This window comes from Pollicipes pollicipes, unplaced genomic scaffold, assembly GCF_011947565.3.
Source record: "Pollicipes pollicipes isolate AB1234 unplaced genomic scaffold, Ppol_2.1 Scaffold_7261;HRSCAF=8764_pilon_pilon_pilon, whole genome shotgun sequence".
NCBI lineage: Eukaryota > Metazoa > Arthropoda > Thecostraca > Pollicipedomorpha > Pollicipedidae > Pollicipes > Pollicipes pollicipes.
Window position 1 is genome coordinate 27,683,506 of NW_023597054.1, and position 58,765 is coordinate 27,742,270.

Genomic DNA, 58,765 nt, shown 5'->3' on the forward strand with positions numbered 1-58,765 from the left:
GTCAGTGGCCTGGCATTCCCTCTCGGACATCTGACTACGTCCATATCTGAGGTGTCTCTCGTCTCATTCCAGGACTCCGAGTGGCTATGCACAAGTGTTTCGATGTGCGGAAGGCGGCCATCGTCGGGCACATATCGATGCGGACGGCAGCGGCCACGGGTCCGGGTCCGGGTCCGGGTCCGGGTCAGGGCCCGCGTCCGGGTCCAGGTCCGGGTCCGGGCCCGGGGGGACCGGTCCGGCCGGCCCCGTCGGCCGCCCGGGCACCACGGTCGGCCCCCGCCCCGGACAGGTCAGTGGCCAGCGTGTCCCGTCAGCCGCCTGGCAACCCGCGATCAGACGCCGGGTTCAGGTGGCCGAGACGGTACACAGTTCAAGCGATGATGGAATGATGTGCTGACGTGAGCTCAAACCAGGAAAACAGGGATAAAGCTTTTCGAATTCCTGTGCATTCCTCTACTGCATTTGCATCTCGCTTGCTTGACACAAGCTCACTCTAATGTGAAACCGTTGTTGTATGATCTGACGACCCGGGTGTCCACAAGTGACAGGACGCTTGGATTATGCAGCATTCTAGTTTACACAATGCGAGACACTTTTCAAACAACAAAGTACTGCGAATTCCCAAAAATGGGGATTAAAGGGAGTGCTCCACATTTGTGTTGAGTTTTCACTGAAATAGCCTTCCTCAAGACATTTTGATGAAGCTGACGGCTCCTGTGTTTTTAAAACCTAAAGCCGTCTGATTTTTAAGCTTAAAGGCAGCAAATGTGTAGAGTGCTCTGGGAGAGTTTTTAAAGGGCACCTTAGCACTCATGACGTCATAATAACGTCACTCAAATCCCGTCATTTCATAAGCCATGCGATGATCAAGGCCAATAAAAATGTAATGATCGATTCATTTATATCTGGCGTTCGTGAGAATGCTTTCCAGACATAGCGGCCGTTGATTGGCGCTCAGCAAAATATTGCAAGGTATGGTGACGTAATCAAACAATGATGTATCTAGGAGCGTATTAAAAAACAGAGAGATTGTGTTGTCTAGAGTAGTTTTTCCTACTTTAAGGTATACCAACAGTTATAAGTGACCTTGTTGCATCACATCTGACGCTTACTTCAGTGTCTTCAACCGTGAAAGCGCAAGCGCTCTTAACCCTTTAAACCCGTTAACCTTAAACCCCTTAAGCGCAAAAATGTCCACATGCGCCTACCCGGCATTTCCTTCTAAACACCGGCATTATATAGACACTCAAAACTGCGATGAGCTGCCGTTGTTTTCGATTACGGCTTTCAAATCACAACTGAATGTCCAAAGCTATTTGCAGACGTTTGTGATACTGTCGCACCGGATCAGTATGGTTCCGTCAACTCTCGATGATGGATGCATCAAAACACCCTGGAGTACAGAGAAATTCCTTGCCAAGGCAAATGGAAGAATCCTGAAACGACGAACCAGCTAAAAACTAGCGTTGGGAGCGGTTACACATAACCCAGGATAGGTCAGGCTGAAAAACTAAGTAGGCCGTAATGGTGGCTCCGCACGCCAGGCTTCAGTGCATTAGGTCGTGCTCCTGACCAGGAGTGCCATTATCTCCACGAACAGGTAGATGGTCTCTCGACATTAGTGGTTGCGACGCCAGGCTTCAGTGCATTAGGTCGTGCTCCTGACCAGGAGTGCCATTATCTCCACGAACAGGTAGATGGTCTCTCGACAAGTGGTTGCGACGAGGTGCACTACGAGGTGTACGAGGTGTGCGAGGTCGTGAAGTACCTCCTCCGATGACACGCTGACCATTTCCGCTCATGGAACCCATAGTCAGTAGTATCTTCGCAAGAGATTCACAGCCGCTGTCCAATCGATTTGGCATCCATCTTTTCGTATCGACTCCTCGGCCAGCCAGACGTATGCTTATTGCCATGGATGCGAAGATTATGCAGACACATTCTGGGACGCTCAGATAGCATTACATAAGCCGATGGTGCCAAGCTCTTCATATCTTGAAGTCGCCTTGCACTTCTACGCAAACATTTTGGCTGCATGAGATATCATCACTATCATTGCATAACCTCATAAAAAGTGTTATTGCTCGTCACGGCAAGCAATTTTATAACTAGCATCTTATAGAATCATATCTATAGACATGACAATCCTTACGAACTGTCACCGGAGATTAAGGTCATTCGTTGATACCTTACGGCAGAGTTCGAGCAGCCTAACCAGATTCTCTGAGCTTTGTTAGCAGCAACCAATACTTTACGGCATACACAATCGTAAGAATCATGCGTCAAATGCGGTAAGTTCCGTTCAATTTTAAACTGAATTTAGACCGAGCAGCGAGGGCGCACGAGCGGCGCGGGTCTGTCTAGACCACCGACCCGCGGGGCGAGCACAGCATATGATTGCCGTGCGTCGACCGCAGCCGGTGCTGTTCAACAGAACGCTGATGCTCGTGAATTATGGATTCAGATCATCGGTTAGTTGGGTCAAGGCTTGTTTGCAGTCGCAAATAGGCGCCGGTCGGCCGGGCTGGCGCCCAGCCCGCGCCACCGCGGTCGCAAGCAGGGTGGTCTGCGCCGCCCGCACCCCACCTCTGCAGCCCGGCCCAGGGTCAGAGGGAGAAGCAGGGAGGGGGGAGAGAGGTGCTAGGCTAAATAACCACTCCGGAGCTAGTGGTGGTGCAGTTACCGCAAACATAAAGTCCCCTCACGTTCCAACGCGGCTAAGCTCTCGGAATTCAATCCTGGAACCTTGGACTGTGACGCGGCGCCAAGTTTCTGTACGGAACAGCTCTGATGCAGGCACATGCCCCCGGCCGCAGACAGATTTGAGTGGTGAAGTGATTGATGGTCCTTCGACGTTCGACGTTCGACGATATCTAAAGTGGAGCATTCGACCACGTTGTGGAAGCGTTCGTTCGACGACGTGGTAATGAAGCTCGATTGCAATCGACGTGAGCTGAAGAGGCTTCTGTGCGATCGGTTCTGCTCCAATATCACGCAATCACGTGATAGGCATGCATAGCCATTTGGCCTTAATTTGGCAAAATGTACGAAATAAAAACGAAGGAATCACTTGAGCATTTCATATTCTCTAGAGAGTTATTCCTAACCTTTTGGTTGGATAAATCCTCGGCCCAGCGCCCACGTATAGAAGGCTTGTTGCCTGTTGACACCAGCGGATCGTGAAATTCCGGCCCAACGGTGGAATTGCACGGCGAAAGCTTAACGTGCCGTAACGCTTGGCACTGCCCATCCAACCCTGAGAGTAGGACCTTTTGACGTCACATGACCTTTCTCGCTGCCGCTACTGGTCGCAGTCCATGTCAGCCGGAGCCAAATCATGAGCACAGAAACCAAATGTTTAAGCCTGCACGCAAAACTAGCTGATATCTCCCTTCCCTTCCACAATCCGTTCCAATCACGTGGTTGGTGAGAACACCTGCCTTTCGATTCACTGGATGTGGGCAGGGCTCGAGTCGCCTTATGCACTCATTTTTTTGTTCCGGCTGGCATGGACTACGGCAGGTAACAGCGGGTACGATAAATGTCAGATGACGTCAGAGTTCTACTCTCAGGGTAGAATGGCATTGCCGAGCGGCAAGCCCGTTAAACTTTCGCCGTATAGTTCTAACGTTACGCCAAGCGCCGCGGTCGAATGGCGGTGTCATGTCTTACGAGACAAGCACCGTCGAGCGTGGGCGTCGACCCCATAATTCTATTTAATCAAAAGGTTAAGACAAAATATTTGTAAAAATGAAATGCTGCAACTGGTTCCTTGGTTTTCATTTCGTACATCACCCCACATTACGGCTGACTGGTGATGAATGCCTACCGCCCACTCGCCTGATATGTGCACAAACCGACTGCACTTGCTTCGCACATGGGAGCTCGCACCTGCACCAGGGCTGTTCCGCGAAGCAGCTTTGTGTTGCGTTACAGTCTAAGGTTCCAAGATTATTTTCTGCGAAATAAGACGCCCTGGAGTGCAGAGGAACTTCGACAGAGAGGGCCCCTGCCTCGGGAGGCTGTCTGAAGCCGTCAGACTGAGCCTCTGCCACTACCTTCAGAGACCGTCTGAAGACGAGAGAATTAAGCCCTTTTCCCTCCACTGGAGACTGTCTGGAGCTAAGGAGACACCGGAAACCAATCACCAGAGCCCACCAGTGGTCGGTAGAGGAAATCCCTACCCCCTCGAGCCACAGGGGATCCCTTCGTCCTCCATCAGTGCTTGCCTGGAGCCGGCAGAATGGGTCGCTTCTGCCTCCCCCCATCCCTTCCGACCGCCGGCTCAGCCGGAGCCCGCCTGAAGGCGGCGGAGGGAGAAATGTGCCTGCCGAGTGGCCATTAGTCCGGCCCTGCTGTGGACGCTGAGGCGATCGCATGACAAGGGAGAATTTTGCCCATCGATCGGAGGCGAGCGGACGCGCACCGGGCCGGACGGGGCCCCCGCCGCCGCGTTTTACCCGCTGCCGGCCACATTATGGCGGGTGTTTATCTGCGGCGGTCATGTGTCGGCCAACAATGGCGCGTCCGGCGTCCGGCCGGCGGCGCTCGATAGGACCGCTCCCCATCTATCTCCGGCCCGAGTGGCGGCCTTCCCTCGGCGCGCCCGATACATGCCCCGCCCCGCCGGCGCCGCCGGGTAAGTGCCACGCACCGCTGATTGGTGTCGCGCCCGCACTGGCCGCGGCAGGCGTGATTAACATCTACTTTTTGAGGTCACCATCCGATTGGCCGCTGCGTTTGCAGGCTTTGTTAATGTCGTGCTGACAATACGTTTGCGCCTACATCTTCGTACATTTGCCGCGCCCCGCCGTCGTTCACGTCCGCTCGCGTACGATTCCAGATGCCCAACGGATCGCAGCAGCGTCAGTTCGCCACCAGCGGCGTGCACAGTGAGTACATAGAGAAGAGCCAGCCCGACCCCGCCAGCCTGACCCAGAGCCCGCTCCTGCCCGGTGGCGCCGTCCCGCCGAATGCGCGGGCCTCGGCCGCGCGGGCCCGGCCCGCAGGGCGCCCGCCCGCTGCGGCCGCGCATGATGGGGCCACGCGCGCGATGCGGCCGCGCCTGCGTATGCCGCGTCAGCCGGCGCCGCCGCCGACGGTGATGGCGCACCCCGGCGGCGGGCAGGACGGCCCGCGGCTAGGCAGCGCCTCGCCCGCCGCGCGCAGGAGCGGCAGCAGGAAGCAGGTCGAGGCGCCGCGCAGCAGATGGGAGGAGCGCCGCGCGTCGCGGAGCCCGGTGGGCGTCCGACGGTCGGCCAGCCCGCGGGATTCCCGGGAGGTTCGCAGCCTGGCGCCTATCCGCCCGGCTCGCAGCCTGGCGCGCTTCCACCCAGCTCTCAGTCAAACGCTCACCCGCCTGGCTCTCAGCCTGGCGCCTACCCACCTGGCCAACATCCAGGCTGTTATCCGCCCGGATCCCAGTCCAACTCGTACTCGCCCGTCCCACAGGTGGGCTCCTATTCGCCCAACTCCCATTCGAATTCCCATCCGCCGACGTCGCTGTCAGATTCCCACTCGCCCAGTCCGCAGTCCGTCTCTTACCATTCTAGTCCCCAGCGAGAAGATTCGCCATCCATGTCGCAGCCGGGGACAATTCCTATCCACCAGCCGTCTGTGAACCAGAACAGTTTCGAGCCTATGAATTTCCAGAGCAGCATAATTTCGCCAACCTCCCAGCAGGATAATTTACTGCCCAAACTGCACCCTGCCAGCACTCAGCCAAGCATTTTCTCGTCTAGCTCCCAGCCGATAAATTCTCTGTCGGAATGTTCCAGCGTGGCCCACATACCCACCCATTTCCTCCCGGACCCCAGCCCAACATCCAGCCGGGCATGCTTCCACCCGGCCTCCAGCCCCCCAGCAGCCGGCCCAACGTTTCTGCTCCCAGCTTCCCGAGCCCCAGTGGCCAGCCTGTCATGCATCCCGTCGGTTCCCAGCTCTCCGGCGGGCCGGGCGGCGTGATTGCGTCCGGCCCGGCCGATGGTGGGCCAGCGCCAGTCACCACGGATGGCGCGCGAGCGTCGATAGCCGGGCGCGCGCAGCCGCCGGCGGCAGGTGGTCCGTCGACGGCCGGCGCGCAGCGGGCCCACGCCGTCCGTCGCCGCCAAGAAACCGCAAATCAGCGCCGTGGAACGAACGCTCGACAATTTCTTCGGCAAGACAGACAAGCTGCTAGCCAAGTTTGATAAAACTTTGACCGAAAAATTGCTCGACCCGTCACTCACGTCTCAGAACGCGGCGGCGCCAACGCCGGCGCCGGTGGCTAGTGTGCCGGCGCAGCCGAGCATCCCAGAGCGGGGTCTGTTCACTCAGCTGCAGACCAGCCTTAAGGGGAAGGTGTCGGAGGGTCTGGGCGGTCTGCTCCCGCCGCAGCAGTCGGCACCGCTCCACGGCCTGCACGCCGATGTGAACCACTCGATCCAGCAGTCGGCGCAGGCGCTGAGAGCAGCCGAGGGCCGGGCCAGCCCCGCTTTCAGCCGCGCTCAAGTACAAACGGCCGCGCCCCACTGCCACCGCACTCACATTGTCCGATGTCGTCATGTCTTCCGCGCCGGTGGCGGCCGCTCCCTCTAGCCAGCTCAATGAGCAGCAGCAGCAACAGATATTGCAGCAGCAGCAGCAGCTCTTGGAACAGCAGCAGCAGATTGCCCACCTGCAGAGGCTGCAGCAGGAACGGGAGCGGGAACTCGTGCTCAGGGCCGAACAGCAAAAGGAGGAGTATCAAAAGCAACTACAGCTGACGCAGGAGCGGACAAGGGCCTCGCTGGCGCAGGTGTCCTCTGCCCAGCAGCTGGCGACCAGCCCGTCGTCGAGCTTGCCAAAGTCCAAGATCTACGTGCCGACGCCGCTGGTCGCCGCCGCCGCTGGCAAGGTGCAGCACACAGCGACGGAGCTGCTATCGTTCCTGAAGCCGTCGGCGGCAGCTGGCGCGGCTACCTCCAGCAGCGTGCCGGCGCCTCTGCCGCTCCTCCTGCGAACGCCAACGGCCAGCCCCCGGCAGTCGCCGTCGTCGTCGGCAGCGACGCCAGTGGTACGACATCACCTCCAAAGGTGGAGCCGGGTCGCGACACCGATTACGAAAACAGGGTAACGCGCCGCAAACGCTTCCTACAGTCGCTGGCGTCGCTGGGCGTCGACAACGACTCGCCTCCGAGTCCGGGCGAGTCGCCGCTGCTGGCGCTCGAGTCGTGCTCGGACCGGCTCGCCACGCCCTCGCCGATGAGCAGCGTCGGGCGCATCGACGACGACGCGCTCCCGTGCGAGCGGCCCAGCTCGGCGCCAGAGATCAAAGCGCGCTCTCAGTTCTCCAACCGGTTCGGCGTGCACATCCCGGCCGGCTTCCTGGACCTGGCCGAGGACGACCTGGACCTGCGGTGCGCCGTCTCGCGCGTCGCCCAGCGCGTCGGCCGGCGTCCGAGGCTCGCGCGACGGCGCCACCATCCTCTCCTCCTCCATCAAGTCCCCACGCGTGCGCACCTCTCTGCAGGCGTCGATGATCCCGCACCCGCCGGCGACGGCGCCCGCGCCGTCGCTCGACTCCCCCGCGCCGCCGCCTGACTCCCCCTCGCCGCCGCCACGCGATCCGAGCCACGTGATTCGCTACTGCGACGTCGAGAGCGACGACGAGAGCGACGGCGAGAGCGACGGCGAGTCGTCGGGCCCCAGCTCTGTGGTGATGGAGCCCAGCGCCGGCGAGGTGTACACCATCGTCGAGGAGAGGAGGAGGTGGGCAGTCCCACGGCCGCCGACGGTGTCTCGCGGCGCAGGACGACAGGTGAGCCGCCGCGCGGCCGCGACCCGGCCACCTCTCTTGGCCGACTCGTTACGGCAGGTCATGGCCGCTGCATCGGAATGCGCAGGCTACAGGCTGGCCGCCTCTTGAAACGCGCCGCTTACGGAAAGCTTTCCTTTCGTCCAGTGCAGCTGCTTGAATAGATATCGGCAGCCCTTTCTGACGCACTTTTGCACCATGTTGTAATGATCCAGAGTTTTTCCAAACGTACGCTGATTTCGTCGTTGTCTTAGTTGCGTGTTCACCGGGTTTACTGTTCACTGTCACTGGGATGGCTTGGATGCAAAGTTTGCTTACAACATTTCCTGTGATAAGTGATATAAGCATCACTGATCACTCACCGACACTCGCACGTCACCCGAAAGGGCTTCAGAAAGTCACAAACATTCCTAACCATGTCACGATACTTGCCATCCTGAGCATCCATTTCCCATCGCAGTGATGCTTCTACCTTTATGCAGAGGATTATGGAATACAATAAAGTCAGGCGTCCTTTACAGGAGCTATGAGCCATGAATGATCTTAAGTCGACGTAGGCTTTGTAAAGTAAGGCAAATCCATACTTGTTTCTCGCGGTAGCAAAATACAAGGAGCCCCGAAATACCTTTCCTTTTGTTACGGAGGCTTCATGGGGCTAGGATGTGTCCAGGAAAAAAGGAATCGGTCGTGAGCGACAGACGCACTCTCAGCACCACCTTCACTTCAGGATAATCACTACATGTGTTTTCTTTTTCACCACTGGCAAAAGGAAAACGTGACAAATCTTCCATGTGGCATGTGCATATATATATATATATATGCGTATGAATATATATGTATTGTGTATGTATGTATGTATGTGTGTGTGTGTGTGTGTGTGTGTGTGTGTGTGTGTGTGTGTGTGTGTGTGTGTGTGTGTGTGTGTGTGTGTGTGTGTGTGTGTGTGTGTGTGTGTGGTGTGTGTGTGTGTGGTGTGTGTGTGTGTGTGTGTGTGTGTGTGTATGTTGTGTGTGTGTCTGGTTTTACATGCACATTAGAAAAAGTCGAAGCAAACATAAGTGCAAACCTTATATGTCCATTACAATAACATCATTTATTTGATTAATCTAAAAACATACTTTTCTAACTGCCAAAGCCATTTTTAGGCTGCAGTGATAGAACTTCAAGTAAAAAACAAACATTTGCTGCACACTTCACACTTGCCTGATGTAAACGTCCTTAGAACAAACGTGTATATTCAAGATTTGGTATTCCACCATGTGCACATGAAATTTTAATGCTGAGGAAACATATGTAATATGGTGACACGCATTTCGGTTTTCTTAAGCGCTCAAGGTTCTAAACCCTAATTTTCGTCACATCCTCCAAGTTTTGAATGGAAAGGGGACTAAGGGTAAGTAGTTCACTTATTACCACGCAGTGTTCAACACATATTACAGGGCTTGATTTCCGGCTAAACCTGCGGTGTCCAAGCACTGGTTGACCCCCATTGATGTACTCATGAAACAGTTGCGCGATTACGTAAACAGCTCAACCTTTCACCAGCGGAAGCAGTTTCCATACATTCTGAGCCATAGGTCTTGTTCGGGGTTGGGAGAGCGAGGCGACTGCTGGCCTGCTCATTTTGACCTCAGTGGGAACCGGAGGGTGTCCCAACAACGAGAGGATTAGCTGGAAATATGTTTCCTGTTTAAGTTACCATCCGGCTAGCATGCTTGAAATACTACGTTTCTGGCCTGTGCTAGTCCGTGGCTCTGCTCCAACTTGGCTATTGCCCTGACGTTGCATGTGATTTCAGCTGCATGTGACAGCATTGTCGCAAGTTGCATGAAGCTTGATACCCATTCAGAAAACTGTTGAATGAGTATGTCAATTTCGCAATGTTAAAGCGGGTACAATCAACACAACCTGTAGGTGAAAGTGTCCGATATCGGCCAAATACGTCAAAGTAAATGCACATAAAAGCATAATCTACTTCTGTCGTAAATCATTATTTGAAAAAAGCACAATGCCTATCGCAATTTCCGCATTGAATACGAAATGAAATCCATATTTTGACGTCTCGATCCTGGACCTTTTTGAAAGTTTAATGAGGTGTCAAAAAAGCGTCATAATCGTGAAGGTGAGCTCATTCGTTGTGCTTTTACTCTTCCAAGAATGTTTTGGAACAACCAATGCAAGACAGGATAAACATTATTATCCTTGCCATTCAATGACGTTTATGTTTGCCCTTGCGCGACGTGACGATAAAACTTTTCCAGAAATGCTCTTCACAGGTCAATGCTTATCCAGCTTTGGATCTGATCATTAGATCATGATCAGCAGTCAGCTTTAGATCTGATCATTGGATCATGATCAACAGTCAACTTTAGATCTGATCATTAGATCATGATCAACAGTCAGCTTTGGATCTGATCATTAGATCATGATCAACAGTCAGCTTTGGATATGATCATTAGATCATGATCAACAGTCAGCTTTAGATCTGATCATTAGATCATGATCAACAGTCAATTTTAGATCCAACCCTCAGCTAACGCACTCTTTTCAAGTCCAAAATCGAATGAAGTCCATCGGTGCTCCAACTAAATTGGTGTCATCAAAATCATGTGAACGTAAAATTGCAACTAGATAATATATGGGCAAAGTTGGTTTTTAGCCAAATTCAATCTCCAACTCGTTCCGCCATAGTGGGTGAACAATGTGAAAACCCCATCCAACCTCAGCCCGTATCTACGAGCATGACACTGTTTTTAAGCCAATTAAACCACATAAAACGAATGGATTAGAACTGGGAGTAACGCCTCCAAATAAGATGAGTGGCGGAACCGAGCGGGAAAACCTGGCTAACCCTACCCGTAAAATACTTAAGACGGGTCCTCCACTGTTTTGGCCCAGCTTTTTCTAATTTTTGGAGTGGGGTGGTCCACCAATTGAATAGGCAACCGCACCACTTGACCACCTACGTTTTTATTCAAACTTTGATTATTGGATCAATGCGAAAAACAAGCTTCTGAAGAAATGGTTCAAGGTAGGTAACTACATTGAGACAATATGCGCGAGGCTGAGAGCTAAATGGTCCGAGGAACAAGCCCGGCACGGCTTGGCTTTCGGAATTCGGTATTTGTATAATCGAAATTCAGTGTGCTCATGATAAATCGGCAGATGCGAAGGTAAACCAGCTGATAAAATATATAAGAGTGCTTCGATAGCATGCAGTGATTCTCAAGCACGAATGGTAACTGCGATCCCATGGTTCATTGGCCTTCGCGACGTATGCAAAAACACATGCCGCACACAAGTTCATCCCGGTAATGATTGTCTTCCGCAGCATTACTTGTGACCATATAGAACAAACACATGTGTTTAGCACTAGTGCTTTGATACGTGCTCACCGATTTCATGTCTAAGTCATTGATAACGGGGAAAACCATCCCCCCCTACAACCGCGAGAAAAACATCGCATGCAATGATATGAAATGCATATGCAATATGCATTGCATAGAGACCAGAGGCCATAGAGACCAGAGACCATGACCTGGGCACCTAGGGCTTGGGACGCGTTGCTCTAAAGCTTGCTGTGTGGGTAATTTCTAGCACTAATTTCAAATTTATAGATAACAGGAACCGTATTGTGCTTTTACCAAGGACTCTTTTAAGGTCAGGATAGGTCACTGACCGAAAATAACCCAGATCAATATTTTGTTTTTAGGAACATACTGCGTAGCGCAATCTTTGTCGGTCATTCAAATGCAATACTCAAGCAGTCTTGTATGATTTTTGTCACCGTGAACTGCGAAAGGTCAAACAAGGTCACTAACTTAGATGAGTACCAGCGACGTTTTACTTAGAACAGGTACCTAGGTCCTAGGGGACCTGAGACATAAATCGGGAGCTTGACCTTGTTTGGCCATATTTGACCCAAAGGCGGTGACCTAGGAACCCCTCATCTTGACACAAGTGAGTTTATATGCAGGCCAATACACCATGTATATTTGGTGATTCTAGCTCTCTTAGCTTTTGAAATCTTAGGGGATGAAATTGACCCTCACGCGAGCAAAGGGTATTCAACCAGTCACCCGGGCGAATACTAAACCTTAAGAGTACAGAAGCTTATGGGCCTCTCAGCCGGGCCCACACAGGCCTGGACCTCGCTCTAGAACCCAACAGCTGGGAGCTATTTTGCTGATAAGGCGCTGCCGTCACAAGAAGTCGAGAGATGGGCGCTTAGAGTCCAAGTAGAATGGGCGCCTTTGAGCCTAAGTGACGACCTAAGTAGCCAAAGGGTACTCTAAGACCGGAGGGTGGGTGTTCTAAATCCAAATAGAGTGCGTCGTGAGCTCGGGTAGAGAGAGTAGAGTAGCGGGTAGAGGTAGAGAGACTTTTTCCACCGCTAGGTAAGGATGCGCATCGGGCTTGGGCGAAGAGCGCCCCACCCCGACGTAGAGGCTCAAATCATTAGTGATGGGATGCCTTTAAGTCCAAGCAGACAGACATCCTAAACAGGCGTGTAATTCACTATTCAGCTGGGGGAGACTCCAGTCGCCCTCAACTCTAAGTGCTATATGGGTCAAATCCGGGTAAAATGCTTTTAAGCACATTTTGTGGTGGGCTTAGCCGTTTCAGCGTATACGGTCCTCCCAGCCTTCTCTACGAAATAACACCCCTAGTCTTAAACTCAAATAACAGTGCGACCCTTGGCCCCGGTTGAGTGATAGCCCTACTCTTGGCAGAGAACGCCCAAGTGTCACCCCTGGTCATGGCAGAGGAGTTTTCTAACACAAAGAGAGAGGACCCCTAAATCCAGGCAGTGGAGCGCCTAGAGACGTAGGTGTGGTGGTGCGCGAGCATGCAGGTAGAGGCGTGCCCAGCTAACTAACTGGATGAGCGCAGACAAACGTAGATAGAGAAGTATCTGAGCGCATGCAGAGATCTCAAGCCCAGGTGAAGAGGCAATGGAAAATGTAGCTAAAAAGCACCCAGGAACCAGCCCCTCAGCGTAAGAGATGCGGGGGGGGGGGAAACGCAGGCTGTATCCTACATTTCTGCAAATATCGCCAGCTTTTGACGACAAGCATTGTTGTTGACGTGACGTGCTGTTGACCCCGTTACCTCACAGGTCAAAGGGTCGAGGATTTTGAATGGTGCTCTTAAAACCTGATCAGCACTAATTTTTGGCAAAGTCAGCACGCGCGCTAACGGGTGTGGGCGGGTCTAGAATGGTGCAGTGCGTTCGGAGAACGCATAGTTTCAACTTATCCACATCATTTCCAGAGGCCTCTAATTAGCAGCATCGTCCTAACAACAATTCAGCCCGCGTCGCGCGTCTTTTGTCAGGTTGAATATCTGAAAGATACGTGTTGGCGCGCACTTTATGACTCGGGAACCAAGATGGTCATCGGCATTTGGCTCATAGTGCCACTAAATCAGTCGACTGATCCAAGTCCAGTAGAAAAGCCTCAAGATTATGGACATCTTCATTTTGGTCGCGAGGTGGTTCCTTCGAAAGCCGCCACGCTGCGGTTTGGAATATATATATAATATATATATATATATATATATATATATATATATATAATACTATGCAAGTATAGTCGAAGCTGCTTGCAATGATTCGCGGGTGTTTGGCGTATATCGACACATTATGCCCTGTTCATAACCGCGCTAAATTCGAGCCAGGATAGTGCTAGTTGACATGGCTCGATGCGTTCCTGAGATCGCCTGCGTTTTTGACAAGCTGGCGCACGCGTATTCCCCATGTAAGCCCGGGAAGTCTTCATGTTGGCCTATCTGCAAAAGGCCCTCAAGGGCATACTTGATAAACTGATATCAACGCTGGTTATATAAATAGTTCAATAGATTAAGCTGACGACACCTAACATTGCATACTTCTTCTAAAGAGCAAACCATCGGGACTCCGCTCTGAAACCAAGAAGGTGTGAATCTAATTGTTTTATCCATTGTTGACGAAGAATTTATCCACATTTTGACGAAGAATTTCAGCAGCATTATAGCCTTTTCAATTGCCGACACGTGAGTGTGACACCGTATGCTGGCGAGGGTGGCAAAACTGCAGTCTCTGCGTGATTGGGGTGGTGTTGGATTGTGGGCCAACTGGGTAATAGTGCTGCGAAGGAAACGATGGTTATCGGGCAGCTCTTCACTGACAACCACCAATCATATTCAACGCAATTTTAGATATGAGGTCGCTGATACTGCATATCCCACAATGGTTTTCATTCTACACTTGGCAGTGACCGTTCCTTGCAAATGTCCTATATAGGTGGCGCACAATGTCTTCGCCCGCTCTTTTTTCTATAAAAGAGGAACACGGGCACATCGCCACGCCCCTTTCATGGATTGCAACGAATGCAATGGCCATGTTAACGTCCAGGGGTCATGGCGCCACCGGGAATCGAACCCGGGCCCCACGTGGGAGTCCGATGCCCGAACTACCGGGCCATTGCGCCCAGTTTTCAGCGTTTGCACACTGTGTCGCTCTGCATTTCGGCATAATGGGGCGTTATATTTTCTGTAGTAATTTGAGCTGCATATGGGCCTTTCACTGAACTGCGAAACCTTCTCTAAACTCCTTCAAGTGCTATACCGATTACTACATATTCGGAGGATTTATAAAATGACCAGCTCCTCTTTATAATTTCATAAACGGAGAACCAAAACCTCAGAAGCATTCAACATATGCATGCTTTCGTTACCATGTGGAGTGGTGCTGCCGTGTTTGTACATCGCGTTTTTGCTTTTAGTTCGCACAAAGTAAACTGCATCGGCTTTGCGGCAATACGCCTCCGTGCACTATTGTAGCATGATCGTATGGAAAAACTCTGGACGTAATTACAGTCATACATTCCCCTGCATCAGAGCGAATTACCCCAGTGGCCGCAGAAAGCTCATATTTAAACGGTTCACTATTATTCAATTATAAGCAGGCAGGGCACCATGCTTTAACAGTTCTGCAGTCCCACAAGCCACCACAGCTGTGCTTCCGCGAAGCCTTCTTACGTAGCGGCAGCGGAACTCTTCCGCCGTCTCCCGCCGCACTTGATCAGAAAGCGGCCGGTCTTAGCGGCCCTCCCCGATCCGGCCGTGCCCGGCTGTGTCGTGCGCAGCTCTTGAGGGGCGCCGGGCCCGGCTGCGACCGGCGGCGGCACGGCCGGCTCTGCCCGCGGACACGGAGAGCGCGAGCGGACGGGAGGAGCGCAGCGCCTCGCGGATCGCGTGGACGTGTTGTGTGATCGATACCGGCCTATCTCTGGCGCCGGCAGGGCCAATCTCCCGCCACTATCGCGTGCATGCATGTCACTGTGTGAGAGTCGGGGTGGCTAGGCATGACCGTGTTATTATCGGGGCGGTGTTGGACGCCCGCAGAGAACGCCGCGAAGGTTCCGCCCGGGGAATTTGATGCCCGGGAACTTGATTGTCTGATGTAATGATAGGTGCCAGGCGGCATGACGTACCGACAAGGGCTGCAAGCTTCTGCACCAGGATCTCGACATAGGATATTGCATACACAAATAACTGCTAATTCATAGGGCGGATGTGGAGCTTTCCCGCGCTGGGTATTGTCTTTGACCGCGTCTAAAGCGAGGTCGGCGGCGTCTCTTCCCCCCCGCACGCCTCTGATTTTAGCATTTTCGACGTTAGGAGAGCTAATCCCATAAGCTTGGTCATTAAGAAAATGATTCCGGCTGCGAATCTGACGCTGAGAATCTGGGCCGATGGCTTCCCGGGCGGCGGCGACTGCTGCCGTACTTTGCGAGCGATCTCGCCTGCTCTCGTCAGGTGCAGTCTGCTCTCACCAGCGATGCAGCCTTTCAGGCGAGATGACGATTGCGGAAGCAGGTACGCCATGACATGGCCGATGCGGCCGGTGTGATTACACACTTCAAAGCGATCTCTTCTGGTGTCTGTGTTTTGGACAGATGTATGAGCTCCATGAAAACCTTGAGGTGAGTGAATTGGCTTTTGGCTCTTATAAGCGCGGCAGAGGCGCATAAGCGCATGGGCGCAGCAGACGAATGCTCTAGAATGCTTTTCTAGAACGTCGCTCGGATCGCGCCCTTTCCCGTCCCTCCCCACCCTCAGTCCTGCCCGCAATCGATGACGTGCGTGTCTTGTAAGCAAACTTTAATTGCATGCTAGACCAGGAAACAGCGAGGCCTTATGAAACTGGAATGCCTATTGCATCTTGTACGACGTTTACGGTGCAAGCTCGATGCCGCTCTCCGGATGGCCACGGCTCACGACAAGCTGTGGTCGTTTTTAAGGGGAGCTGTCGCAGCCGGATGCGCTCGGCGACGCCCGACAGAGGTCTCAGCTGGTCAGCCAGAGGTCCCTGGAGGGCGCGCGCCCGCCGGACGCCTTGGGGCTGACGTCACAGCCCGGTCACGGTAAGCGACCGACGGTGAAAGCGCCGGCCGGGCGGCGCGCACTCTTCATATTAATGAGCCGCGGCATGCGGCGTCCGCGTTGACCTATTGTTGCATAATTCCTAATTGTATGCGGGCATGGAATGGGGCGTTACATCGTGCTATTACACACTCCTAGTTACATGTCTTAGCCTCATAGCCGATGCATGCGATGGGACAGCGGCTGGGTGACATTCTCTTGCAAAGTACTGCATGGCCGCCTGCCTTCAGTTTGGTATGTAGGGAGGAACGCGCTTCTATTTGGCCGCAAAACTTTAAATAATAACAGCACGCCTTTTAACAATTATGTACGCCTACTAAATATATAAAACAAACGTCAGCTTGTTGCATGTTCAGTAAGCATTCCGACTACAAGCGAGCGTCCACAGCCACTACCCTCCGTTGGCCACGGAATCCTCTCCTGGAATGTCAGGGCGCGGTCGGGGCTCGTTCCTGGGCCTCGAAACCAGCACAAGCGTTCTGCATTTGTCAGTGAGCGAAACAGAGTTGCAGCTTTGCCTTTATCGGAGTACATTCAAGCCCAACATGGTCATCATCATGATACTCACCATAGCATTCAGGATCAGCTGCCGTCGCCCGAGCCAGCCCGGTCTCACAGCGTTCGTGCACTGACGCCCCATCGACGCCCCGTTGTTTCCAGGAGCAAGCGGCAACGCCCACAGCTCCGCCGGCGGGCCTCCGAGCTCGATGGGCGCCGCGTTCTCGGCGCTGCAGTCCTCGTCTACGGCCGGTCCGCTGGGGGTGGTGAGCTCGGCCATCTCGGCGCTGCAGCCCTCATCCACCGGGGGGCCGCTGAGCGCGGTGAGCTCGGCTCTGTCGGCGCTCCAGGGGCAGACCGCGCCGCGCCAAAGCGCTGCAGCACCCATCGATACACGGTGAGGAAATGGGCGACTGCATTATTCAGCTGACTGGCCGGCCGGCCGTCAGGAGTTGCCGCCGCCATCAAGGCGCAGACTGCGCCGGCGGCTGCAGCTAGAGCCGTACACGATCGCTTTAAGTGGCGCTTGGCACGTGGCAAGCTGGAAGTGATGCTGATGGAGGCGGTTCCCGCAGGTGGACCGCGCAGCTGCGCGCCACGTGAGGGCTTTGGCGAAAAGCAAATGGGCGTGCTTGGTTTGCGGTTAAGCCGCACGCGGCGTTCATGTCTGTGCATATGGAAGTTGCATGTTCAGCAGCTTAAGCAAAACTGCATGCCTTATGCATCGGCAGAGGCGAGATTTTCGAGAAATCACTGCTCTCATACCGAGGTGGTCTCATTCTCATTCTGATCCCAAATAACTGGGATAATATTTCGAAGCAGGGGCATCTCGCTGAGCGTCGAACGTAACCAACGATTTACCACTGGCGCCACCGTGTCCCGTGTGAAGAACCAGATAACGCTGGGATCGAAGGCCGAGCCATCATGGAGGTTCGCACAAAGTAGGGTTTATTTTGAACGTGCATTGAGATCAGAGGTGTAGTTTCCTATTCAATTCGAGCAAGAGGGGGTGAGGCCCCAGTCAACTTGAGCTCCAGATACCCCAACTTCGAGAGAAAGGTGTGGCAAATCCGGCAGAAACCCGTTTGTTGGCCGATTTTGCGGGTAGGTTTCATAGCTTTTCATATTTCAGCCCTCTCCTCTCCACTTCCAGCTCACTTTGCGAACTGTGCCCCTAAATGAAAGTTCAAATAAGGTATAATTAAGCATAGTTGTTTTTTAAATCGCCGTCTCGCATTTGCTTTGGGTATAATGCATGCACATGTCAGAGTGGTTGATATTTTGTCAAAGACACTCTGCAAGACACACGATGCTACACTTTTCGATAATCTTGTTTTGCATGCGCAAGACACCGACCGTTAAAGTAAAATTTCAGGTTTGAAGTGTTTGAGATTTAGGTTATTTGGAAGTGGTGTAGTGTACTTTTAAGCTTCAAAAAGTTCCAAACACCGGTCACCACTATAAGAAAGTAATTTTACCTGGGTTCATGCAAGCTCCAAAAATCCCATGACCGATTAAGCACGAAAACTTGCTCACACAGTCTTAGAAATACAAATAAGCTTAGAAACTTAACAGAATTTGCGCAGGGGCATGGAGAATGCACGCATGTAACATGCAGACTTTCTGATTTTTTTTGGATGTTCTGTTGGGAGGGCTTCGGGTTCGCAAAATTTTCCTGCGTGCAATATGAGGCCCCATTTTAACCTCAGCGCAGAGGGGTCTTGTGAAAGGGTTTGACAAAGGCGCCTATCAGTGGCAAGGCTAGATTCTCAAGTATTCCAGGTTATCAATGGTGGCCATAAGACAGCTCACTCCCAACCAGTGAGTACATCTACGTAAAGAGAACATCTCTCACTGGCCTGAGTTTGGTATCATGCCACGTTTCCAGGAGGAGCCTCTTTGGGTTCAGAGGAGAGCCATCGGAAAATGCGGCAACACCCAGGTGCAAGATATTCCTCATAAAACCACGCTGATAAAAATGATGCCAAAAGCTGCTCCTATCTCAAATAAGGCATCCGCACCTCCACTGCTCAATAGGCACCGCTTCAACGCACTGATAAAGCCGCGGGAATGCAGTTACCAAATTTCACTGGGATTCGCATAAAGCCGGTCATTGGCATAACCGATCAGTTTTAACGTAGCAACATGCATGCATCGGAGGCCATTTACTCACATTTGTGTCCGGCAGATGTCCAGAATAATCGAATAACATGATGTGGCTGAGGACATCATGAGTTCTTATGCTGACAATCACAGACCTTCAATATACCATGACTTACTAGTTAAACTAGGGTATCAAGCACTCACTGGGACATATCACGACAGTATAAAACATTTTAAACACAGTGCTCATGATAACCAGATGACCGACAGCGGCACAGCACAAAAATTATGTTACCGCTGGTAACGGTAATGACTAGTGGATTTCCAACATATCAACTGCTTGCTTAATACTGTTGTTTAATCAGTTGTTCTAGGTATACTGATGGTTCGTACATCTCAGCAAACCAACTCATAACACTGAGAAACGAGTAGCTTGAAGCCTTTCTTACCCTTATGAAGTATATCTGTGCAGCTAATTCCTTCCTATGCGGTGGGCACGTGTGCATCCGTCCGGCAGATGTCGCCAGTTAACCGATATCCGGTCCACACCAGCAGATCTATTTGCCGAAATTGTGGTAAGACGCTGGTGACTTTTCGGCGACGTTATGCAAATCATGCGAAATGGCTACCACCGGGCCACTGAATCGGAGTCATTGTTCGATGGGAATCTCAGCTGCCATTATCGTCGACACTATCACGGACGGTTTTGCAAAAGTGGTGCTACCAAATACTGCTTAGCGGATAGCAGAAAGACGTAAGAGGTATACGCATTTTCGGGAAGAGACGCAGGCGGGGATGGGCTTCAGAGCACAGATTAGCTAATGTTCAAGTAATACGGAAATCTAACCTGCAATGGAAAAAAATGAAAAAATATGTGCAGGGATAGTGAGGTCCTTTACAGCCATTTACATTGATATCTTTGCAGCAACTTCAATTGAGTTCCTTTGTAGCAATTAACAATGATGTCCTTTGTGGTAGCTCAAATCAAGGTTTTTTTGCAGCAGCTTGCCTTGAGATCCTTGGCAACAGTGTAAGCACTTCGCCAAAGGGATAGTGGTCATTCCATTTTTGCTGTTGCAATCCTATGAAGATTTTGATGTCATCCGTGAGTGACTGTAGCGGAGACAATTTTTCATAACGTGTGCTATTCGTAACTGTGCCCAACAACCGTGCGAACCAGCCGGCGATGAGAATACATTGCCACGATTCTTGACAAGCAAAGCAGCCATCATTCCGCATCTTCCTTGCCGGTATATCAGGTAGCAAAGGTCATATGGTACTGCTGCACACACGTTTGTGAGTGTGGCTTCTATCATGTCACTTGCATGTAAGTAAACTTTTATAGCATTATGTTGGCTGCACGGTTTTTACTGCTTATGATAGCATATCAACGGTCTCAGGCAAGTACATGCGCCAATCGCAACGCTTTAAGTTGCAAGTAAAAAAAAAACGCACCTACATTACATGCGCCCAGCGGGCATTTGAAGATATGACGAGTTGCGAACATTTACATCATTTGTACCCGGGCCCCAAGATATATCTGGTAGCCTCGTCGTGACGTCATCGTGGGGTTCCTTGACATGCTACAACATTTCAAGCACATAGGTAAGGGTCTTTTTCAAAGGCAGTTTTTTACCGATTTAGAAGACACAGACGGTTTAAACGCTTCAAGCATCACGCAAAGCGTGTGCTCTTCCACAAGCTAGGTACGCTTTTGGTGTCCAATCTCCCGCTTTGAATTGCGTGCCATTTTGTAAGGGGATAACATCGTTAACATAGGTGGCGCCAATGGTATCAACACCTGGTTTAAAGATGGCGCTAGTGCTGTTCATGCGTTTATGATACTCATCCAGTTTCCCTAGAAACCTGCCTCTTGCCTCTCGAAGCATTCTGCGTGTTTGAATGCAAGGTTTGCTTGCTGGAATTGAAGAATTGAAATCTCTTAATGTATTGCGAGATAAATGTTTGTTGATTTGGTTAGGTCACCGAGGCCAAAGCAAGATTCGTGACCAAAACGTCTGCCATTCTGATCTCTATGTCACAGAAAGTGCTGTTACTGTTTTGTTCACCTTCATGTGTGCACCCCCCAAAGTTGACGTCGAAATTAATGTTGGGCAGCTATTGCTTGTCTTAATTGATGCTTTTAGCCCTCTTGAATTTCCCAACTATTTAATACTTGCATTGGAAGTACTTAACCACAGACATCTTGTATTCAAAAGGTATTTTAGATGCGTCTCTTTATGCACCTTTAGAAACGATCGTGATAAGCTGATATGTTCTTGTTGGACGATGTCCTTTTCTCGACGACACTCAATAACGTTTTAAAAGAGCTTCCCTTACTCTGTGCAAATGTGAAAAGGTGTGGCAGATCACACAAAAATATTCGCCTTGTTTGGACAGCATAACAAGGTTAGATACTAGAGTAACGCGAGGCATTATGAGTTATAAGAAATGGTTCGGAGTTCGCCACCTTTGTTTGTATTTGAAAAAGACCCGTCTTTTAACCTGTTGAAAAAACCGTGCTGCATCGTTATGGTACTTGAACACCTTAAAATCACACGTCACCATAGACGATATTACTCCACTCGCAGCCAGCGAAGCTCATAGCGCATCGACATAGGCGGGCAGGCAGTTTGAAGAATAAATCTAGCCGGGAATAATCGTACTTGTGCCAAATGCGCCATATTTTTCGACAAATATAACTTCAGATTGCATGTTTTAGTCCGTACCCCATACTCGTTGCTGTCACCTTTGTAGACAACTAGCAAGGTAGGCTGCTGCAGCTTTCTTGCACGCCTAAATATTTAAGATGGTTTAGGCCGTCACAAAGACCTTACGTATGACTAGCTTTGCGACGAATGAGATGTCTTGGATCACAATGTGAACACCCTTAGACATGTATTATACGCCATACCTTTTCTCATGACGTCACCTGGCGCTGACAAGCGTCCGACACGCGTACAAACGTATGAACAGACTTGTGACACGAAGCTTTACCGAATTCATCGTTATCGTTAAGCACTTCGCATGTATTTCTCATTCACATTCTTTAATCTCACGAAAAATATATTTCCTCACTAGCCGTCGCCACGTTCCCAATGTTGGACAACTTGACAGGCTCCATTAAGATTCTGGAGTTGTGCGAGAAGACGTTATCCCATAACACCCCCGGAAAATGTATTGCTTGCAACAGCAGCCACGTGGTCTTAATCAGCAGCTTGACATGTTGATATACTGTTTTGTTATCGTGTTTCCGTATCGTGTATGAAGGTGGCCATGTTATTGTGTATTGAAATCAAGTTATGTTAATCTAAACATACCACATCAAAATGGTTTGTGGCGTCAGTTTATGATAAGTAAGTTGGTACAAACATCACAGCTCCAAACCAGGCTCACCTACAGGCCAAGCGCACTGGACAGAACATAAAATGACATCCAAGGCGACTTAAGATATAATGGCAACACGTGGCACTATAATGGCATATAATGGCAACACATACCTGGTAAGACAAGTGGCCGCCTGGACATCGGGGTTGAACAGCAATCGCCCCTTGGGGCCCTTTCAAGACACTTTAAAATGTCCGAATGTCTTCATTCGATTTTCACTGGTTCTGGTACGAAAATATTTTGATCGCTCCCTACACAGTTCATAGGCTGGAACTAAACAACACAGTACAAGGCTTACACTTTGAGTTGTTCTTCTACAGTTAGCAATTCGATTGTTCTTCTGTTGTTTTTTGATTGTTTGAATGTTCGCTACTTGGTCTGACTGTACCGAATGGGGGACGCATCGTCTCGACAAAGAGGAATTATTTTCTGGATCACGTCAGTAGAACCACTATTTATACGGTACTTTTGCACACATTCGGCCAGCTACGTGTGCTTCAACAACGAAGTTAGTTGACTTGCACCTGACCACTACCCCTTTGTTTGTTATTTGTCCGGTTGCTTTTACATTCAAGTCAGCGGACTGCTGTTGAAAAACGAGAAGTAAAGAAGCGAAATGAAAAGGAAGGTTTTAGGAAACCTTGATTTTCTCTTTTTCCCTTTTGAATGGTCCGAGGGGGGACGTTGACACTGTGACATAGTGTTGTCTTCTTCCCGCACTATCATTAGTGTACAGATGAAAGTATTGTATGATGATGGTGTTGGCGATGACTGCCACTGCCCTCCCACCTAGATGCGCCCCTTGAGTTATTTTTATTACATTTTGATGACTTATTCATTGCCTCCTCTAGTTACTCGGTGTCATGACAGCCTGAGACGATACGATTTAATGCGCGAGAATGCAAGGAAATCTGCACACTTATGTACCTACTCATACTTTGCTGACCGGTCGTGGGACACTGTCAGTGAGTGGACCCCTCGTATGAACTGGTTTTCCATCACGACTGAAAGCTGCAGACTGCTGGATGGGTGAAAGGGGGCGATGCAGTGACATACCAACCTTCTACTGATGTTTCCATGAACCCTTTTATTCATGCCAAAGCAGATAACTATAGCGGACCGCAGTGCTCTGGAGCTGAATCCGAGGGTCAGAAGCGAGAATAACGTGGTGCAGTAATAGCGCAAAGTTACTGCAGGAGCTGCCTCGAAGTACGATAGATAATGGGCAGGGCACTTCATGGCTATCCGCGCGTGATCTCCTTCAATACGGAAATAAATGGAGATAATTAAAGACTTCCGAAATTTTCGGTATCATTATCTCGTCGTTGGGTGTTGTGAGCGTGAAAGCAGACGGCATGGATCTAAAGGTATGGATGCTCCAACATGTTGAAAATGTACGCTTTCTCCTACCGTCAGATATTGGAAGCAAAATGTGAATACCAGTGAAATAAAAGAGAAACTAAAAAAAAAAAATAGGGAGTGCAGTGGATATTTTACCTTTGCACCAGTGTTGTTTCCTTGCACCTCCAGTGCACCAATAAAACTTTTTTCACCAAATTTGAACGAAGTGGCCGAAATCCGATGAGAAGACAAAGTGGGGAGACGGCCGCAGGTCACTTTCCATTCCCCCCTTCCAACTAAGAAATAGTTCTTCCCGCTTCCCTATGCATCGCTGATGGAATGTCTTCGATCCTTTTGAAATCATCAGCAATGGCGAGGAGGCTAACCTGTAGTTCCCTCATCCCTGATAGATGGCAGTACGCATGCCTCGCGATCAATAGCGGGCACAGAATCCTGCAGCAGCGAGCAAGATCCTAGGAGAATTACTGGCTGGACGGTGAAAAAATGGTCTTAACGCCTCAGAGCGAACAAAATTTACCAAAAATGCGAAATGGCGGATAACGTAAGTAATTGTTGTGAAATGAAAGAAACGGTGGACAGGGTACGGTGACGAAAACTTGAACCACTGTTGTGGCGACATCCGCCCTTCGCGCTTCACAGCGAACCTCGCAACTCCCCGGGTTTCAAGAGTAGCGTGCATGCATCAGCCGTGATGGGGCCAAAGTGCCCCCCCCCCCTCCACTAGCGAAACCCCGCCCGAGCGCCCCTCCAAATCCCGAAAATGGGTCCCTGTGTGTGGTAAGTCTCGGTCCCCAAGGGCGCCATGATGCACGTCGTCTTGCCACGCAATGTTCCACACATCGGGCCTTTCATGCAAAGGGAACTGGTTATCTCTATGCGTCTGTAACCAGTTGGGTCACCAACTGATCTGCTGCGCTATTTACTTGCCCAACGTCTACTTCGATCGCGTGTATGATCGAACACCGAAGTTTCTTCATGTGAGATGTTGTGGATGTGTTAAAGGGAACGTGCCACCCCACCTATGAGTCGTCTTTCGACAACGTACTTTGGTAAAGTTTTATGATCAATTATGTCTAATAACAGCACTGGGTAATGCAACTGCAGCACCGACAGGCCATAATAAGATCAGTCCTAATTATTTTGGAGCCCGAATAACGCAGTAAATGCTTTGTCACAGCACTAGACCACTTTTTCAGCTTAGAGTGCATCCCTAGCCCGCAACAGCTGACGACGGCAAAATATGCCGAGACCGTAGTCGGCTGTTTTGGACTAGAGGCACCACTTTTGACCGTTTCTAACCCGCACATTGCGGCCTGCGGACTTCAAAGTGGCTCCTTTACCGGTGTGAATGACGTCAGTAGAAGCGAATGTTAGGGATTGGAATAGCGGGCGGTACAAGCCAGCTACCGACAAGCGCGCTGATGGAGACTGGAGCCGGTGCGGCACTTAAGACCATGCGGGGCATTTGATTCCTAAAGTCAAAGTGTACTTCGAAAAGGGTCACTGTACTAAACGCCATAGGGAATAAATCAGTGTCACGGGGTAACATTTTGTTGAATTCACAGGATAGTGAGCTCACATACTTGTATATATTCTTGCCCTAAATAGAGTACACCAAACGCTCGTTGCAATTGTTGTAGAAGCATTTGACTCATTAATGGTCTGCAGACATAGCATAACACAGAATTTGGAAAAAGAAAAACTGATGAAAAATAATACTTTCGTAGTGGTGAGCAGGTTTGTGGTGACAGGAGACAGGAGAAAGGGTTTGTGGTGACAGTAGTGGCAGGAGAAAACCAAATGGTTTTCTCCTGTCGGAACGCCTACTTCAAATAGAGATTTACAGTTATTCAAAAGGATTTGGAGAAAAATGATATTGCAGAAGAAGGCGTACGCGTCTGATATGGTACACAGGTCTCTGATGTGTATATATATATATATATATATATATATATATATATATATATATATATATATATATATATATGTATACAATAGGTGACACGCACAAACGATGACATGCTTCATCTTAAGGTAAAAGTGAGACATCATTGCGCACTGTGTCAAGGAGAAGGTCATCCGAAGTCAGTCTATGGCGCTTCACTCGGACAAGTAGTTCGTCATGGGGGTAAGTACCTAGGCAGTCCCCGGACCCCCCCCCCCCCCCCCCTCCATCGGGGCTATACCCGTTACGCACATCGGTGACGCATCCTTTCTCTCAGTCACGGAAATGCACGAGTTAACTGCCGCGCAAAGATATAAAAACGATGTAGGTGTTTGGTAAATATGGTAGAAAATGTAAAGCCTCTTATATGGTTCTTGTTACAATAGGCACCCAACCATAAGTTCGCAAAGGAGAGATGTCAGATATAATTTGTTTTGCAAAACACTGCGAATTTGTCCCGGTGAAATGGCCCAGTAACGAGTGTAAGCTTCCGGGCTCAGGGAGCGAGGGGGGAGGGACACGAGCCTCTTGGCTGTGTCCTTGGCTACGCTGTTCCTGTGCTACAGCACTCGAAATTTAAGCCAAGCATGCCTTTTGCTACATCATTAAGAGCATAGTTTCGTACTGAGTTGGAGGTACTCCAGCCTTTCCAACTCTGCCATCAGTCTGACAACTTCGGAAGACAGATGGTGTCAATTCGCGGAGAAATTGACTTTGCCATGAGCACATGTGTCATTTTAGTCATTTTCATCTGGCTCAGCTCTTACGTACGATTTTACAAAGTTACTCCCCCAGGCATAATCGAACCATTGCATGGTTCTAAGACCTGATAATACAATTTTAAAGTAATAAGCAATTGTTTTCAATGGCTTATGTTATAAAGTTTGAGCACGTCTACCAGAAGCGGAATCTTTTTCGTTTCTCGGCGGAGGATAGTTTGTGCGTTCCATGTTTTTTCAATATTAATTTGCGTGCTTTTTTCAATGTCACTTAATCCGCACTGCAGTTATGAGCAAAACTCGCCATAAATTTTGAGAAACACCCCCCGCCCCGATCGATTGTGAGGTTTAACATGGCGCTCGTGGGCGATGCGTGGAAATGATTGCGTTGCAATCTTAATGTACCCAAAATTACTTAAGCGTACCTCTGTCTAGGACTGAATCTTACTCAGACCCAAATCTGGATGAGCAGCATGTTGCCTGAATTATTCATTACATGAAATATTACCTGATCCCATGATTCACGGCTAAGATGAAGAAATCAAAACGCTATGCAATGCCGATTTTAAGTATTTCCGACACAAACCTCACCGATTTCTAAACCAATGCTTGCATATTCTGGCATATCTCGGTTTCATGATGCTGTCGTTTTCTTACTACCACGTTTCCTATACACGTACTCTGACAATCACGCTCTGTTTTCTAACCATGAAAAAATGGATTTCATTTCGCCAAGTTAGTTCATAATTTAGGACAAACCTTGCGTATGTATGCATGTTGCGTTTTGCTGAGAGCGTATGCAAAGATGAACCGGTTTCAGTTCCAAAGCGAGTTATACAAGTCTGCCACATTTCCCAGTCTAACCAAGTTCTTGGATAAGTCCATTACCACACATCCTCATCGCAGCCCACATAAATATTGGAGGCTGTTGCTATGGCAGCAGGCCTCGCCGGTCGCCGGGCAACCGTTCACCTACGTCATAGCATTGAGCATCACGTTTCCGCTGTGCCTCGGCCCGAACTTGGAGCCGGACGATTATATAACCAATACGTAAACGAGCGACTCCTGTGCCGGTCGCACTCATTGTGTGTTTGCGTGTGTGTGTGTGTGTGTGTGTGTGTGTGTGTGTGTGTGCGTGCATGCGTGCGTGCGTGCGTGCGTGCGTGCGTGCGTGAGTGCGTGTGTGTGTGTGTGAGCGTGGGGGGGGGGGCATTGTCATGAGAGACACGCGACGTGCGATTGTTCTGTATGCAAAGAAACAACAAATATGGCGTGATTGCTAGGCGCCACTGGACGATTAGCCACAAGTCAGGCCTCAGCTACTAGCCCCTAGGTAACTCGCTCTGTAAAGTTCAATGTTGGTTTAAGTTCGCCGAGCTTACTCACTCCGTAGAAGCAGGTGGTATCCAGAGCTTCAGAGCTATAGTGACTGACTTTCTGGAGGAGGCTCCTATTCTGGCCATTTAATTAGGAAACTGACAGTTATGTAATCTACAACGACAAAGGGTACGTAGGTCTATAGCCATTAGCGTTATTGGTTGATTATTCAATGAAGTGGTAAATTTTGTTAGCGTAAGAAATCAGCTGCGGGCAGGGTAAGTCACACCAGGTTCATTCCTAAAGCTAAGGTCACATTCGCACATATGTCGCCAGTATGCAATAGGACACTTAGGACACTTCGCTTGGCCGATGCCAGAGCTCTGCACTGATTAGATCCGTCCATATCTTACTGATTACTTTAGCTAAGAACCAACACGTCCAGAATGATAAGTATTTTTGGAAGCGCGGGCTTGGACTGCATTGCATTTAAACTTAAATCATCTCTAGTGGATAGAAATCGAACGGAGACGCAAGCGGCGCTCAGTCAGGATACCAGTCTCAGGAGTGCACCCATCACCGGAAGGCCAGATCGCTAAACCCGCCAAGAAATCGCCCAGGGTCTGGTTGACATGAGCTGCGCACCAGAGACGTGGTGATACGCAACAATTCAGTACCGTCTCCAGCCGCGCGATGGTGTGTAGGCGGTACCAGCCGTGGAGTTCACGAGCGTCTGCGTGTTGAAGTCAACAGGAGCCGCTTACTCTTTTAGGGCATGGTGTCGCGTGGACAGGACACGTCACACGTCAGCAGTTGGAGGGCTTTTCCTCCCCGCCCCAGCTCGGAGTACCAAACGACTGTCATTCTATCGAAACGGGGGACTCCCGGCAACTCCTGATCGAGTTGACAGGAGTCCGCAACTCCTGGTCGATCTGGAGGCCCTCAGGGGGATGCACCATACATTGTGTCCCTTCCTGACGCAGGAGGTTCCTTTGACGCCCGGGCTCTTAATGACAAAAAAGGATCCCTTAGTGGCAGAGGGTCCAACAATTGGCACAGGGACCCCAGTGCAACTTATCAAGCCCCTGATCCAAACGGGGAAAGAGCCCCCTCCCCTCCTCCATTCGGTAGGCGCTGCCTGGCTTGCCAGACGCTCCACTTTCTAGTGATTGGTAGAATAATGGCTTGCCACTGCTTGGATTGGCCAGATGGCGGCCTGTTTTTGCTGGCTTAATGTCCGCCCGTGTCCCGCGCCCGGGCGAGCGGAAGGCTTTCATTTTCTCCAAAGTGCACCTGAGCGGAGATAAAAAGTTAATTCGGACAAATTTAAAATGTGTGAAATCTGTCGAGCAGGGAAGGCCGCAAGATAATGGGCGCCTGTTTTTAGCTGGAACACCGCGCTGTCAGTTCACAACAGCACAATGACATGGGCTAAATGCGTAATTGAACATCCCTATGCTTGCTGATGAACTATTAGACTTTAGATACCACATAAACACCATTTCATCCAGGCATGATTGCTGGCTGAAATGAACACTGGCAATGTGTGTAACAAATGGCACCGGTCTAATAAACGTTTAACATTAGAACCACGAGGGTTTTGTGCCACTGAGCACATGGGAATTGTAAATGGTGGAAAGTAGGACGATATCCAAGCCATTTACTTGATCTCTGTGCTATAGTCAGTTATGAAATAGCAAGTGTCATTCCAAATCCCACACAATTATCTCATTACAACAGCTTGCTTCGTTGATTTTATCGACACAGCGAGCTGTGACTCGCATTTTCGAGATTGAACTATGCTGGAAATTCGCTGAGGCTGTGGAAATTCCCTGCAGTGACGGGACTATGCACTGCGGATGAAAAGTTGCTCGATGCCTTTCGTTTGATCGCTGTGCTCATTTGGAGTCAAAGGCTCAAGTCTACTACGAGAGAATAATATAGCCGCCTGGCGATGTTTAATTAACTAAATCTTTAAAATGCTATATTGATTAGAACTGTTTGGTACTAGAGACGGGAAGTTCGTCGTTGACGCTGCCTCATGCATACCAGATATCTATGACACGAGCGCAGCCCCAGCATCACTTCAGCATCAGCATTTGCAGCTTTCATTGGGTGGCGGGACCAAACGGTGAAAGCGTTTTGAATGTCTAGAATTGGGTACGAAAATGTTTCTTATAAAAATGGCAAAAGAAATATTGGGGTCATCTTCACTGACTTTTCCTAAAAAATCTGACGATGACCAGAGCTTTCAAGTGTCGGGTTTTCCCAAGATAGCGAATGCTTTGTTGATAACGCCGTTTAACCACAAACTCCTGGTATACTGAAGGTTGCTTATCTCCTTCATGGAAACTCTGAACTTATAGCACCGAAGCAGCAGGAGTTGAAGGTCTTCCTTAAGAAAGGTCTTGAACAGTGAATTGCAATCAAGCTATGCGGCCGTAATTGCAATTAAGTTGTTTAAGCAAGTACTTGTACAGTTTACGACACGCATTTGTCATGCTACTTCATAGAATGTTCACTACGGTGACCGTGCAGTCACCAACCTTTACCCCCATTTCCTTCCAATTATGACATGTCTAATGGGAAGGTCGACAGCTTACTATTATTTTTTTTTACATCGGCTCATCCTGGCAGAGTACACGATTTTTTGTGACAGCCTTTCGTTTGTGCATGTAAAGTCACGCCAGACTGCATTTAACCGTCTTTTTGCGGGTCGGGCCGCCACCGATAAAAGAAACGCGTTTATTTTCGCTGATCGCAGCGATTAAATTTACTATGTTTCTTTGAATTTCACTCCATTCTGAGATTCTTTTACATTTTTCGCCGATTCTTTTTAAATACAGCTTCCCATCGGCTTCGAATTGGATTTGATTCCTCAGCATCAAAACCATCTTGGAATCGACCAAATATTAAACGCAATTGCTAATTTTGACACAGAGAACACAAATCAAAGTGGCCAAAATCCTGGTAAAAGTCAGGATTTGGGGATAGGTTATGTTAATTTCACCGGCACAGCTTCCCCCAACAGATTTTAGCAAGCGGCTCCCTCACTGGTTTCCATCAGTTGCTCGGGCCGTGGAGCCGGGCCGGGCCGAGGCAAGCTTGGCCGGGCCAGCAGGTCCGCGGGTCGTCCTGGAATGCGTCCGGGCGGGCGGTGCCGGGCGGCCGGGCGGCGTTATTGATTGCGGGCCGGCGGCCGGCGCGGCCGGCGCCCCCTGCAGCGGTGGAGCGGGCCGTGCCGGGCAGGGCCGAGGCCGCCGCCGCCACCACCGGCCCGGGGCGGGACCACCGAGCGCCTCGGCCGCCGGCCAAGACGGACGCCGCATGGCGGGCCAGGCCGGTGACACGACGCCGCCGGTCCAGCGACGCGACACCGGCCGAGCAGCGTTCACGTCCGGTCACCATCGATCCCGGGCCGCAGGCGCTGACGGTGACCATCCGAAGCACGCGCCTCGCCGCCTCCACCAGCTGCCTGTTAATGAGGCGTGGGGTGAAGGTCCGTCCGTCGCCGCCCCGCCGGCCGGCCCAGGTCGGGCGGCCGGCGGGCGGGGCATGGTGGAGGGGGGGGGGGGGGGGGGGGGGCGCACTGCGGGCATCGTCGGTCGGGGGCGCGCCGCGGCGGTTGGAGGCGGGCGCACCGGTGCCGACGGCCGGCAGTGCTGAGTCGGAGGTGGCCCGGAGCGGCATGACAGGCGAGACGGCAACATGAAGGCACTCTTCTCAAAGCTGCTGTGAGTGGGCGTGGCCGGCTCAAAGTCCGCTGGGGCGGTGTAGAGAATGTGTCGATTCCTTGTCCGCGGGGGGCAGTGTGACTTTCCCATCAGGGTAGAGGGCAGCTCTGTGCTGTTCATCGAGACGGATTTGGGCTCTGAACGGCGTCCACCAGGGCTGAGGGCGGTTCTGTGTTGTCTGTCAGCAGAGTGATGGCGTGTCAGCAGAGACCGATACAGAGTGTGGCTCTGTGCTGTCCACCAGGACAGAGTGTGACTTTGCTTGCGGATGAACGCAGTGTGCCTATGTGCCCGCCGCGGACGGGGTGTGGAGCTGGAGATTCTCAGCATTTTGGGATTTAAATCCCTGGGTAGGTGAACTGGCAGAGGGGTCAATTGTTTGGATTACCATTTTTCCCTTGATTATTTACACCAGACGAGGATATGAGTCCGAACCATAATTCCGTCCATGACGCTAATACCTCGTCTCAATCTTTACGTAAAACTTTGAGTGGACTTGGTTTCGGGTTGAAGCGAATACATTTGGAAATATTCGAATCCTTGTATGGAAACCTCTAACTAATATAATGGGATAAAAACGAGTACAGGTGACTAAGTCTGTTGCAGCACCAGCATTTACGTGTTCCATTTAATTCCCCGAAGAACATGTGAGCATGCATATTATTGGATATTTCTAATCATGTCTTTAAAAAGAGTTTTGACGGCTTGTTGATTTTTGAAATTTGAATCCTGATTTTCGGTGCTGGAATCCTGGTTCTTAAGATCCGACGTTTTACGGAATTCCAATCTATTCTAGTCCATTTTCATCCTGCGAATCTTAATCCTCAGTCACAGCAGGAGGTGGCTCTGTCTTGTCGTTACAGTGCTGCCCTGTATTTTCCTTCAGGACAGAGTTTAGCTTTTTGTCGTCCGAAGCAGGGTGTGGCTCTTTGTCATCCATCAGTACAGAGCGCGTGCTCGTGTCTCGTAACAGAGTGTGACTGTGGGTTGTTTATGAGAACAGAGTATGGCTCCATGTACTGTACATCAGGAGAGAGTCTGCCTCCCCATCCGCTGGGGCAGGACGTAGAGCTCAGGATAGCTCAGAGCACGTAGCGCTTGAGTGATGCCCTGCGTCCGTCGGGATACTTTTCCGGTGCTGTGTGCCCGGACAAAGTATGGCTCTGCGTCTGCTGGAATGCATATGTCTCTGCTGTTCACTGTGCGAGGAAGTGCGGCCTCTGTCCACCGATGGTGGAATGTAGTCTTTGTGTACGTCGGTGGTGGGAGTTAAGAGCTGCGGGTCACGTGACTGTCACGTCACTGGGTCGTATCTGGTCTTCGGCAATGGAATGCGGTGGCGACTGGAAGAAGCACGGAGCTGCGCTGTCTCTGCGAAGTGGTTCGGATGGCCTCGGGCTCTGAAAAGTGAATGAGCAGGTCCATTACCTGGGGTACGTTTACGGAGAGGAAATTGGTTGATATCGGACATGATACGAACAAGTCAGTTGCTTATTACTTATGAGCACTGCAATACGATACCCTTTTACACAACACGTCTCCATCCGCGAGCTCTGATTGTTTTTGTCGTCTCATTTCACTTGTGCAATGGCTCGGCAGTGTCCATGAAAGTACATTCCTGGCGCAGAATCGGTGGGGAGGGGGGGGGGGGAGGGGTCGATAGCATCGAATGGCTGTGACCTATAAGGCGGTCGTAGTGATAGTATCGGACGTATCGCGCTTGTACCGGCCGTGTTGTGTGCCAGCGAACAGACGTCGGGTGCTCAAAACATCACGATTGTTCCAAAAATCGGCTGGCAGCGGTATTGGCAGAACAAAAGTACTGGAAAACGTACTAAATGCGGTGTGAAAACGAACAAATGCAGACTATTCACGTCACAGTTCATACCGGACGAATTATTACCTTATTCGCTGACTATACTGCACACCAACATCAGGAAATGAATGGCTTTATAAGGCTGTGAACTTATCACGAACTTCCATTACCCAGTCCGCTGGTTTCCAGCAAACTGGCATATAGAGTATAACACACTGCTCAGAACCACTCAAAACTCTCCTAACCATGAACCGTCGCATACCAGCTACAGCGGACGAACTGGAGAGACTTTGCCTGAAAGAGGATATCGTTTATTTTAAATTTATGAGACCTACTCTTCATCTGGGCGCACCATATTGATGGTACTGATGCTAATGACGCACTCCTGTGAGTTTCGACACCAATGTGCACCGGAAAATAGTCGCATTAAGTATAGTTATCACGAGGAAAACAGAACAGGCAACAGCTGAAACCGACATGGCATGTATCCGATGTGACATATTTGTGGCAACGTATGTCATATGACCATGTCGCACTATCGAGAATTGTCTGTAACATGTTCACTGTCCGTTGCACAAGCCACTTTTATGGAAGAGTGACTTGCGCAACGCACTGAATAGTAGGAAGGGTGCGTCAAAACTGACGCCGTCAAAATCAAAGCATTGTGACGTCACCAAACGGCCGTCGATCCGAGCGGCAGACGAAAGCTGGCCCGCCCTACAGCAAAGCTATGCGGCACAGCATAACACCTCTCCGTCGGAGGTTTCAGCCCGGTTTAGCCAGCTCATCTGCGCGTCCACCAAGACTGCGGCGAGGTACAAAAGGCTCATGATCATGAGAGCGAAGAAAACACTGAGTTCTACCTCTAGCCTACTTACCGCGTATATGTTTCTTGGTTAGGACATGTCTAAGTCTACCGAAACACGAACTAGTGTTACTAAACGTACCTTCCAGTGACTGATGGCTTCACCTTGTCCATGGGCCTTCGTAAAGTACTGGAACTACCTTCGTAAATTGTGTGGACCTGTCGCACCCCAGCATTACGGCGTTCTTTTGTCCATGACCCATCACCTGGCTGGCTCGCGAAGCTGCCGAGCAGGGCAGGTCATACGCCACACGTGCTGCAGTTGATGTAGTTTCGCTGACTATACTTTTACCTGTTTTTTCATATGGGCGAATAAAGAAGTGGTGGCTTTGAGACCGGATTTTTAAAGTTTAGTTTGTTGTAAAGGCCCCTAGTCTTTTACCGCAGTGAGACTGATACCAGTAAAAGGGACTGGGAAGTTACCGGTCGGCTGTTGCTGGCGAATTCTCGTGGGGTGGTGTCTGGAACGCGAACTCACATAGTCTGTCACGCTGGGGGCCAGATGTCCAACACTGTACAAACTGAGCTACGGAGACAACGATTACGATTGAATTTGGCTGATTGAACAGCCGATGTGGTTGTTTCACTTTTCGTCATTTATCGACGCGTACAACTGCTGAGGTGACTATTGCTTCAAACGCTTGTGGAAACCGGGCCAGTGGAAGTTTGGCGCGACGGAGATAGTGTACGTATCGTCTCTGTTTTACAGGCCGAACCCCACTGGGCCAAACGACAACATGGTCCACGCACCAATGAACAACGCCACTGGAATGCAGAGGTCTATGCCCAGGGTGAGTACACCAACCCTCTTTTGGATGCAGATTGGTGCCAGCAAACGTCTGGGTTCTTTGTGATACTTAAGTATGCTGACTGTTATGTGGATCATTTGGGTGTGGGCCGCAGCCGTACCAACGCGGCCACATCCTCACGCTTTTAGGCCAGATGCTTTCGTCGTGGGGTTCCGAGGGCTTCTCTGACCTGAAGTCTGCCAGTTGTTAGGAACCAAAGCAGACACACCGCTTCATAAGAAGATGGCGGCGCTGCAGCATGATGTGTCTCGCAGTGTAGAGCATGGGTGGATTTTCCGTGTTGTAAGCTATACCATAGTACCAGTGGACCAAGCGCGATTGGTTGAAAAGCATCACTACCTGTAGTATCCCAGCAATAGACCACGTGGCGCGGCAAGAATATGACCGGTGGTGGACAAACCGTGTTAACAGAACTTCTTCATGTGTAAATTTCTTGCAGCAAACATTGCAAACGTTAATGAGCAGCCAATATTGCAAGCATTGAATTGGGAAGCATAATTGCTAAGCGTTATCATATTACTACGTAGGTTAAGATACGTACGTACGTGCGTATCGGATGTGGTACTCAGGTGTAATCAAAAGACTGTCGTCGATTGCCACAAGACGTAATTGCTGCCCTTCCATGACGTTCGTATGTGTGCAAGTTATTTAGGATTACAGCACGGTAAATGGTGGGTCCGGAGTCTACAAACCAGGTCATGTCTGCAATGACCTTATGGTCACCAATTATGTCAGGAGTTAGGAGTAATGTGCAAGGGTTCCGACAAACTCGCGATCGCTTCTCCTTAAAAAGATAGCGTAACCAAGTTACGTACATGCTGTCACGATATTCTTACCCTGCATTTATGCATGCTCTTCATTGAGAGACCTGATTTACGGCGATTGCGGTCTTTGCTGGATGAGGCCAAACAGGTTGAGGAGTGACACATATACGAGTCGTTTGATGTTTCATCGGAATTTTGAATAAGACAGCGTACTTTTTTATTATGGGATTACTTTTGCCAGAGATCAAAACCAACGTCAATATCAGGCACGATCACATTGCACGTCGGGAAAATAGAACCAAATTACGTATGCATTTCGCAGAATCTTGTCAGCAGTTCAAGAAAGCATTACTTTCATGCAGTGATGATTTGTGATAAAATAAACTACTGTCACATATGATCTGACGTGGCCATAACATATCACATAGCTAGGAGCTATTTAAATGAACTTTCGAAGCGGCGTAGGTAGCTATTCTTGACTATTGGCTTACACCATCTTTGTAAAGCAAATGTATATTATATATATTATATGTATACATATCTATATATATATCTATAAGCTGACTATTATGGCTTCTGGTCCAACCCTTTACGCATATCCGACGCTGAAAATATGTCTTTGAACCCGAGATATGTGGAAAGTATTCTTCGTTTACCGGATAATCATTCTCTGCATGCATATCTTAACGCCACATATGGCCTGCAACATCGCACGTGATTGATTTATGCCGACATAAATTGCTAAGCCGTAGGCGAAATGTCTATAACAGCACGGAGACCTTCAGATATGAACATTAATATCGCGTTACAATGCCAGCCCTATATTTGGTCTGCAGTTCACGGCATAATCAACAATGATACGATACACCAGATGATGTGTGGTTGCGCAAGTACAACTTGAGATGAGCCTGAAAACAGTTTTTCTGACGTGAAAGCCTAATTTTCACCGCATTTAATCAAGCCGTGACAAGGGCAGCGAAGCAAGCTATTGATCTGCCGCAAAATAGCACGAGGCCAGGGTAACCTGAACCTGTGGCAACAGCTTCATGCGACGTACTAAACCCGTTAGCACCGTGGAATGGTTGTACAACGAGATAAATGCGATAAGGCGAATAGCACAACTGATTCGGCGACTAGAATGGCACTCACAGCGCCGATTGAGTTCATGATGATGTGTGGTGAGTTAGTACAGCACGAGTTAGCACAGCACGGGTTACTACAGCTTCGTCAGGCTAATTCTCTTTAACGTGTTATAGTGCTCTTTTAGTGGTATTGCGAAATTCAAGCTGCTGATATCCATATTGTGGAATTTGCTGGCAAAGAGCAGGTGAACTCATTTTCCTCCCAGCTGGTTTTAGAGAGCAGTGTTCGTCATAATGTATTAATATATGTTCCGACCACGCAGTGACGACATCAGTGTTGTAAAAACACGTTACACGCTACATTATGATGATATCATAAAAATAATTGTAGCTCAGACTTGTACGGACACAGAATACAAGCATTCCTCTATCAACACTCGCCCGGGCAGCCGGTTGACTCCACTTTGCTCCGGCGTGGGTCAGTCTGAACCCCCGCTGAGATCTCAAAAAGCAGGAGAGCTAGAAACGCCAAATTTACATGGCGCATTGTCCTCTACGTAAACTCACTTATTCTAAATGTGAAATTCCGAGGCCATCGCCTTTGGGTTGAATAAAGCCAAACAAAGTAAAACTTCGGATTAGTGTCCAAAGCGCTACCAGACGTCCTCATGCACCAACCTGACACCTAGATACCTGTTCTAAGCAAAAGATGACTGGTGTTAATTTACAGCTAGACATTGTTTGGCTTCTAGAAGGTTATAGTGACCAAAATCGTAGGAGATTGTTTGGATCTTTGCATTTAAATAAACATGAAGAATTACGCAAATAGGTAAGGTCCTAAAAACCAAATGTTAACTTGGATCATTTCAGGTCAGCGACCTATTCTAACTTTAAACAAGTTCATGGAGGACGTCAGCTGTAGTCCCTGTTCTTGCTAAATTCGACATGAGCACCAGATGCTACCTCACACAGTTTGCTTTGGAGTAAAAAGCCAGGTTGGTTTTGACCTCTTTTTGACTCTCGAATCTGACCCCACGTCAGAAGAATTTGTTGCCATCGTAAATTAAATTAGTTAATTGCCTAAGAAACAACCTCCTTAGAAACTGCATTCGTTGACAGCCTTGCTCGAAATTGCCTTCACTCGCACCTCACATATTCTGATGCAGCTGTATATCATGTCTGCAATGTCAGGGCGCAGTCGCAGACTGAAACCTGATTGGTTAAATCACAGGGTGCAACCAGACTGGTGAGCAACAACACTTTCGGCGGTAACGACAGTGGTGCGTGCCAACACTCGGACGTAACTCAAACCGACATTTGGGTGATATTTTGTATAGCCTAAATGACGCTTGCACTCGAGCTTGACAACGTGAGTAGCTAGAAGTGTCAACAACGTTACAAAGTTTGAGTGTTCCGAGAACAACACATATTGCGCCTATTTAAGATGCGTGCTGGCTGCCATCCAGGTATACAGTCTATGAAGATATTTGGGCGTGATTTAACGAATAGGTCATTTATCTGCCCCATACGATGCATTCATTGCTGCTAATTACCTGAGCGACATCGCCTGAAAAGATCAATGACACCTATGCTCCTACATGCCATTACATTCTCACTCAGCATTGGTTAAGCGCTAACTGATGCAGGATCATCAATGAAGCCTGAAGTATATCTGGTGCCTTCTAACAACATCAAAAAAACTCCTTCTCGCAAGTCCTATTTCACGTGCTTTATGACGCGATCTGATCAGCTCGATCGTGACGAGCATGTAGGGGAGCCGCACAGCAGCCGCGCTGGCCACAGTGGCGGCTGAGTGACGCCAGCTGTGAGCCATGGCAACCGGGCGGGGGTCGGAGAGCTCCGGAGCTGGCGAGGCGCGCTGCAGCCGACCGCGGCCGCCTATCGACCCGGCCGCGGCGGCGGCCGGCGGCGCGCCGCCCCCATCTCTGGCGGCGGCGGCCCGCGGGGCGCCGGCGGCTCCGGAGGGCGCCGCAGCGTCCCGGCGGAGTCGTCAGCGCGCCGCCGGAGCCGCCGCCGCCGCCGCCACCGGCACCGGCGCCGGGCGCTGCTCAGCGCACGGCGTATTGATCAGGTGGGGGCGCGGCCGTGCTCCGGATCAGGGCTCCGGCGGGCCGCCTGTTGTCGCACATCACCGGGACAACGGCTGGCTCCGCGTCGTGACCGCCGCTCCATCCTCAGGCGGCACGTGCATGTCCCCAGCCGCCTGGCCTCCGGACGGAGCGCGGCGCGACCGGCGGCGCGGCCGGTCCCGCTCCTGGACGCCCCGGGTTGGCGCCCCTCACATCGCTGGACCGTGACCCACGTCGATGTTAGACGTAGGCAGCCACTGCAGCTTGGTGTTCCTCTCTGTCGCCATTCCCTTTAGAAGATGCCTGTGCTCCGAGACGTCTTGTCCATCCCAGGGTAAACCTGTGGTGCGTAGTCGCTGCATGGTTGTTTGCACCTCGCACACGCACTGGATGTTTCCACGGCGCTGCTGAGAAGGGTTGCTGCGTGCCATTCTTGGAAGTGAAGGATGTTCCTATGCATTCCGTTTGCAGGAGAAAGGTTCTCGGCCGAATTGCTTCGTCGAACCGGGCCCAGTGTTCAACTGCTGGAGACGTTAAGTATATAGGTGTGAGAGCGCCATTACTGGAAAGCTGGTCGATCTCCATGAGTGCGGCGGTTGGCGGAAGTCTCCTCAGGTCCCGCGAAGCCGAGTCCTCTCACACCGAGCTATTCCCTAACGACGTCGTACCACGAACGGAGAGCGGCGTGGAGCACGCCCGTCCTGCCACCTCACGGGGGCAAAGTGGCGAGTTTACTGCCCGCACACAGCGGGCCTGCCGGAGACCCCGCTGCCTCCCCGCCACTGACGCCACGCTCCGTCCTTTCAGTTCGGCCTGGCGGGCGCGGGCGGCGCATTCGGGCCGGGCCAGGCCGGGCCGGGCGGCCAGTTCAGCCCGCGGCTGCCCAGCCCCGTGCCGCCGGCGCAGGGGCCGTTCTCGGGCGGCGCGCCGCGGCCGCCGCTACACGGGCCGCAGCCGTCGGCGTTCGCGCCGGTCACGCCGCAACTGGGCGGCCCGGCGCGCGCCGGGCCGGCCTCGCCGCGGCCCCCGCTGGCCGCCGGCCACGGGCCGGCTGCGGCGCCGCCGGGCTTGCAAGGCTTCCCGGCCGGCACGCAGGCTCTGCCGGCGGCCGGCAGCCGCGGCTATCAGGAGGCCGGGGTCAACCCGCCGATGGCCGGCCAGGCCGGGTATCCGGGCTCGGCGGCCGGCTACCCAGCGGCGCCCGCCGCGCAGGGCTACCCACCATCTGCCAGCCAGGGTTACCCGAACGCCAGCCAAGGGTACCCATCCACCAGTCAGGGCTACCCGGCCACCAGTCAGGGCTACCCAACTGTCGGCCAGGGTTACCCGGCCGCCAGCCAGGGCTACCCTGCTGCGTCAGCCGCCTTCAACCCGCCGACCTCCAGCCTCCCCACTGCCTCTCAGGGGAACGTGCACGCCACACAGGCGTTCCCGGCCACCTCTCAGGGGTACTCGGCCACCTCGCAGGGCTATCCCGCCGCCTCGCAGGGCTACCCCACCGCCTCGCAAGGCTACCCCACTGCCTCTCAAGACCACCAGGCCAGCTCGCAGAGCTACCCTCCAAACCAGCAGGGCCACCCGATGGCCGCCGCGGACGGGTTCGCTGCGGCATCTCAGCCCTTCTCCGGTCCGACTGCCGCGTACCCTGGCGCGGCTCAGGGGTACCCGTACCCCGAGCCGTCTCAGGGCTACCCGGGGCAGACGCCACACGCTGGCTCTGCGTTCGGACCCGGCGCGCCTCTCAACGGACCCACGCACCACCAGCTCGGCAACAGCGGACAGCAGCTCCAGAGGCAGCAGCTGTCGCACGCTCAGCAAAACGAGAATATGCTTAACCGAAATGTTCAGGTGAGGTTTGACGTCCAGCGGAGGGCGTTGGGGACAACAGAGGCGTTCGGGACAGCGGAGGGCGTTCGGGACGTTCGGGACGTTCGAGACAGCAGAGGGCGTTCAGGACATTAGAGGGCGCTCGGGACAGCCATTTGGGACAGCGGAGAGCGTTTGGGACGTTCGAGACAGCAGAGAACGTTCAGGACAGCGGGAGAGCGTTCGGGACAGCCGTTTGAGACAGCGGAGAGCGTCTGGAACGGCGTAAGGCGTTCGAGACAGCGGAGAGTGTTCGGGACAGCGGGGGCGCTCGGATCAGCTGAGAGCGTTTGGGACAGCGGAGGGCTTTTGGGACAGTGTGGGCGTGCGATGGCTTGTTCATTGGCGCTACATTTGGTCTGATCCGCATCAAATCACGGTGGTAAGGCCGCCTCTCAACCGGCATTCAACGGCAGTGGCCTTCGTTGATTGCTTAACGTGCGATCGGGGGTCACGCCATCCGGATCGACAATGATAATCTGTTTACAATTGTTTCGGAATGACCCATGGGCGACTTAAACGCCACTTTCTTGCTGTCATTCTGTCTTGTACTAGTGTCCTTGTTGCGTCGTGCTATTCTGCTAACCGTTTCTTTTCTGTCAAGCGTCAGTAAAAATTAAAACGTTGCTCATGGTTGTTTTGCAATTTTGCAAGTGCCCATACACACATATAGTTGCAGGGGAAATTTCACAACCATGCGGCAAAGTCTCAAAACGTATGGCGGCAGGTGCAATAGGATTTTCATTTTCCATTCTGCTCAGCTTAAGCCAGGTGATTTGCTTAAACATCAACTGTTCCGCTGATGACCTATGCACTTACTTCGATGGATCATTGCTGCATCGCTTGTGTCAAGAAGTATCTGATGTTATCACGTCATTGGGAACTGCAACTTTGTATCGTTCCTATGTCTGTAGAGTTCGTAGTGTCACTTATTCCGCTTTGTCATGAAGTTCACTATAAATGTGCTATTCATAGCTATATGTAACATGCTATACATACGGATACGTAAGATAAGTTTTCGTTGGTTGTTTAGGGCATTAGCGAGGAGCATTATTCACATTGATAAGACAGTAGTATTGGCCTTATTCCTCGGAGAAACCAGGAGAATAGAGATGTAGTTAGGTTGATATTTTGGCAACATGCCTTTGTCGAAACAATAGCAGAAGTCAATCAACAACAATATCTTCTGCTATTGTTTTGATACAGGAATGTCGCCGAAATATCAACCTAACCATATCTCCATTCTTGTTGTTTTTCCGCCGAAAAAGGCTAATACTACTGTCTTAATTTTTTAAAAAAGTTTTCGTTGGTATCAAACTCAGGGCAATAGACGCGCTGCAATGACTTTTTCTCACGGCTTTCGAACCTGGGCCAGCAAGAAAAGACTTAAACCTTGCTAGAAATATAGCTCTACGCATGCTGCTACTTAAGATTGAACCAGAACCATCTTTTGGAAAACACCCCAGCTCAAAATTCCGTTCGCACCACATGAACCATTTCAGAATCTCCATCTACTGCGTCGTACCAAGCACCATTTCATGTTTCACCTCGAACTTTCACACTCCTTTATTTCGTCGTTAAATGACATCTATTGAGGCCCGATATTGCGCGGCGGCGGAGGTGGCCGCCGAATGGCTGGCTAGGGATCGGGTCGGCGCGCGCCGAATCAGCCCAGACTTACGTCGCGGTAATTCGTCCTCCGGTCCGGGAGCCGCGATATTAACCGCCATAAATCGGCAGCCGACGGGACGGTGCTCTCTTGAGATCGGCGGCCGACGGGACCGTGCTCTCTTGAGATCGGCGGCCGACGGGACCGTGTTCTCTTGAGATCGGCGGCCGACGGGACCGTGCTCTCTTGAGATCGGCGGCCGACGGAATCGTGCTCTCTTGAGATCGGCGGCCGACGGAACCGTGCTCTCTTGAAATCGGCGGCCGGCGGGACCGTGCTCTCTTGAGATCGGCGGCCGACGGGACCGTGCTCTCTTGAGATCGGCGGCCGACGGGACCGTGCTCTCTTGAGATCGGCGGCGCTCGGAGCCAGCTCGAGAGCAGATGGTTGCGGTCCGGGAGGTCTCGCACATATCTCTGCGATTGTGGAGTACAGCCCTGGTCTCTGCGACTGCACGCTGCCGCTCTCTGGTTGCGTGCCTCTGGTTGGTGGCATCCTCCAGTCGCACACATGCAGTAGAAGCTACTCTCTGGTTGGCACCGGCCTCCATGTGTACACATGCAGTAGGAGCTGCTCTCTGGTTGGCACCAGCCTCCAGGCGCACACATGCAGTAGGAGCTGCTCTCGGGTTGACGCCAGCCTCCAGGCGCACACATGCAGTAGAAGCTACTCTCTGGTTGACGCCAGCCTCCAGGCGTACACAAGCAGTAGAAGCTACTCTCTGGTTGACGCCAGCCTCCTGGCGCACACATGCAGTTGCAGCCACTCTCTGGTTGGCGCCAGCCTCCAGGCGCACACATGCAGTAGGAGCTGCTCTCGGGTTGGCGTCAGCCTCCAGGTGCATGCATGCAGTAGGAGCTACTCTCTGGTTGGCCCCAGCCTCCAGGTGCATACATGCAGTAGGAGCTGCCCTCTGGTTGGCGCCAGCCTCCAGGTGCATACACGCAGTAGGAGCTGCTCTGGGATTACGAAACTGCAGTCGGAGGGTGGCAAGCATAACGCTGAGCACAAAGCCGACATAAGGGCGTGCGACAGCGACCAGAGTCGACCTACAGGCACGCGACAGCGACCAGAGCCGGCCTATTGAAACATAGCAGCAGTCTGAGTGGAGCGCGACACATGCCAGTGGTCGGAGCTGGTCCCTGGACATTAAGCTGCCATCGGAGCCGGCCTATTGAAACATAGCAGCAGTCGGAGTGGAATGCAACACATGCCTGTGGTCGGAGCTGGTCCCTGGACATTAAGCTGCCATCGGAGCCGGCCTATTGAAACATAGCAACAGTCGGAATGGAGTGCGACACATGCCTGTGGTCGGAGCTGGTCCCTGGATATTAAGCTGCCATCGGATCCGGCCTATTGAAACATAGCAGCAGTCGGAGTGGAGTGCGACACATGCCTGTGGTCGGAGCTGGTCCCTGGACATTAAGCTGCCATCGGAGTCGGCCTATTGAAACATAGCAGCAGTCGGAGTGAAGTGCGACACATGCCTGTGGTCGGAGCTGGTCCCTGGATATTAAGCTGCCATCGGATCCGGCCTATTGAAACATAGCAACAGTCGGAATGGAGTGCGACACATGCCTGTGGTCGGAGCTGGTCCCTGGACATTAAGCTGCCATCGGATCCGGCCTATTGAAACATAGCAGCAGTCGGAGTGGAGTGCGACACATGCCCGTGGTCGGAGCTGGTCCCTGGATATTAAGCTGCCGTCGGATCCGGCCTATTGAAACATAGCAGCAGTCGGAGTGGAGTGCGACACATGCCTGTGGTCGGAGCTGGTCCCTGGACATTAAGCTGCCATCGGAGTCGGCCTCTCGGGACATGGCGGCTGCGGAGACGGTATCTGGGCAATGACTTGTCAGCGCCTTGTGCATGGGATCATAAAACGGTCGGAAGTCCGGTGGCGTGATATTTAATCATGAGCTAGCCTCGGACGCCATGGCTGTCGTAGGAACGGGCTCCTTGACACATGATAGCCTAGTGGTCTACCGACGTCAGGCGAAGACTTGTAGTGCCTATTCAGAGGATGTGCAGATCTCTGTTCACGCCAGGGGCAGACACATTTGCTAAGGTGGCGCAAGCATTGGAATTGATGATGGCGATCGTTATCTGCAATACTGATGCTGACAGTGTGGATTCATAACGGCAGAAATTGGGTTTTAGTATTCCAGGATATTTTGGCAAGCACCAAAAACATCCAGAAGTCATTGTGTTAAAAGGAGCACATGGCGAAAACAATATATGATAATGAATATGTAACAACAAACGGAGCAACATAGCAGTAACAAGCCGTTTCCCATCTCTGCAAACACACGATGCACTAGCGGTGGAGAATTACCCTATTTATTCGTACGTCGTCCACACGCCGCCCTAATGCCGCATGCGCAGCCCAGCACCAAGGGCTGGTCGAGTCGCCGATGGTTACACCGCAAAACATGCTTTGTGAAATATCTTATTGTGATTATATTTATTATCTTATTTATGATGCCATCTAACCCACAATTTGACAGGCATAATTTGGTTCGAGGTAATCAGAGAATCGGTTAGACTGGGTGAAACATTGTGGTCTAGTTCTTTCTGATTATGCTCTGTGGTGTTCACTGAGATAGGCAGGAGCTTCTGCGACATACCTGTTTTTGTTTGTCAGATTTTATATCTGCTTCATTTCATATATCATTGGTCCCTGGTCGCAGCGCTGGGCCTTTATTTAGTGCAAAAATTCGAATCGTCACTCGTTGCAGGCAGGCAAAGGCGTAGCGATGCAGCAACGATCTGCGCTACACACAGCCTTCCTTACAGATCTGTGCGCGACGATTTGTTTTCCTTTTGTTTAAGAAACGTCGAAAACGATTTGTTCATGTCGATTTGATTCAAAACTAACATAAAAACGAGCATGATAAGCACAAAACCTGCCCGCGAGCACCAGCGATCAGGCCATTGGTAAACAAAATGTATGGTGGTGAGAATTTTCTCCGCCATTTTGGAATATGACTGACGCCAGTAGAAATTAACGTCTGTAAGTGACACGGCGAACGGCGTACGCAGTTAAGCGATCTTACTGAGCACACATATTGGGCAAATCAAAGCGAATGAAGAATATGGCTTTCTGAGTGGTGAGATAGGAGTCCGACGGCGTTTCTCCAGTGCAGTAGGTATTTCAAATGACAATGTTGACTAATTCAAAAGATTGAAAAAACTGGTGTATCGACCAGGGGCGTAGTTTCACAAAATGAGCTGGTGAGGGGGGAAATGAACAGTGAAACATTACCTAACCCACCCCAAAGCATGCCAACAAAGGAGTTTCTCCTTAGAAGTGACTCTCTGATCTGAAGCCTCCCATCCCAACTTGATAGGACACTACATCCTTGTTATGACCCAAATCAGTCGTATCTGATCTATGAGTGAAAAGTTCAGAAAACGTGGCATGCTCCCAGCCATGTGCAAAATTAAGGACTGTTGTTCCGTAATGTTCTTCATGAATCTTCCCACCTCGTGATTCCGGTGGCAGCTGTCGACACTATGAACGTGGCAATGTACAAGATTAAAGAGTGTTGTTCCGTGATGTTCTTCATGAATCTTCCCCACTCGTGATCCCAGTGACAGGTGTTGATACTCTGAACGTGGCAATGTACAAGATTAAAGACTGCTGTTCTGTGATGTTCCTCATGAATCTTCCCCCCCCCCCCCTCGTGATCCCAGTGACAGCTGTTGATTCTCTCAACGTAGCAATGTACAATATTAAAGACTGTTGTTCCGTGATGTTCTTCATGAATTTTCCCCCCTCGTGATCCCAGTGACCGCTGTTGACACTCTGAACGTGGCAATGTGCACAAGGCAAGGTTGTAACGCCATGCAGAGCATTTTCATAAAGCTTTGATTCAATAGGTAACGACTGCCAAAATTGTGATCATGTAAAGAACCAACAAGGTCATGCGTAGCCCAGATCAAAACCGCACGCAGCTCTGTACTGGAATTCCTTGCTGAGCATGGGATGACGACAGACAATATGCTGACCAGATGCCTTCTGTGTGTGCGTTTACGCGTGCGTGTGTTGTGTTTAGCGGGACAAGGTTTTCATATTCCACTCAGCCGAACTGCAACCACAATTATCCAGTTAAGATAAATGCAAACACAACAGTGATAATTCACGGAGTAGTAAAGAAAATGATGGACGCCCAGTGTAGCCAACCAGCCAGACCGGAAATAAAGGACTGAAACGTGTTTTGGACAAACTGTGGAAACTAGTTTCTCCAGAGCGATCCAAGTATCTTCCGTGATTAATTCGCCTCTGCATCAAAGCACTGCCGAGCCAGCCAGCCACCAAGGTCAGCAACCAACCCGCCGCCTCACCTTTCCCAGGGCTTTCAAGCGTCGACGGCCGGTCGGCCGCCGCAGCCGCTGGGACCGCAGTTTGCCGCCCAGCAGCCGCAGCAGCTGCAGCTGGGCCCCTACCAGCGGGCCCAGGGCGTGGCCGATGCGGCGCACAGCATGGGGTCACCGTACCCGGCCGGCCAGGCGGCGACCATGGCGGGCCAAGCACTGCCGACCTACCCGCCAGTCACCATGGCGCCGGGCATGCTGACGCAGGCGCCGCAGCACATGATGAACAGCGCCGGCCGGCCGCCGGCCAGCAGCGCCAGTCAGGGCCCGTCCATCAGCGGCATGCTGGCCGACTTCAGCCGCGCGCTCGGTCAGTACTGCTCACTCTGTGGTACCGTGCCCAGTCAGCACAACCCGCTCCGTCCGCCGCACCCGGTCAGTGTCTGCCGTGCTCGGTGAGAACGGCCCGCCCGATTTGCCACACGCGGTCCGTGCAGCCCGTTCCGTCCGTTGCACGCGGTCAGTACAGCCCGCCCTGTCTGCCTTACGCGGTCGGTGAGGCCCGCTCCGTCTGACGCATTCGGTCAGTAAAGCCCGCTCTGTCTGTCGTACGCGGTCATTACAGCCTGTTCTGTCTGTCGTACGCGGTCAGTGAGGCCCGCTCTGTCCGTCGTACGCGGTCAGTGAGGCCCGCTCTGTCCGCCGCATCCGCCCAGTACAGGTCGCCATGTTTGCCACGCTCGGTCAGTACAAACGGCTTAATGTTCCGAACTCTAGCGTGGGTTCTGTAAGAGCTAATATGGGCTTCTGTCCCCGTAATGGACACCAAATGACCGCTGGTGTTTGCACGCTCTACGACCGAATAACCGCTATTCCGCTACTGAAAATGTTTCTAGGTGTCTATCGGTGTCGGATACTCTGTGTTTAGTGCCTCAAGTATCTAAGCCATGCAGCAACACATTCAAAAAAGTTTATTTGAATAACTACGCGTGTTTCAAGGAACCTTCAAACATAACAAATAATTCACTTGCCTGGAAAATAAGGGCCCAAGCTTGAGAATAGACCTGTTCACGGTGACGTCTCAGTTAAAACGGTTCAAAAAAAGGGAGAAGGGGGCGGGGCACAGAGGGCAGAAGCAGCATGCGCGAGCTGAATATTTGACTGCCTGAGTGATCCCTGCCCAATCCTCTCATCTCCGGATCACAGACCAAAGGGCGGGCACTTGTGTGAGGTGAATTCATACTTAAGTGCTGTCTTTGACGGCATTTCGGTTCACAGTAATGGCCTGCTCATATCCGCGGCACAAACCTATCACAATAAGTTACAATACCCACGAAATAGCGCTTTGCAACGATGACAGTACAGGAAGTCTTCTTGGATTTTATGCGAATTAAGCATGATAGACCCAAGGCATTTTGTGCCAAGCACTTCGCGTTAATGGACATTTCTGGCAGTGCATTTACGGAAATGCTAAAGCGCTCTTAAGGACGCCGTGCCCCGAAACACTCAGGACGGGGTTGAAAAACCTTGAAATGAATAAAATGCTATTACATTCTGCAAAGCCGACGTGGGGACGACGGCGACAACGTGACTTCAAAGGGTTCTTTTGAAAACGTTCAGGGTAAGTGGGCATTATGTGTGGAAAATCCTTGCAGTCAAATTACTTGCGCGTAATATACGATAGCAAACACCCGTGGTGACCGTAAGGAAAAACCGTGTCTGTCTTGGAATCGCTATAGTTTATATTGGACGACAGGACGCATTTTACTCGGAAAGAAACGTCTGGGATTGTCTGGGAATGTTGTGTCCCGTAATGATGGGGTGCTGCCGTTATGAATGTCTTGGAACGCCGTGCCCTGTAATGATGGGGCGGTGCTGTTAAGTGATGTCTGGGAGCGTTGTGTCCTGTGATGACGGGGTGGTGCTGCATCAAGTCAATTTCGGTCACGGCCACGGAGCAAGTTCTCTGGAAGGATCCCGATATGACTTTCCAGCTCACCAGGGGACGTATTCAAACCGGTGTTTACGTAAGGCACCGATAATGCCAACATAGTAAACACACCTGGAAAGGAGCCTGCAGGCGGTATTATCATGTATTGATTATAAATCCCCACTAGAGACGTTATGGTTTGGCCAGGCCTGAATGCATGCTGTTATACCACTCCCTTACTCGTATCTGCTAGATGAGCCACAAATACCACACACAAAGAAGAATGAAAGCCCATAACGGCCCCCAGCTGCGGACCATAGAGGATCCGTGAGGTGCCATGAAGGAAAAGCATGCAGGGAAGGTTGGAGGGCATTGGATGATCAACGACAAATTGTCAGCCTTTACGCCTGGCGAACATATGAGGGCACTGACACCTGCGTTCACCGCCAAGGTGAAAGACGCCTTTGAACTTTGAATGAACTTGTTCATTTTCCTTAAGAAAGTGGACAAAGACGTTATGCTATTTCTACAAAAATGCAGTACCCTACTCACCCTTACCTAACAATTACTCCTGTACATTTGCGGCCTGCCGACCGACGCAGGCGGCGCTGTGTAATCTGTCGGGGCCCCGCCCTCCTCCATCTGGTCGGCTGTCGTCCCGCCCGAGCTGAGGCCGGTCGGCGGCCCGGCCCGGTCTGCCCGGCCGGCCCCGTCGCCGTCTCTACGCGCCGTCGGCGTCGGTCGATGCTGGGGCCGTCAGTGGGCCGCGGTCCAATCGCCGCCCGCTTCGGGTCAGCAGCTGGCCGGGCCTGCGGGCCGTGGCCGCCGCCGGTCCTGCCGAGGCTCGCCACTCACGAGTTATTGCTGAACTTAGTCGGAGGGCACAGGGCACGACCGCGAAACACGCGTGGCGTAACACAGCGACATTGCTGGGGTTCGTATGGAGAGGTCTGAGGAGTGGACGCGTGCTGATGATGCTTGGTGGGTCAGAAATCGACACTTGCCACCGTGCGACCCCCCCCCCCCCCCCCCCGCCTCCCTTACCGGCGTTCGTCGAGTGTCTCTGACGCCATTTAGCGCTGGGAGGCAGGGCCCTGCATCCGATGCATCTTCGATCGCCAGCAGACGCTGCTGGTGTCATGTCCGCCGCCACCTCCTGCTGGTAACGACACTCATCAATTAGCACCCGGCTGTGGCAAGGCCCTCCCGTCACCCATCATTCCGCACACCACTGACTTATGTCGGGATGCATGTCAACCACCCCGTCCTTCTGCCAGGGCTGCAGACAAACCCGTCGGGTGGAAAGCGTTGTTGGGCAGAGTTGTCAGTTTTGCTGTCAGACAGCTGCCTTTAAATACGAGTTCATCCAACTCCATTCTCTCTCTCTCTCTCTCTCTCTCTCTCTCTCTCTCTCTCTCTCTCTCTCTCTCTCTCTCTCTCTCTCTCTCTCTCTCTCTCTCTCTCTCCTCTCTCTCTCTCTCTCTCTCTCTCTCTTCTCTCTCTCTCTCTCTCTCTCTCTCTCTCTCTCTCTCTCTCTCTCTCTCTCTCCTCTCTCTCTCTCTCTCTACTCTCTCTCCTATCTCTCTCTCTCTCTCTCTCCTCTCTCTCTCTCTCTCTCTCTCTCTCATCTCTCTCTCTCTCTCTCTCTCTCTCCTCTCTCTCTCCTCTCTCTCTCTCTCTCTCTCGTTCTCCCTCTCTTCCTCTCCCGCCCCTCTCCTCTCTCTCTCTTTGGCTTGGAAATGGGGCTCACCTCTCGCCAACCCGACTGCAACTGGCTATCGATGCGGACGGTCCTATTATGCCAGTGGGCGCCTCCGTCCGCTGTCGCTGGGTGGGACGGTGTCGGGTCCGGCCGACGTGGGCCGGCGGACGGCGTTGGATCGGGCAAGACAGGCCAGGACAGGGGGCTGGGCGGACGGCGCTGGATCGGGCAGGACAGGCTGGGGCAGGTAGCGGACGAACGGCGTTGGATCGGACAAGACAGGCTGGGCAGGGGGCTGGCGGACGGCGCTGGATCGGGCAGGACAGGCTGGGGCAGGTAGCGGACGAACGGCGTTGGATCGGACAAGACAGGCTGGGCAGGGGGCTGGCGGACGGCGCTGGATCGGGCAGAACAGGCGGGGCAGGAGGTTGGCGGACGGCGCTGGATCGGGCAGAACGGGCCGGGGCAGGAGGCGGGCAGACGGCGCTGGATCGGACGGCGCTGTTTGTCAGCGGCGGGTGCCGCCGGTCTTTGGCACGGCTGGCCGTGACGGGGAGGGAGGTCCAAAAGAACCTTCCGACTGCTGTTTACTTCTCGAAAGTTTGCGAACCGCCCCCAGAGTCTATTGGTCTTTTGCTTCCAGAGTTTGCCTTCCTTTCGGTTATAATAACTTGGGTCGGACAGAATACGAAGCTCTCGTTAACTTAATACGGGATTTGGGGGCAATGGTCCCGCGGTTTTTTAAAACTAGAGGTGCTCAAGTTGTCTCCTGTGTTGTTTTTTATTTTCCTTTATATCTCATACCCAGGAACTTCAACCCATTCTTTATTAGATCTTGGATCGAAGTCTGGCCTTGGCTTTGTACTACATAGATAATGCCAAATAGCATGACTATGAAATGACCATATAACATGACTACCTCTGCTATGCGACATGATAAGCAAAAGTATATCTAAACAGTGGTGACAATACATAACCTGTACGATAAAAAATTCAACTTTCGAAGTTTTGAAAACGATCCGCAACGGGTTCTCATCCATGCAGTACAAATAATCTCATTTATTCAACATCTCATGGAAATTATTCAAAATTACCTATCGGTGAGGCTGATTAACCACGCATAACTTCCGTTCCTGCTTCTGCTGTCAGGTCACAGCGGTCCCCTTTTGACTTCTGCTCATGAACTTAACCCTCCGGTGTTTAGCCATGGGGACACCGCTAGCATTTCACTGTGTCACACTTCATCGACTTGAGCCGTGACCTCCCACGCACGTGGTCACAATATTCACGACGCGGCGCCTCACCTCGTCCCTGCCCCCCGCCTTTCCATCAGTTTCCACGCCGTCTGGTCGAGCCGCTGTTCGTCTTCCCCTGACGTCCCCCCCCCCCCTTCCTCCTCGGCAGGTCTGGGCGGCCAGGGCGGGCGGCCCGAGGATAAGACGGCGCGAGCGGCGGCCGCGCCGCAGCCGGCCGGCTACCCGCGCCCGGCGCCGGGCTACCCGCGACCGGCGGCGCCACACGGAGCGCCGCCGCCGGCTGACCCTGCTCTCATGGACCCGGCCTACGGCCACCCGACCGGCCTGACGCCCGAGCAGATCATGTACCCACCAGCAGATGGCCGCCCACCATCAGGCGCAGCACCTCCGCAAGCAGCGGCTGCTGCAGCAAGGGCCAGCAGCCGGCGGCGCGTCAGTACCAGGCGGTGCCCACCGCTTCACTGCTGCCGGGCTCTACCGTCACAGGTGGGCGCAGGCGGCAGCGCAGCCGGCTGGGTCAGCCTGAGAGGGGGGGGGGGAGGCGGCCGGCTGGGTCAGCCGAGGATGTGTCGGGGCTGGGTTGGTCAGGGATGGGTCGGGGGAGGATTGGGAGCAGCTGGGGTCGTGCGTGCTGGAGGACATGGGCACTGCTGGGTTAGGAAGAGGGAGCTCTTGTCAGACGGGTGGCCTTGGACCGCCTCCGAATAAAAAGCATTGAGCGGACTTCCTCGTAAAGGGATAACATGCGACGTCTGCTAGAGGTGGAGTGTGTCGACAGGGTTGACGGTGGGTTCAGTGGGCATGCCGTCATTGACGTTGCTGAACCGCGACTGGATGCCTCGGCACCGCGGACGACGAACCGCGTCGGTGTTTGTCTCCATGGGCACCATCTGATTGCCCTAATTCATTTATGCTCGCATGCAGACGTTACGACTGAACACAGAATGCTGCTTTGAATGACGAGCTATTTCGAACCGTGCTGATGCACCACTGGCAATCCATCCTGAAGTCCGGTTTCTGAGTGGCCCGTCTGTGACTGTCGAATACTGCACCGCACGATAGACGTGGCGCGATGCAGCGTTCGTCCAAAGGTTCAAATAGTTTTTGTTTTGCGGAAATTGGCATTGAATCTGTTAACTTCACATATACCTGCTCCACCTACATCTTCTCTGAGCTTCACGCGCACTTCCACCCGTACTATTTCATAATTGTCCAGCAATTTACATTCTGCGTGAAGTGAAGCAACCATTTCTTCCTCTTCAGCGAGTGCTCAGATGAAGTCAACCACGCCTATCGTCCTAGTGGCCAATCAGACGCCTGCAGTCATGGCACGCAGATGACGTCACACGTCGATCCACTAGTGAGGTAAATTAGGGCCGGCTCCGGCCCCCGGTTTTAACCGGCGCAGGCCGGCAGCAGCCCGAGCCCGCCCACCCCGCGTGGGTGACAGTGCGTGCTGGCCCGCGGGCGGCCCAAGATAGACCGGCGCTCAGACGGTACTCAGCCACGCCAGAGCTCCTCCTTCAGATAGACCCGGCTTATTTCCAGATGCGCTGCGATTGGAGGAGTCCAGTTCGGTGAGATCAAATTGATCTCATTCTTACGCAGCGGTTGTTTTTTTGTTCTAAATGATACGCAAAGGTCATGATTGTCCGTTCGCTAATTTAGACTGTTTAAGTCGTTAGACTAAATGTTATGTATTCCCATCGGCATACTACATCACGGACAAATATGTTCTTTAGGGAATAAACTAAAATATGGTGTAGTCAGGCCTGGCCACTGGCACCAGCTCATCACAATAGCTTGGACCTGCTAACATTTCGAATCATATATGCGATTGAATGCTAACCCTTTTACGGAACAGATAAGTTACTTCAAGGTTTCATAGTGTCCTCCCATTGGTTGCCACATTCTATTACGATAACATATAACTCAGAAACAGGCTAACCTTCCCAACGTTTTCATGGAATTGCACGGCGACAAACGAAACGGCAAGGCGCTGTCAAACGCGCACAGCACACAAATACTTGGTGCCAAGCTTCGGCATTCTATGATTTACGATGTTGTTTTATTTGCAGGCGCCATCCAATAACTGGGGACCTACTCTACACCAGCCCGGTTTCATACAAGGTGTGTGGTGCCAGCTACAGCGGCGGTGCGTCTCGTATGGATCCCAGCGAAGGAATTGCGACCGGATATCTAATGCAGGGCTGCAGTTCGATATGCAAATTTTGTTCGACCATGATAATAATGTTGTGCTGTTTGAAAACTGCGCGATAGTCGTCGATAATCGCATTGTGCGGAACAATGGCGCCGAGCCGTTTCCGGAGCGAACTGAGCGCGTGCCGCTCCTCGTCATCAGGCAGTGCGTGATGACGAGACCCCCAGCACGTGGTCTCTGGTCAGAGTCGCGCCTGACAGCCCGTCCCCTCGACGAGCTCAACCACCTCTCATCCGGTCCCGCCGATCCGCCGGTCGGTCAGGGAGACCACTCCCGTGACGGAGCCGGCCGTCCCGCCCGCGGCGACCACTCCCATGACGGAGCCGGCCGTCCCGCCCGCGGAGACCACTCCCGTGACGGAGCCGGCCGTCCCGCCCGCGGAGACCACTCCTGTGACGGAGCCGGCCGTCCCGCCCGCGGCGACCACTCCCATGACGGAGCCGGCCGTCCCGCTCGCGGCGACCACTCCCGTGACGGAGCCGGCCGTCCCGCCCGCGGAGACCACTCCCGTGACGGAGCCGGCCGTCCCGCCCGCGAAGACCACTTCCCGTGACGGAGCCGGCCGTCCCGCCCGCGGCGACCCACTCCCGTGACGGAGCCGGCCGTCACCGCCCGCCGGCGACCACTCCGATGACGGAGCCTGTCGACGCTAGACTCCCCGCCTCCTCGCCCGGCCTGACGCTCGCTGTTCGCGCTCCCCCGCAGGCACTCCGGTAGGCACTCCGGTGACGCCGGCCGCACTCCGCGTGGCCTGCGCGATGACTCGTCAGACACGATGAGCGAGACCGACAGCCAGAAGTCGCTGCGCATCCGACGCAAGCTGCCCTACCTACCCAGGACCAGGAAGCGGCGCCGCTCCCCCATGGCTCGCAAACGTGACAAACACAAACTGCTCACCAAACGGTGAGAGTGGGCATGGTATCGAGCGGGCAGAGGGAGGCATCGATGCACGCACAGCTATCGGAGCGGCGAAGAGTTGCACGGGTTCGAACCGGCTTTTGTGTGCTCGCACGTCTTAAGAAATACTAAAACCATATCACTTCACTTTGTCTTAAAGCTTGACGCAGAACAAAATTTGCATTTTCGAAGGGATTTAAATAATTCTGGATACAGATAATTGGGCCTGATTAGGCAGATATATAATCTACTTGGCTTGGACCCCTAATCAACGCCTTTTACTGCTCAGCTCATGGTTGCTTCTTGCTACCGTTATGTGTTATACCTTGAGTTTGGCGTCCCTGTCCCCATTTCCACTACCCGGCGAGCGGAGCCTCGGGGGCTGAGTGCCGCCCTCTTTTGTACTGCCGCGGGGGGCCGGGTACCGTCCTCGTTTGTACTACCACGGGGGCTGTGTGCCACCCTCGTTCGAACTACCGCTGGGGCTGTGTGCCGCCCTTGTTCGTACTGCCGCTGGGGCTGTGTGCCGCCCTCGTTTGTACTGCCGCGAGGGCTGAGTGCCGCCCTCGTTTGTACTGGCGCGGGGGCCGTGTGCCACCCTCGTTCGTACTGCCGCTGGGGCTGTGTGCCGCCCTCGTTTTAACTGCCGCGGGGGCTGTGTGCCGCCCTCGTTTGTTCTGCCGCTGGGGCTGTGTGCCGCCCTCGTTTGTACTGCCGCTGGGGCTGTGTGCCGCCCTCGTTTTTACTGCCGCGGGGGCTGTGTGCCGCCCTCGTTTGTACTGCCGCTGGGGCTGTGTGCCGCCCTCGTTTTACTTACTGCCGCGGGGGCATGTGTGGCCGCCCCTCGTTGTGTCACTATCACGGGGGCCTGTGTGCCACCCTCGTTTTGTACTGCTCAGAGGCTAGGTGGCCGCCCTCGATTTGTACTGCCGCGGGGACTGGGTGCCGTCCTCCTCGTTTGTACTGCCGCGGGGCTGTGTGCCGTCCTCGTTTTAGCTACCTCGGGCGACCGACCCGCTGTCCACGGACTCGGCGGCAAGCACTATCACTCCGAAGCGACTTAGGCATTCGGCGATCTTTAGCGCTTCGCCGAGGACGAATTTTCTTGACCCTTGCAGACGGTCAGCTGCCGAGGGCAGGAGATTGAGCATTGAGCTCGGGCTGGCAGTAGAAGTGAGTAGTGAGGGGGGGGTAAGCTGTGCAGAGTATCAGAGTATCTGCGGCAACCTGTACGGTGCTAGCTTGGACGCAAGACTATTCTTATGGCTGATAGTTAGGCTGCGCTAGCTGCGTATATAAAGTTCGCCTCCTGCGACAAAGTTGGGTGGCTGACCTGAAAGTCGATGGCTCCTCAGGGCTCTTCCGCCAACTGAATAGAAACTTGAGCGCCATAAGTTGGCATTGTTAACGCTCCAGCCGCGCCTGGCGCCCGTTCCCGCTTGGCAGTCTGCAGTGTTCAGAGGGCGGCGCCAGACACCGTCCCGATGGCGGCGAGATGTGTTACAGCCTGTGGCGTTCAGAGTCGTCGCCAGACACCGCCCCGATGGCGGCGAGATGTGTTACATGCCTGTGGTGTTCAAAGGTGACCGCCATCTGCCGCTTCTGTAGTGTTCAGGATCAGGGGTCAAACGCCATTTTGAAAGGTAATGAGGTGCGACTTATTTAGGTGTGTTGGCTACAACTGCGGGCCGAGCACCTTATCGACTACCAACCACCATGTGCCCGCCAGGCAGCCAGCCAGTGGTCTGTTGTCCCAATGGCTATTTTTCCATTCGATTTTAATGAGACGCTACAATTAATCCAATGGAAGATTTTGTATGGACGCCTTGTCTTGCACTGCATTCATGTAGGTGCGATCTGTTTTAACTCTTCTTATTCAAGAGCCACAACACGACCAGCAACACGAGAGTACAAGCTGGAAAGCCTGTGGCCTATTAAAGGACTGATGTGCCCAGAAATGATGCTATGCTTACTTAGTAAGACAGGGCTTACGGGCATACATGGTTTATAGGAAATTACACATTTCCCATTAACATCCCGTTCCGACAAGCTAGGCACGTTGCTTCATACGTCTACAATTTAATAGGAATCGCAGATCTTTCTGCTTGGTATCTTTCGACACAAAGCCGCCATGCACACACACACACACACACACACATACACACACACACGTATATATATATATATATATATATATATATAATATATTATGTATTTATTCCTTTCATTGCCCTTGAACGACACGCATCTACTCTCTTAAAGCTTAAGCCTGGCAGCAAAAACAACCATAGTTATTTCGGTGAAGAAGCACCGCAACGCCCATCCGGACAGACACAGGGCACAAAATGCATGGCAATTGAGACACACCACATTGGCCGGTCTAAAATGAGGTCTGGACTTCACGAAACTGCAGTGCCCCCTTGTGGCCCATGTCTAACGCTAATAAAAAGAGCAATGGGTCCACCCGCTGTTTTGATTGCGGCAGGCTTGGCGTGTAATGGAACAATGGCCTACTTCATGACAAAAGAATGTCGTGCCGCACGCCATGGTGTACCGGCCGCTCGGTATATCGACTGATGATGGTCGGCACACAGGGCTCCGCGCCCAACGCGCGGCTGCTGGTGAATGGGACAGCGTGACCGCCCGCTCCCTGCGCGGCGTAACTGTCCACTCCCTGAAAGGCGTGACCGCCCACTCCCCGCACGGCGTGACCACCTACTCCCTGCACGGCGTGACCACCTTCCCTGCACGGCGCGACCGTTCACTTCCCGTACTCCGTGACCGCCCACTCCATGCACGGCGTGACCACCCACTCCCTGTGCGGCGTGACCGCCCACTCCCTGAACGGCTAGACCACCTACTTCCTGCACGGCGTGACCACCCACTCCCCGTGCGGCGTGACCGCCCACTCCTCGCACGGCGGACATACTCAAGCACCGCATAAAGCGGATTGACTACGCCTCGGGCCACTGATCAAAGTGGCACGTGCCCCTGTGGGATTCGTCTTGCAGCACCAGCCAGTGGCACCACGGAACGGGGGGATGGGGATGGGGATGGGGCACAGGGTACACGTGCCCCCCCCCCCCCTACAGGCCTCGAGGGCCCAAAGGGCCTGAATGGCTGGATGGAGGTCGTATTAAGGGGCGCGGTCCGCAGGGCCGTGATCTCAAATGCTAATCATCGGGCCCTTCGCGCCGACTGGGGCCCCTGGGTCGATGAGGGCCTCCATGTCGATCTGGCATCACCAGTAACGAATAGTCGGCTCCGTGTTGCAGCCTGAGGACCCATTTCTCCAGCAGGGAAAAAGTCAGGGCCCGCGATTTACATTGGTCGGGCCGACATTGCATAGCAGGAGGCTGGCAGCGGGACTGGATTGGCAAGTGACCCCGAGTCGACCAGGGGCCGTGTTCGAGTCATTTAAAGGGGGCCCGAGGAGGGCTCCAAAGGTACCTTCGAGACCAAATGTCGAGGGCCCGATTGGAAGGCTGGAGGACCTAAAGGGCCGAAAGGCCGACTGTAGGTCATGTACGGGCCTTCGTTAAGGCGCCGGCCTGAGGCACCTGTAGAGCACCTGCCTTTAGGGCCGGCATGGAGGGCCGGTGCCTCAAATGCCAGTCAGAGGGTATCTTGCACAGACTTGCAAGACACTTGTATCTTACCATGTTTAAGTAAGTTTTGGCCTCCTTTGGATATACAATCGATGTTCATGCGGTGCTCAATACCTTTATAGAACCAGGAAAAAGCTGGCAAAGCCTCTGAGTTCTACGATTTCAGAAAGCATCAGCTAAACCGTTTAAAACGAATAGCGCCGGTGACTAATTTCATGCAGCTATTTACGTTGCCTTCCTTCAGCTAGCTGAATACAAAATACAGAGTTGCAGCTTCCAGTGGCTTCTGGCTTACGTTCCAGTTCAAGAAGGCAAAAACAAACATTTAACGAAGAAAATCGCGTCAGCTCTAGATCAAGTGGGCTGTATGCGGTTTTTTTTTTGGGGGGGGGGGCACCTCTCGTCATCAGAAGGCTCTTTGTCAGCCCTGTGGCCATGCCTTACCAAGGCTCCGGCTGCGTGCCTAGCATCGGCCCACGTGGCGGCTGCTGACCTTTCACCTCCACCTGCAAGCTACCGGAAGTCATCATCACCGTTCAGACGGAGTTTGGCGATCGTCGCTGAACGCGCGCCTTTTCCCGGCGTCATCCGCGTGGGATGTGCTCCC

At 52.2% G+C, this 58,765-nt stretch overlaps 1 protein-coding gene across 1 annotated transcript; it reads left to right on the forward strand.

Moving 5' to 3' along the window:
* The first annotated feature begins 15,615 nt into the window (after nucleotides 1–15,615).
* On the forward strand, nucleotides 15,616–47,119 carry LOC119111263 (proline-rich protein 2-like). The gene is made up of 6 exons (XM_037235084.1): nucleotides 15,616–15,634; nucleotides 16,060–16,182; nucleotides 16,862–17,022; nucleotides 39,905–40,540; nucleotides 46,584–46,979; nucleotides 47,069–47,119. The coding sequence occupies exons 1-6, from the start codon at nucleotides 15,616–15,618 to the stop codon at nucleotides 47,117–47,119; spliced, it is 1,386 nt and encodes a 461-aa protein (XP_037090979.1).
* Nucleotides 47,120–58,765: the final 11,646 nt, after the last annotated feature.

Coding starts and splice junctions, on each gene's coding strand:
- LOC119111263 (XM_037235084.1), top strand. Junction 16,183..16,861: donor GACGTCACAGCCCGGTCACG/GTAAGCGACCGA, acceptor CGTTGTTTCCAG/GAGCAAGCGGCAACGCCCAC. Junction 40,541..46,583: donor TGCTTAACCGAAATGTTCAG/GTGAGGTTTGAC, acceptor CACCTTTCCCAG/GGCTTTCAAGCGTCGACGGC.